This window comes from Notothenia rossii (genome assembly GCF_949606895.1).
Source record: "Notothenia rossii genome assembly, chromosome: 2".
Taxonomy (NCBI): domain Eukaryota; kingdom Metazoa; phylum Chordata; class Actinopteri; order Perciformes; family Nototheniidae; genus Notothenia; species Notothenia rossii.
The window spans coordinates 32619479-32682633 of record NC_136904.1 but is presented as its reverse complement, the minus strand read 5'-3'; the positions used below and the strand labels follow the sequence as shown (position 1 = coordinate 32682633).

At 38.7% G+C, this 63155-nt stretch overlaps 5 protein-coding genes and 1 long non-coding RNA gene across 6 annotated transcripts in view; 4 read left to right on the top strand and 2 right to left on the bottom strand.

Moving 5' to 3' along the window:
• Positions 1-5784: 5784 nt before the first annotated feature.
• Positions 5785-9475, top strand: nqo1 (NAD(P)H dehydrogenase, quinone 1). Its single transcript, XM_079667441.1, has 6 exons — positions 5785-5916; positions 7450-7617; positions 7809-7939; positions 8189-8302; positions 8688-8789; positions 9058-9475. The coding sequence occupies exons 1-6, from the start codon at positions 5913-5915 to the stop codon at positions 9397-9399; spliced, it is 861 nt and encodes a 286-aa protein (XP_079523567.1). The 5' UTR covers positions 5785-5912; the 3' UTR covers positions 9400-9475.
• A 1365-nt stretch (positions 9476-10840) lies between these two features.
• LOC307029497 (E3 SUMO-protein ligase ZBED1-like) lies at positions 10841-21051 on the top strand. The gene is made up of 2 exons (XM_079665574.1): positions 10841-20010; positions 20180-21051. The coding sequence occupies exons 1-2, from the start codon at positions 18778-18780 to the stop codon at positions 20723-20725; spliced, it is 1779 nt and encodes a 592-aa protein (XP_079521700.1). The 5' UTR covers positions 10841-18777; the 3' UTR covers positions 20726-21051.
• Positions 21052-21795: 744 nt separating this feature from the next.
• LOC307029579 (zinc finger BED domain-containing protein 5-like) lies at positions 21796-23326 on the bottom strand (the record flags this gene model as incomplete). The annotated part of the gene is made up of 2 exons (XM_079665660.1): positions 21796-22483; positions 22662-23326. The coding sequence occupies 2 exons, from the start codon at positions 23324-23326 to the stop codon at positions 21796-21798; spliced, it is 1353 nt and encodes a 450-aa protein (XP_079521786.1).
• Positions 23327-32749: 9423 nt separating this feature from the next.
• On the top strand, positions 32750-37377 carry LOC307030489 (gamma-aminobutyric acid receptor-associated protein-like 2). The gene is made up of 4 exons (XM_079666955.1): positions 32750-33001; positions 34752-34807; positions 34899-35071; positions 36825-37377. The coding sequence occupies exons 1-4, from the start codon at positions 32968-32970 to the stop codon at positions 36913-36915; spliced, it is 354 nt and encodes a 117-aa protein (XP_079523081.1). The 5' UTR covers positions 32750-32967; the 3' UTR covers positions 36916-37377.
• A 10333-nt stretch (positions 37378-47710) lies between these two features.
• On the top strand, positions 47711-57959 carry LOC307028717. The gene is made up of 3 exons (XR_013805082.1): positions 47711-56413; positions 56497-56620; positions 57631-57959. It is a non-coding gene; the product is annotated as an uncharacterized lncRNA (long non-coding RNA).
• A 4101-nt stretch (positions 57960-62060) lies between these two features.
• Positions 62061-63155, bottom strand: part of LOC307028716 (voltage-gated potassium channel regulatory subunit KCNG4-like) — an 8223-nt gene continuing 7128 nt past the window's right edge. Inside the window, exon 3 of the mRNA XM_079663976.1 lies at positions 62061-63155. This exon is cut by the window's right edge and continues 71 nt beyond it. Coding sequence (XP_079520102.1) covers positions 62381-63155 — 775 coding nt within the window. The 3' untranslated portion in view covers positions 62061-62380.

Below are 63155 nucleotides of genomic sequence, written 5' to 3'. Positions count from 1 at the left end.
ATGTATACAGCACTTTAAAACCACACTGTAACATTACAGTATTGCAGCACTATGCACATAGTGCTGCTGCATTGTGGGAATATTATCCTTAGGTGGTAAATGTATACAGCACTTTAAAACCATACTGTAATATTACAGCAATACTGTAATGTTATTGTACAATGTATAGTAACATTACAGTATTACTGCTGCATTGTGGCAATATTATCCTTAGGCGGGAAATGTATACAGCAATTAAAAAATGATACTGTAATATTTCAGCAATACTGTAAATAGTGCTGTAATGTTACAGTATAATTTTGTTATTACTGTACAATATTTCGGGGTGAAAATATCAGGAGCAAGAGGAGAGAACCGCTGTGAACTTTAACAGATTATTTAGGTTTAAACATTATTATTGCTGGGTTTTTTTCCCTAAAAGTTCGTATTTTATTTTGAGATTGAGTAGCAGGATTATATGGCTAAACAGCTTCAACAGTCAGCGGACCAAATGGAGGAGAGAGATTCAGAATGTCCTCACCCGAATCGAGGAGGAATCCTCCAACCAAGATCTCTGTTGGTCATGATGGCACATTTCAAGGACAAAGAAGAGGCTCTTTTCCTTTTGGCTGATGTAAGTGGAGTGAAAAATTATGATCTTGTGAAGAGGTGTGTGTGTGTGTGTGTGTGTGTGTGTGTGTGTGTGTGTGTGTGTGTGTGTGTGTGTGTGTGTGTGTGTGTGTGTGTGTGTGTGTGTGTGTGTGTGTGTGTGTGTGTGTGTGTGTGTGTGTGTGTGTGTGTGTGTGTGTGTGTGTGTGTGTGAAATATTGAGGCTCAACTGACCCTACGCACACCAAGGCTCATCATGTTAGGTAAGGATTTTACACTTTACTTTTGACATGTAAAGCTGAACATGTATTTTAATTCCACATGTTTTGTATGTGTTCTTCATACATGTATGATCTCTATAGTATTTAATTTTTCAGTTTTGAAGTAAAATAAATAAAAATATTTTCAATGATATGCTGCCTTTTCCATTTTGTCCATTTCTCTTGCAGGGGACCCTTTTACTTTCACATAATTACAGAAGATTTACTGTTGTGATTTGATGTTGACCTCACTAATTGTGATTTTGTATTTTAATTGGTCTCTTGTATTTGCATCTGTCATGAACTGTCCAATGTAATCTGTCATAAACTGTTGTATTTATATCAGTTATGAACTGTTATATTTATATCTGTTATGAACTGTCCTATTTTACCATGTTTTTCATATTGAACTTAATATTGAAATGAAATCAATAAACATATTTTATTTAAATTGTATTCCAGTTTTTGTTTATCGTTTCAGGTATCACCTATTGCAAATGAGACAATGATCTAAAATTGGTTAAAGAGAAAACTGCAGTAATATACTGTTTTAATGCATACACTACTGTGAAATTATACTGTATACAGAACAGTAATGTATTGTTATTTCACAATACCAGTGTTGTATAATCACAGTAAAATATTGTTTTTGAGATTACAGCAACATAGAAAATTACAGTAATATACAGTAATATAAAAGTACAGCACTGATTTTGATACTGTAGACAAAATACAAGATCGATACTGTAAAGTAAAAATAAAGTAACTTAATTTACTGTAAAATCCCCTGTATTTATTTTTAGAGTGTAGAGTTTAAAGCAAAGACTGGCTTAAAAACAGAGGTGGAAGATGTACTCAGATTACCAGAGTGTAGGAATACTGTGTTACAAGGAAAAGGCCTGCATTCAAAATGTTATGATATAAAAGTACAACAATATTAGCATCAGAATATACTTAAAGCACCAAAAGTAAAAATGCTCATTATGCAGATTGTTGTATTTCAGAATAATATATATTATACATTTTTTATTATAATTATTGATGTATTCAATTGTTTATCAATGCTGGTAAAGGTGCAGCTAGTTTTGTATACTGCAGGGTAGTCTTTGAATTTACTCCAGGTAACTAAACTCTTATTTAAGTGTTGATTATATTTCACATCATTAATACAAATCTGTAAAGTAACGTATTTACCTCTAAATTGTAGTGGAGTAGCATACAATTGAAATACTCAAGTAAGTACCTCTAAATTGTACTTAGGTACAGTACTAGAGGAAATGTACTTAGTTACTTCCAACCTCTGCTTAAAAAACATGCTAGCAGATCTGTGAGGTTGTATAGAAAAGCAGTGCTTTAACTAAATGCTAAAATGTGCATGCTAACTTGCTAATTATATAAGATAAGCCTTTATTGATTAATACCATGTTAACATAATCTAGCCTATTTTTACGTTATGGAATATAAGATATGGTAAAAGGTGAAATGTAGTAATTTAGTATAATAACTAGGGCAGCCCCGGGTACTGGTTCAAGTAGCCGCATGGATCTTCATCAACTATAGAGTAATAAAGCATAACATATTAAATATATTAAAATAAAGTAAGCATATATCACAATATATAATACCTAAAAGTTTTTTCTATAATGAACATGGTGTTTAGCAGGAATGATGTTTATCGTTTTATTTTATTATTGTTTATTAATCAACCTTAATTCAACATGTCATTAGATCTAAAAGTATTTGGCCGTGAGCCAAAGCATTGGAAACATCTCAATGTTGGCCAGATGATGGTGCTCGATGAAAAGTGAATGGATCAACGTTAATACAATTCGTTCTAAGTGGAACATGAATACACCTGAAGCGAACTAATGTACCATTTTGAGATACTTGTACTTGAGTATTTCTCTTATATGCTACTCTTTACTTTGATAAAACGTCATTGTTCACTGTGTGTACATTAACAAGTTACATGCAGTATATTAGGTCATCAAAATTAGCCCCACCTTTTACGTTTAATATTATTTTTAATATAATAACTGTGATATTACCACCACTCAGTGGCGAGCCGTGACTTTTATACCTAGGTCCTCTGACCTCCACCCCTTCCCTCGAGTTATTACGTCACAGCGTATACTTCAGCGGAATATCAAAACAACGGCCCGGGGTGCAAAACGCATCAATGAAAGCGACCCTCTACCACACAAAACAACACCTGTAAATAACCCTATTTGTGTTCTTTGAAATTGAAACGGATATTGCATTGTGTTTGTTACTTTCGTTGCAGTTGTATGTCTTAAGTGTAATTTGGCATGCTTTTATTTTGAAGGCGAGTTAACGCTGTTGACAGGAAGTTGTTGTTGCTATGGAAACAAGAAAAGTTTCACAGCGGGCGGAACTTGTCATAAAGTCCGCGATAATAACACCCACCCAGCGCCGTATAGACTATGGCGCTGCACCCACCCATTTAGAGGGAAGATATGATTGGTCAATTGTACTGTCAATTGTACTGTCATTTGACATTACTCTCTCGTTCAGTTACTGGGCCCTCTGTGAATTCATAGCTTGACCGCCTGGACGTCCAACAGCTCCTCTCTTCACAGTACTCGCAGAGACGGGCGTCTTTCATTTAACCCTTCACATTCCAACAGAAACTGAATAGGCAGATTCGAAGGATTTATTTTTTTGGAAATGTTATTTTAAATACAATTAAATCAAGTTATTTTGGTAAAACTAATGAAAAATAAAACTAAAAAATATATATTAAAAAATATATATATATTTTTAATGTTTTCTTAAATATTATTTTGTAGAATATCTTAGGCCCTCACAGAGGCCTAGAGGGCCCCAACGGCTGCCACTGCCACCACTGTCATAACAGCTGCCTCAGTTGTTTTTATTTTACTTAGTGTTGCAATGTTAAAGCCTTCTGCAACAAGATACTACGCAAAAGGCTCAAAGGGCAAATATGATGGAAGAGCTGAGATCACGTTGATCCACCAGATGGCCTCAGACTTACAAAAGTAATATGCAGCTCACACATGAATGCAGCAGTGTTATCTAATACGTCATATGTGATCAAATATAAGCACAGGAGACATTTAACAGCAGAATGAGTATCCTTTCGGTATGTTTTGCTTATACTTGGGTACTTTTTCTTTGAAAGGATATTTATGGAGGATTTGGAGAGTTTTGGACATTTGTTCAATGTTGGAATCTGAAGTACAAACATGAAAGGTTTTTGTAGTTTACTTGATTATTTACGTTTGATGCAGCATTGAACTTCTAAACTTATTTTTTTACCAAAGAAAGGTATTTGACTACAGATTTTTTTGGTGTTAAAATTAAGTTGCATTATTTACTTGGCCAACTTTTTACTGTATCTGTTGGTACAAACAGTAACATAATGTCCTCTTACCTGCAGACATCTCATCAGAGACATTTCCCTCATGCCTGACAGAGAAGTGTTCAGGTAACTTTCCGGTCACATTCCAGCCTGTTTTGCCTGAAACGCACCGTGCTGCAGGCGTGTCTGATCCACCGCAGGATAACTCACTGAGAGCAAGTTCAGCTGTGGTTAGGACACTGGGTGATTGGAAAGATAAATATAGGACTAGTTTTTATCAATAAAACACTTACCTGTTGCATGTTCAGAAACAAGAATGCACTTCAGATTCCCTACATCATGTGTAAGGAATTTTGAAACAGAAAACACGATGAAGAGGTAAAGATGCTATAACTTTAGGATAAAGTGAAAAGAATAACCTCCCGATTGAAATGGTTCACAAATAGAGACTTGACTGATAAAGACTTCACTGCAGAATACACTTTAAATGAGGCTTTCGATAGACATCAAAATTAATCTGGGCCAGGCAGCTATCTTGTTTTACAATATCTCAGTTAGAATAATTTGCTCTGCATAGTAGAAGACATTTTTCAAACAAAAAAAAACACGTCAAACCGCTCAGCTCTGTTTACTGCAATGAAGTGATTGTAACCATGGAAACACTGGTCAGCAGCATATGTGTTTGTCCTCGTGGTCAGGTGTCACCAATTTTCACTTTGGAAACAGTGGTCAGCAGGTGTCTCAGATTGTAACTATGGAAACACTGGTCTAGGTTATACCTTTAGTTACCGTTTTTTTAAATAGGTGAAGCATATAGTCACCACGGGCACATTGATCAGCAGGTGTCATCGATTGTCACCTTGGCAACACTGGTTGGCAGTTTTCCCCAATTGTTACCATTAATCCCACCACAATATATATTAGTATTATATATGAGTAGCTGTTCACTTAATCTTGTGATAATCATGTGATACAATAAACTAAATGGAAGCACTAAATGTTCTTATTGTGTAAGTAATGTCCAAAAATGTACAGTATTTAACTAATTTGACTTTCTCTTTGATATTTAAATAGAAGGAAGCCTCATAGCAACAACATATTTTATCAGAAGTGTGTAAAAAGTTTTCTCACAAAGTCTGCCAGCTTTTATCCCCCAGTTAGTAATAACTGCCTTATTGTAGAGAGACTGGTGACAGGTGACATTAAACACGGGGACTTGACCGAACAGCTCAGGGTTTACTAAACTGATGCCTTCATACACTTTTCTCCTAACGAGGTGAAAATAAGTCGGATTAAAGAGTTTATTAAGCCCCATGACCCCAACAGATAATCCCTTAAAAGTGACCCAAACATTCTTTTCCAGGCCAAATGAAACCAATCTTATCACCAGCGAGTCCACACACACACACACACACACACACACACACACACACACACACACACACACACACACACACACACACACACACACACACACACACACACACACACACACACACACACACACACACACACACTCCTCCCTTTCAAACCTTCCACTAAACCGGTCTTAGTTTGACAGCAGACGTTTTTTTCCTTCTTCCTCTTCAGTGTGTTGTGACTTGAGGCACATGTATCCATCTGATTTCTGACCATGTTTCTCACGCAAAGAACACCACAGGGCCTATAAGAGCCCCCAGCGACCAGCTCTACAGTTCAGACCGATCCAGCAGACATACAGCATGGGTGAGCTTATTCTCTTTACTTTGTTCCCTTCCTGTTAATCCGCTGCAGTTTGTAGTGCTGCTATGATACTTATCAGCACTACACACCAAACTCTGTGCACATTTTGCAACATTTTTAATCTTTAATTATGTGAAATAACTATAATATATTATTAGTAATGATGTCTAAAGAAATTCTCACTGAACAAATCAAACTTCGGGCACATTTTGGCATTGATTTTGGAGCCTTTTTTCCATTGTTAGTAGAAAAATAGCACGCTTCAGAAACCAAACACCTTTATGTGCGACAGAATTATTATCACCGAAATGTACTGAAAATATCAAAAATAAAAATGCTTATTATGCATTTCCTTTGTTTTTATCATCAATGAATATATCACAGTTTTTCTATAGCAATATATCAATATAGCAGAGAATAGTTTTAGTAAAGCATAAATAATCAACTTTAATTAGCATTATCATTCAGATTAATGTGAAAACAATGTCACCTCAATAACCTCAAAGGTTATTAGAGACACCAGTGCTTGTATTCTCATTTTAAGTTTCTGTTAGTTGCATTTTATTCTTGTAGGAAATTATTTTACAGTACAGAAGCTAATTTCTGTCTCTGTCTCTCAATACAACTGCTTCAAAGGCTCCCCTTTACAGGTTGAATAAAATGGCTTTAAGTTGGTTTGTAAATTATTTACTGATGCTTTCATTTCAACCCTTAACCTTTTATGATAACAACTCCATGGCCAATCATGTCAAATCTACTGCGTTTATATAGCCCAGTTCACAAATCACAAATGCCTTAAGGGTCTTAACAGCAGCTCCGATCCTAGACCCTCCATTCTGAGAAGGGAAAAACTCCCCTTTTAGTGGGGGAAATAAAAGAAGAAACCTGAGGAAAAGCAGCCGAGGAGGAATCCCTCTGGAATGACAGACATGACTTAGATGTGTGTATCAGAATAAAACAATAAATAAAATGACATTAAAGAAAGTCCAATGGACAAAAATGATACATAAAATGTGTTTTATTTTTATTTGAGGACATTAAACAGCTGGCGTCCATCTTATCTGCAGCTCAACTCATTTTAACATGAACATTTAATTTGAATCTTTTAAATATTTCCAGTGCATTATTGTTTTATTTCACTTTCTTTTATAGAGGTTTAATACTCTAAAAAATACTTAACTTACCTAACTTTAAAAGTTTAGGAGAATCTTAATAATACGGGTTAAATGTGTAATATGCACCCTTAAATGTTTTGCAATCCAATTATTTACCCCGAAAATTAACCTGAAACCTAAACCCTCACAAAGGCTGAGCAACTGGAAAATGAAGGTCCTTTAATATTCAAGTTAAAGTGCACCTGCAATCATGACTAGAGACCCTCCATTAACAATTAACATACATTTTCAAAGCCTTTTCCAAAAGAGAATTTTTACGACAAAGGTGTGTGTGTGTGTGTGCGTGTGTCCGTATGCGTGTGTGTGTGTGTGTGTGTGTGTGTGTGTGTGTGTGTGCGTGTGTGTGTGTGTGTGCTCACAGCTCAGAAAACGGCCCTGATCGTGTACGCCCACCAGAGTCCGGGCTCGTTCAACGCGGCGGTGCGTGACGTGGCGATGCAGGAGCTAGAGGCCCAGGGCTACAAGGTGCTCGTGTCTGACCTCTACGCCATGAACTTCAGGGCTAACGCAACTCAGGACGACATCATCGGTGACCTCCTATAGTTTATTTTACTCTTATAGTATAGTTTTTATTGTCGAAAAAATCCAATTGAAAGACAAAAGATGTGTTTGTACTTCTTTCCGACCTCCTGTCTGTGGCTCTATTTTCCTAATGGAGGAGTACATCTTGAAAGTTATAAATAATAATGCAATCAAGTTCTGACAGTGTGTTGTGTTCAGGTGACCATAAGAATCCAGAGCTTTTCCAGTATGGAGATGAGACCATGCACGCCTGGATGGAAGGCCGTCTAAGTGATGACATCATGGCGGAGCAGCGCAAAGTTGAGGAGGCCAAGCTCGTCATCTTCCAGGTCAGAGGTCACTCACATTTCGACTTTATTATTCCATAATCCCAATTTCTATACAGCATGTATACACTAACTCTGGCTCTGCTATTTAGAAAAACCCTTCTTCTGAATGTATTCATTGGTTTGTTGTTTTTACATAGTAAAATGATATGTATAGTATACTTAAAGCACCTTCATAAATATTTGCAGAAAGAACACCGATTTGACCATTCGATTTAAGATCAGTGTGACATGTTGTGCCTCTTTTTGCAGTTTCCTTTGTACTGGTTCAGTGTGCCGGCCATCATGAAGGGCTGGATAGACCGAGTGCTGACACAAGGCTTTGCTTTCTCCCTGGAAAAGATGTACAATAACGGTATATTCAAGGTCAGTCCCCCTCTCACCTGGATCATATACCCCTTCAAACTCAGCAACATGATTAAATAAAGAAACATGATGCAAATATTTGCCCTATTTTCCTGATTTAAACATTCACAACAAAAAATATAGTGATAATCATATGAATTATCAAAATGTACAAATGTATGTATTGAGTTCGGCATTTTGGCATGTGCCATCTTGTTTTTTTTAACCAATAGGGACACAAGAAGGGGCAGACAGGCCACCTGATGGGTATCATTTTTGAGGCATAATTGACTTCTCAGAGGTTGCCACTTAATCAAAGAATTTCAATTTGATAACACATCTGCATTATAAAGGGTTATAAATGGCATCTGTGTTTCCTGTCCTCATGCTTTGTATTGTCTTGAAGGATAAAAAAGCGATGCTGTCTTTCACCACTGGAGCAACACAGACCATGTTTCGGCCTGACGGTATCAACGGAGACATCAACATCACGCTGTGGCCTCTACAGGTGAGCCACTCAGACCCATACACTCAAAAATACATTATGAAGAGGTCATTACTGCCTGTTGTTCTTATACATTATTAAAAAAAACACGGCAAACAGAAAGCTATACCTAATCATTTATTCATGGGGAACTTTTCAAAAAAGACACAAAGTGCTTTGCATATTTAATAAGAAACAATGGGACAGAATATTAACCACATCAAAACAGCTGCACTCGTTTGGTGAGCTGTTAACCAGTTTCTCTCGTGTATTTTTCTCTTGTGTCTTTCAGAACGGCACTCTGCACTTCTGTGGATTTCAGGTTCTTGCTCCTCAGATATTCTGGAGCCCGGCTCACTGTCCCGCTGCCGTGCGAACAGCCCTGCTAGACGGGTGGCGAGCCCGGCTTAAAGGACTATTGACAGAAAAGCCTTTGAACTTCGCCCCCTGTGAGCTCTTTGACCTCAGCTTTCAGGGGGGGTTTATGATGTGGCCCAAAGTGAGGGAGGAGCGAGAGTCGCAGCCATACGGCCTCACCACAGGACACCATCTGGGGAAACCACTGCCGCCTGACAACCAGATCACTGCCCAGCCCGCGGACGAAAGTAGTGCCAAACCAGCATGCAAGAAGTAGAACTTCTCTGCTTCTATACAAGATCATAATAACAATGTTTTGGTTTATAAGTGATTTATATTTATAAAAGCTGAAATAAAACAATTCAAATAACAATGATTGAAAACTATTTCTAGGTGGAAAAACTAATATAGTTGTAATTTGCATACACAACAACTAAGGCTGAAGACTCAACTGGCATATATAGTGCCAGGTGTATAGCTGCGTGCATTAACGCCTACTTCTTCACTCAAAGTACAGTTTTTTAGTTACTTGTATGTCTTCCCTCAAGTTCCGTTAATGTAGCTGGTACACCTTGATCTGTATCAAAGAAGTACTGGTATCACAACATATCAATGTTTTTTATTGGTTATCTTTAACTCTCAGTTAACACATTTTTAATAAAGATAGACGTGTTGAAGGATTCTAGCAATCTTTTAATGGCCATTCCATTATTCAATCTAATTCAGTCCTATTCCTTTCAAGTACTTTACTCTTATTATAGTCTATTTTGTGCATATGACATGCAAAACGCTCTCTTCTTTTTTCCCTATTTGTTCATTTTTGTTGGACAGTTTTCCTGTATTTTAACCGAGGTATAAGTACTATTGGGGAATCTTATGTTGTGTGATGTTTGTGCCGGAGCCGCTTCATCCAAAAACAGCACTCCGGTTAGAGAGTAGACGCGGAGACAGGAAATACAGTCTTTGGACTTTATTTCAGCTTGAATGCTTCTTACAACAGCTGTAGCAGTATTGAATGATGAATGAATTGTTGAATGGAGATTGATGAATGAATGTAGAATGATTTAATGCTTTATTCTTCACGAACGCATTCTCTCTTTGACGGTAATTATGTAGGTGACGATGCGACCACAATAATGTCCTGTCATCAAAACGCACATGGGTAAACAGCTCGAGGACCCGTAGCTGCGCTACTTAGCTGTCCCCAAATGTGCCTGACCAAAAAACACAAACGATACAACGCAGACCAATGAAAACAAGGGGAATTTACAACAAGTACTGTCAAGTGTAGTTGTAGCGATTAAAAATCTCTCAAAAGGAAAATTCATGATTTAGGATTTTGGACTAAATAAATGTAATCAACCTGATTAGTCATTAGAAAAATGTGTCAATATCAGCAACAGCAACAGCCGCTGGTTTCAGCGAGGGATTTATGCTTCTCTGTCTTAATTGGTGCTGGACCCTGTTACATAAAATAGCTGTTGGTTCTACCTATATTATGTTAGAGTAAGAGAAATCAGCTCCATCTTTACCAGCTGCAACGCTAAAGAGTTGAACACATTAATGCATCAATAATTATAATGCTATCATATAAAATACATTATTCTGAAATGGCCATTTGTGAGGAGTAGTTTAGACCCTGTTAAATATGTTCTTTATTCTCGCGTCCAGGAGAGAAGCTTTAAAATGAGACTAAATGGAGTCTCTGAAAAGATTCAAATGGGATACTTTAATTAAAAAAGGCGCGGTAGTGTTACAGACAGAATATTGTTCCGGCAGAAAACAGCTGTGATCTGGTTCTCCTGAGCAAGAAGAAGACAGCGGATCTCTCCTCCGGCGCTGCTATATATATCCTCTGCTGGCTCCTCCCCGCCAGCCGGCTCACCTCGTCTCCAATGTCCGTTATTGCATTTAAACAGAGGATAGGTTCTTTTCACATTCAATATATGCTTAACACGCCGTTTCTCCTCATATTCTCTTTCATCACTTTTCATTTAACACATTCTAAACGCTGTAATCAATACTCAAAACAATACTTCTCGCCTCGTTTGGTTGCCGGTCATTCCGGATGTTGTCACATGCTACTCTCGTCTGTAAACAATAATGTATTCAAATAAACTGTACTTTCATTTAATATTCAACATGGTAGTATCTCGACATCTATCGTTGTAGTGTTAAATCAGTAGGTTTCGGTTTTCACCACACCAAGTCATTTCGCTCCTCAATTCACCTCTTTAGGAAATCGTATATTAGCCACATGCTACATGCTAACCGTAGATGAAGGATTTTCAGAATAAAAGCTTAACTGCTTGTGCACAAGAATTTCTGGTTTTTCAGTATAAAAGAGCGTTTGAACTGACGGTATGTTTAAGCTACATTATACCATCAAAACATTGATTTTAATTTCTAACAGTCCCTCCTTACACACCTAAAAGGTGTGTATAATACTGAAATCAATGAGTTCTTCATCTGAACTTTGCATATTACATATCTCATATTAACAAACATACAATCAAATGGAATGGTTTCACAGCCGGCTTTACAAAAATACAAAATAAATTCTTGTCTGTGTTCAAACATAAAAGTTTTCCCTTGTGCATAACTTCTAGTGTTTACATTCAATATCATTCTTCAAAATAGCAGCAATGGCTTGGTATCAGAACATTTCTTCCTCCCTCCTTTCACAGAAACCGTTCTCATACCACGCTCAGTGTTAAGGCACTTGTTTTTACAAAGTGAAAAGAAACAAACCATTTTAGAATAGCAATGATTTATACAACATGAAATCTACCATATTAGAATAGTATAAAATAATAAAGTCAAATAAAATGGACTATCTTAGAATAGTGTAAAATTAATTGGAATAATAAAAATATACTATCTTGGAATAGTATGAAGTAAATTGAAATGGATTCACTCCATTTTAATTTTTCTCTCTTCTTCACATGATTTCATCATTTAAAGAATCACATCGGCTGGACATTCATTGATCAATCTCATCTCCGAACATCCATATCATTTAAACTAACTCATCATTGTCATCCACATCTGTATACGGGGTGGGTCGTCTTGTTCTGCTAGCATTTGTAACTGTCTCCTCCTGAGAAATTTACCCTCCCTCCTTTCATACCATTTAAGGTATGAAAGTAATATGTTCTCTAGAAGGGGCCGTTGTGCGTTCTACTCTGGGGTACGGCATTCTAGACAGTCATTTCTGGGAGAAGATTTTGGTCAGTTACAACAGTTGTAGAGTTTCATCACTTAAAAGTTCCTACTCAGTACCTTTGGGTGGTCTGTTCTAATGCAGTGATAAAGTCCCTGAAATGGTGTGAAAACCGGTGGAATATCAATAACTCATTATACCAATTTATTTTCAATTATGGTCTACTTAAATAACTATGCTAACCCCTTTTACAGTGTGTGGAACTTTGGGTGCCCGAGCATGTGATAATTACTCCCTCCTTTAACAAGGATTTTAAAAACAGAAGTCATTTCATTAATGGTTTGTAGTTTAATTCAGGAATTTACACCTATGGCAGATATGTTTCCCCTTTAAATAACATCTCTAAATGTCAGGTCATCTGGTGAATGGATGACCTTTAGGAGCTGGTGGCGCTTGTCTTTTAAAACTCATACTCTGGTGCCGTGCGCTCCCTCTGAAGCTGCAAGTAAGATTTAAAACATCTGCAGGGTGGGTTGAGCGACCCCTTCTCCCTAAACGATGTTTGTTGTAACAAATATGTACCATCACAATGAGTGATCCAAGGCCCCGCATGTATTACTCCCAACTACATTAGTTTTTTTTTTTTAATTAAACTTTGCTTTCGCTCTTTGCCCAGTGTCATTTTAAAACTCTACATCTTGGACGAAAAACAAATGTTATTTCCACCTTAATCTTCCCTCCTGAGGTAATAACCATGCTACAATGGAGAAATCAATACTCTAGATTGGAACACCATCTTTGGCTTGGTACTAGCTCTACCTTTAACATTTTCCATACAAATAAAGATTTGTCTGCTTTTATAGAGTGGTTACTAAAACCATTCCTTTAAACTGTAGGTCTATACTGTAACAAGTTCAATCTTCCCCAAATTCACACATGAATAAAAAAACTCTTAAAGAATAATTTGTTCATATGATGAAAAGATTGAATAATAGGTTCTACCCTCAGTGTGTTTTTAGGGTTATTTAATAGTTTCCTCTTTTTTCTTTATAAATTCACCAATTGATTAATTCATGGCTGATAAATCTTTTTCTTTACGTATTTCTCGTTGGTGAATAAGTGTGTTTATGTGTAAACTCACTCACTCCCGTTTTCCTTCTGGTTGTCAAGCCACGACCCCCTCACATTCTGCCGGACCATGCCAACTCCTCCGTTCTTTCCTCTCCTCCGTCCACCTTCTCCTCAGTCCATCTGCTCTTGGATCCTTCCGCTGTAACTCTCTTCAGTGTCCCATCTGCTTTGCTTTTCATCTCCTCCTTTACAGTCTCTACTTTGTTGCATGGAGGGCGTATTCCGCTCTCATGTCCCACACTCTGCTCTTGTGCCCAAATCTTGTGGCTCAGCTTGGAACTTCATGTCCTGTGGGGGACCGATGAGAGTGTGCCTTTTTATGTCACCTGGTTTTGGTTCTTGGTGCCTCAGGTGGAGATAGTTCTGGATGCAGCGTTGGAGTTGTTGGTTCAGCTCTGGTTCTCTGTCTGTTCTATGGAGGAGGAGGAGTCTTCCGTGGTGAGGTCTTTTGTCTGCTTGGACGATGGGGTCGTAGCGTTCTGACAGGCGGAGAGAGAGAGAGAGAGAGATCTCGGGAGGCATTACGTATAGTTAAATTCTAACACACTGAGGTAAAATAAATCCAACCTTTTCATCTCTATTTTCCTAACCATACTATCCATCTTAGTTGTTAAATGCCATCTAAACACAATTCATGTCTACTAATAATTTTACCATATCCCTAAACATTGCCTTCACCCACTGTAACATGTTTATTCCAATTAACTCTTTCAGGAAACCATTTTCTTCTATAAATTTAAATACCTAGATGTTTCAAGCACCACATATTTCACACTATAAAAGAACGTCTCCATATTTTCTCCATCACTTTAAATCTCACTGTTATTTAGAACCGTAGTAACTTTTGTGACTGGACATATCTGCAATGTCGCCACTATCTGCTGGGGAATCTTGTTCATAGAGTTTGTACGTACAAAGCTGTACTTGTGGGTTAGTAGCCTGTGTCTAACAATCATTTTCAATAATTGTGCTCAGGTCACCGATCGGTTGTTCATAGCTTAACAGGGGGTGTTTCTGGTACAGACTAAAACATGGATCCAGTGTATTTAGAGATTCCCCTAATCTGTAAATCCCCATCACTTACATATCCCAATCACTTAAACCCATCTCATCATTTGATACAAGAACTGCATATAAGGGGGTGAATCATCTTGATTATAACCGCCTCTTGTTTGGGACCGAGTATTTCTAACTCCTCCTCTTGTTGCTCAGCTGATCTTTTGGCTCTGGGGATAAGTGAAAGTCTCTGAAACACAGCTGGAGTCTTGTTAGTGATGTGGGCATTCTATGAGTGAACTAATGGATCCATGTCTTACATAATATTGTACTCCCCTTCCAACCAGAAAGGTGCCAAGTGTAATGAGCACAATCAACAATGCTATTCTGACTCTTATCCCTAGGGGACCCCACAATTGGTTTGGCTTTGTTCTCATCATCTCTATTTTAAACCTGGTTGTGTCCGTTACAGAATTTAAATAATGAGTACAAAAATAACATAACAAATTGGACTCTTTTTACAGATGTAAAACAAAAAATAGGTATTCACATTAATGTACAATCTATAAAAATCTATAGACAATTTGTCTTTTGAGCTGTTTCTATCTTTATCTTATTTCTATTTATTGTTTTGTTCCAGCTCTGCCAAATCAGTCCTAACTCCCAATAATGTTCTGGAAGTTGCCAGTGAAGGGTGACAATGTGTGAGGGGGTGTCAATTTGCTCCTTTTTCTTTACCTTTAAACCGGAGCGCGTGTGAAGTTTGTTACAACCTTTCACGCTTCCGTCCACCGGGGATCAGCCCACTGTCTTTTGTGAACTTTCACCCTCACCCAATCACCTGGCCGAACAGGAGTCTCTTCTGGTGTCTCGTCTGGTATCTCTGTAGTTTTCCTAGCCTGCTGTGTAGACAAAACTTGCATAATATTACTCAGAGTTCTGACATATTCATCCACTTCTATTTGTCTAATATCTAAAACTGGACCACTCCCTCCTTGGAGAAGGCCCGAGCTTCGGCATACCTCTTGTTGACTACATGTTATTATTTATTAACTACAACGTCACTGAAATCAACATATCTGTATAATCATGACACTCCCTCCTTTGAGCATAAAATGCTCAATTAATATTGCAATGATTACCCTATTCTATACAGGACATGTAAAACTCATAACGTTGCATTAAATAAATATAACTTCTCCGTGTACCCACAAGGGGTACAAAAATATCGTATGATTTATGGTTTTCTGATGGTATAAATGCATATTCACTATAAAAAAAATCAGCAATTAGCACTTCTAATAGTTTACTTGTTTCAATAATGGCTTTTGTAATGGTATTATGCGTCATCGTTGCAGCGAAAAACAATACCTCTGGTGTCGCTAATGCGTCTCGATAACTCTAGGATTAGAGGATTGGTTGACACTGCTGAACTAACATATGATAAATTAATATTTCTCCAAACTGGAGGGAAAATATGAACTATTCTCTCAGAGAGTGACCTGCATGAAGGGCTGGTGCCCCTCACTCAAATGAGATATTGCCTTACGCACAACACCACAAATCAGTAAAGTTACTCAAGAATAAATAAATAAAGACTGATTCTTGAAACTGTTGTAAAAACCCTACAACTTCTTCATCCAAGCTCTCAATCAGTGTTATGTTATTTAATCTGCGGCTCATGCCTTAAAACAGACACTTCAGACCGATTATAAAATTGTGTTTATGAGAAAAATGTAATCTGACTCCATAAATCAAATAATTGTTTGATTAAAAACTGCACTTCTGGCTAACAATAAATGAAGTTCCCCTTTAAACACAGCCCCGGTCTTCTGACGGGGTCCATCTATGTACTGGCTGGAAAATGTTGGGCCAGTCTCCGTCGCTCCGTCACTGTTCTCCCGTTAACAGTCACTCTCTAGTTCAGCTGGGTTCTTGTTGACTTCTTCACTGGTTTGAGACAAGCGACCCTATCGGACACCTCCCTTTGTAGCCAGACTTCACCACAGCAGAATCGAGTTTCTGTTTTCAGGTCTGGACAGCTTCACGTCAGGTGTATCGCCGCCCCTTGCATATTTTGGGTGGAAGCCCGTCTTCTTGACCTCACTAGTTGTGTGGACACAATAGTTTTCTGTGTGGGGGAACAACATCACTCGTAATGTATTTTCCTTCTCATAATTACAAAAATAGTCTGCTAAATGTTCTACTCTGCTACTTCTAATCTGTGGATGCTCTGTGTAAATGCAATATTCTACTCACTATCTTTTAAATAACATTCAACCTCTCCCTCCTGTGGTGACATATGTGGCTCTATGTAGCTGGATTTCCAAATACTCGTTCTCCAGTGGAGTCCTCCCACACTCCTTCACATCTCTTCAGGAAGGCATACATGTCTTCCCCCGGTTCTTTTCTCAGGCTGTTGAGGGCATGTAAACTCTGTGTTGTTGGGTAGATGTGACGAATAGCAACCCAATAATTCGACCTGATGTAGTTGAATGGAGTGTCATCTGGGTCATTTGTGCAATTGGCCTCGGAATCTATTGCTCTCACTTCAAGTCGTCTTTCAATCCGTCCGAGCAGGGCCCTCATGTCTCCCAAGCACAGGTGGTCCTGGGCTGTGTATCTCTTCAGATCATTCACCCACTTCTGACCTCCTTTCGTGAGTGGAGGTAGCTTTGACACTAATGCTTCCATGTCCCTGTGAGTCCATGATTTGTATCGAAATCCTCCTCTTCCAGCCGCTATCAATGGCATGGAGGTATATGCACCGGTTCTTCGTTCTTCTTGTTCTCTCTGTTTTCTATCTGCAACAATGTCATTATGGGCTTCAACTGCCTTTCGTCTCTCTTCCATTCCTCTGTTGAGTTCCTTTTTCATTATTCTGCCGAGTTCTTCCACATGTAAGCTGTTTGTCAATCCTTGGCTGGCATCTTCCAGGTGGAGTACCAGACTTGCAACCATAGCTTTTCTTTTTTCAGCTCTGTTCATAGCAATGTTTACAGGTCCATACCAAGAGGGTTGTCCGGCTTTGATCCATGTCCTCTGTCTTTTACTTGAAACTGTTAAAGCATCAGATCTGATTTTTACCCTTTCCTTGATATCTGCAGTTGAGCCTGGCCCTGCGTCTAGTCTCAACTTAGTTTGTTTTGGTGACATGTTCTCTAATTATTTATTAACCTATCAAAGATGAAGCACTAATCTTCTGACTAGCACCTTCGTTGCTGTTCGTCCGAACTTTAATTTAATTTTTTTTTTTTTTTTTGCTCAAAGTTTTATTATTTTTATAGATTTTTTTTTTTTTTTTTAAGTTTAAGGTAAAATATTAATAAAGTTAATTAATATATAAAAAATATGCAAAATTAAAATATGAAATGTTAAAATAAAGTTGTACCGTGTATGGTTTTGACTTTGAAATATGAATTTGGTTCAAAATCACAATGTTATGGTGTTTCCGCTATTTGGGTAATAATTCTGTACTACCACCAGAGTGCGCTATTTTAAATTCCAGCTTAATCCACTAGGGCAGTGGTTCCCAACCTTTTCCAACTCAGGGCCCACTTTTAAGTCTTAAATTTTTTCGAGGCCCACCTTCCCATAAATACAGAGGCCATATAATGCGTTCTCAAAGCACTTTTTTTAATTAAAATTTGAACATGAATGGAGCACTGAATACAAGAGAAACATGTTGGAAGCTCTACAGTCGCTAACACAGCAGTGAGGAGCTGTACACACACACACACACACACACACACACACACACACACACACACAATTATTAAAGGAGCTGTCCATCAACACCACACAGATATCAGAAATGACAAGCAATGGGCTGTCTGTAACCGGCTAATTATCAAATGATTAATAAATAACTATATCCATCAACAATGGAGAAATGCATTCTCATATATAACAATTTGACATCCAAATTCAAATCAAAACAAAATCCAAATATCAGAAGTAAGCCCATTAAATCGATAGGCCTACAAATAAACACAAATCCGTTGTAAAGATGATGTAAATTCTGCTTGGGCTCATTAATGAAAAATTACACTTTGTATTTTAACATTAAATCATCTGCCTACAAACAAACAAACCAGTGCACAGATAAAGTTCAAAACTATGCATGTAATGTTAAGCCTCGACAGCAGAAAAATATTTACATACAAGTAAAAGCAATACTTGCAACTAGGGATGGGCATGATTAATCGATGATCGATAATTGATCGTTAAGGATTTTGTCGATTTCGTATTTTTCTTATCGATGATCGGTAATAAAACATCCTACCAGCAGGGGGCGATATAGCGTAAGGAGTCGCGACAGCAGAGAAAACTTCCTGCGAGCTGCTCACTCACAAAGATAACAACATGAAGCGCGCGAAACGAAGTCCGGTGTGGGACCATTTTGAGATAAAAAACGAGTCCGCTCACTGTATACACTGCGACACGGTTTACAAGTACAACACGACAACAACTCCGATGATGTACCACTTAAAGAGCCTTCATCCCAGCGTGTTAAGAGGCACTGAATCCTCCGTTCAGCCCACCATCACCTCAGTTTTAAACCGGAGGAGCTGTGATGCGAAGCGGGCGGAGAAAATCACAGAAAGTATCGCCAAAATGATTGAAGTGGACATCTTCCCCACAAGTGTCGTCGAGGGGAAAGGATTTAGAGATGTGGTTAGTTTACTTGAACCAGCGTATCAGATTCCCTCACGGCGCACTATCACCAGGGTCATAGAAACCCACTACAAGGAGCGAAAACAGGAGCTCCTAAACAAGTTAGCCACAGCAGCTAGTGTTGCTATAACAACAGACTGTTGGACCGCTTTAACAGCGGAGAGCTACATCACTATCACATGCCACTACATTTGCGACAACTGGCAAATGAATTCAGCGGTCCTGCTCACTGAAAGCCTTCCAGGCCGGCATACTGCCGACCTTCTCGCTGAGAAGATGAATGAAGCTGTAGAGCAGTGGGGATTTGAAGCCAGAGTTATCGCCTGCGTCCACGACAACGCGGCCAACATTACGGCTGCCAACAATCCCACCAGAGTCAGCTGGGTGTCTGTTGCTTGCTTTGCACATACTCTCCAATTAGCCATAAATGACGGGTTTGCTCTATACCTGCATCGGGTCATCTCTGCAGCTGGTAAACTCGTTAGCCACTTTAATCACAGCACTGTGGCAACCAATGCGCTTAAGGAGAAGCAGGAGCAAATGGGCCTCGCCACCCACCGGCTTATTCAATCGTGCAAAACACGGTGGAACTCAGTCTGTGAGATGTTTGAGCGGCTTGTGGAGCAGCGCTGGGCTGTTGTTGCTGTCCTCTCGGACAGAACCCTGACCAAGCTTCAAGATGCCAGGGTCCTGGAGCTGAAGGATGAGCACTGGCGGCTCATGGAGGACGCACAGCCTGTGTTAGCAGCACTTAAGTGTGTCACAACTGCCATGTCTGCCGAGAAGGACGTCTCCATCTCAAACATTTATCCAGTAAGCTTCAGCCTCATCAACACCCATCTCATGCGGAGAGAAGGAGACGAGACCAGAGTAACCGAATTCAAGACCAAAGTGAAGTCCTCCCTCAGCAACAGAATGAAGGTAAACTAACTAATTAGTTGACATGACACTCATAATAAATAGCCGCTGATGACGAGACTGACATAGGCATAGCTAAATGTCGCTTATGTGCTTTGCTTATTTAGATATGGCATATTTTCAAACGTTTTTTATCGATCATCCGACATTTTTCTATAATTTATTTATACAGGTTTGGTCTGACGAGTTTGTGACATCCGCCCCAATGATTGCATCCATGCTGGATCCCCGTCACAAGCATTTGAGCTTTCTTTCGCCACCACAGAGACTAATTGCTAATGCTAAACTGGTTGAACTGGGAGAGGCAATTGATGCAGGTGAGGCGGCTATCCCACAGACTGGGAGAGAGGAGGCGGTGTTGTCATGCCGGGGAAGTCCCACAACTGTCACTGCCACTACGCACGTTTCTGCGATGGCACTTCTCCTGGGGGAGCAATACTCATCTACCCCACAGGACACTGGCATTGAAACAGAGACTCAGAACTTTCTGAGGGACATACCCCCACCTCTGGAGTGCAGCCCGACTGATTGGTGGAAAGTGAACGGTGGAAAGTTTCCCAGGCTGGCTAAATTAGCTAGACGCTATCTCTGCATCCCCGCCACCTCGGTCCCGTCAGAGCGGGTCTTTTCAGCCGCTGGACTGACCGTCACTCGGCTCCGTTCACGTCTCACCCCCAAGCATGTTAACATGCTAATTTTCCTCAACAAAAACCAGTAGGTTAAGTAAGCTATAGCCTCCTAACCACCGTAGCCTTTAGTCAGACCGAGGCCTATAACGTGTTATTGTTTTGTGTTTACTATTGTTAGTTAAAGTTTTATATCTAAAATAGGCGGAATTGTATTTATTTTGTTTGAGAACACTGGCTCTTATTTTGTTAATATCCCCGACGCCTCCGACATTTGTTTTGTTTATTGTTTGCACATTTAAACACAGAAGTGAGTTTCTGATACTATTGTTAGTTAATGTTTTATGTCTAAAATAGGCGGAATTGTATTTATTTTGTTTGAGAACACTGGCTCTTATTTTGTTAATATCCCCGACGCCTCCGCAACATTTCTTTTGTTTATTGTTTGCACATTTAAACACAGGAGTTTCTCATTATACTATTGTTAGTTAATGTTTTATGTCTAAAAGAGGCGGAATTGTATTTATTTTGTTTTTGTTTGTTTTAAGAACACTGGCTCTTATTTTTTTAATGTCGCGGAGGCGTCGGGGATATTTCTTTTGTTTAACATTTGCACATTTAAATAAACATAAAAGTGAGTTTCTCACTTCTGTTATTCTGTATCGACCTGCATTAATGTTCACGTGTTCTGTTAACGGTTGTTTTATGGTCAGGCTTCTGTGAGGAGAGCAGTTAGGGGCGGGGTGGAGAGCAGAGGGCTTTTTGAGTGCGTGTCTGTGTGGGCGCGTGCGTGTGGGTGAGAAAGGCTGCATGTTAGGGAGAGGAAGAGCAGCACGTTGTTGAGCGGTTTGTTGTTTTTGGTTGTTTTGGCGTGGTCCCGGCCCACAGTGACCCTTCCTGTAACCGCAATAAAGCTGTTAAGATTGTATACGCTTCGCTCGTCATTCCGACCTGTCCGGGTGGACGTTACAATACGTCATACAGTTTTTTTGACGGGTATAAATGTTAACGATTAATCGATAATTGATCGTTAACGTCTCACGATGATCGATTAAAGAGATTTCTTAAAATGCCCATCCCTACTTGCAACGAAATAAAATTAAAGCTTCTATAAAGCTGCAGTGGATCAGTCCAACAACAGGCCCACAATATGTTGACTCACCTAATGAGACGGCTGGTGTTGCATGGCGGCAACCAGATGATTGATGTCTGGCACAATGGATGAAAGTTTCAGTCGAAGATCTGGCTCAACATTCAGTTGGTTTCTGTACTTAGTTTTTAATCCCACGAGTGCAGAAAATCCAGTCTCACAGAGGTACGTCGTTTGGAAAGGCATCAGGAATCTCACAGCTCTGTTAGCCAGATCAGGGTACTCAGAAGCAACATGAAGCCAGAAGTTTGTCAGGTGCTTCTGTAAGAAGATCAGCTTCAGCGCGGTGTCACAAGAGAGATCCAGGAGACTGTCTTGCTCTTTTGCACTCAAAGCAGCGAGAGCCTCATCACTGTGGCTGGCGAATGGGTTTTCTATCCAGTTGTACTGCACATCTGGGATGGGGAAGTATGCGCGCAGCTGGGTCCTCAAACCTTGCAGGTGCTCTCTGACAGCGTTGCTCACGGTGATGGGAAGTGGACTCTGTTCCGTTGTCAGAAAATCAGCCATATTTTCAAACGAGTCATAGTTTGACTGCTCGACACGCTTAGCCCACAGCGCCAGCTTTCTTATGGTTGCTTCAACTTTATTCTGGACATTGAATATGTTCACTGTTATCCCTTGAAGACCGAGGTTGAGTCCATTTAAGTGGCTGAAAATATCAGCCAGGTAACCCAACTTAGCCAACCACTCAAAATCCCTGAAGCGGTGTGCGAGTTCAAACGTTGTGTCGAGAAAAAACACATGCACTTCATCACGCAACTCAAACAGTCGCGTCAGGACTTTGCCTCGGGAGAGCCACCGCACTTCAGTGTGTAACAGTAGCTGGTGATGATCACTGCATCTCTCCACATAACACCGCAAATAAACGTGTTTGCAGTGGACGGCTCTTGATGAAGTTGACAGCTTTGACCGCCTCATCTAAAACCGTCTTCAGATCCGGGGGCATTTTCTTTGTAGCAAGTGCTTCACGGTGTATGCTGCAGTGGACAGATGTTGCCCGCGGAGCCACCGCTTTCACACGTCGGACAACCCCGCTGTGCTGTCCCAGCATTGCACGGGCTCCGTCAGTGCTCAATCCAACACATTTGGACCAGTCAATCCCATTGGAAACAATAAAAGTGTTCACAGTGTGAAAAATGGCCTCAGCAGTTGAACGGGTAGACAGAGGTTTACAAAATAAAAACTCCTCTTTTATCTCGCCACCATTTTCGTATCGCACATAAGCAAGCAGGTTTGCCAGACTTGCGACGTCGGTTGACTCATCCAGTTGGAGCACGTAAAAGCGGCTCTCTTTTACGCTTTGGATCAGCTGCTCCAACACATTATCTGCCATTTCATCAATCCTTCGTTTGACCGTATTATCCGACAATGAAACGAGGTTGATAGGCTGCACTGCCTTCTCTCCCAACATCACCTGAACGATCTGTTTTGCAGCGGGAAGAATTAAATCCTCGCCGATGGTGTGTGGTTTTCCAGCTTTGGCAATGAGTTGGGAGACCCGAAAAGACGCTTCCACAGCATTTGTGTTCTCACAGCCCATATGCTCAATTACCTTCTTTTTGCTCTGATACTCCCTGAGCTTGTTCTGAAAAAAATCCCGCGGCTTGGTCGCATATTGTCCATGTTTTGTCTCGAGGTGACGGCGCAGTTTACATGGCTTCAAGGCTTCGTTTGACAAAGTCTCAAAGCACACGACACACAGCGGTAACGGCTCAGCTTCTGTGCCTGTCCAAAAAAATCCCAGCGCTAAGTACTTAGCACTGTACTTTCTTCGAACTCTTCTTTTTTGTTTGACGGCCAGGAGATCACCGGTCGATTCACTGACAGGCTCTGGTCTCTCTTTCCTTTTAATACTCCCTGTTGCTAGCCAGCTATCCATTTTAATACTCTGCTCTACTCTAACTTAATTACAGTTTACACAATCAGCATCAATCAAGTGCAGAGCTGTCCCGCCGGTCCCGCAGCAAAGTAGTCCGGCCGATTACAACAAATGTTCCTATCTCTCTGCTCGTCACATATCTAATATTTTAAGGAAAAATGCAATGATGAAAAGAATAATTACATTTTTTATATCATTTTAAATATTATTCTGTATATTTTTATCTGATTTCCCCCCCACAAAAATCATACTATTTTGGAAAAGATTTGGCGGCCCACTTGCAATACCTTCGCGGCCCACCAGGGGGCCGCGGCCCACAGGTTGGGAACCACTGCACTAGGGAATAGCTGTTTCAAAACTGACTCGTTTTTAACAAAGGAGAAACTTAGTTTCCTCAAAAATATCTTTAAAATAGGAATTTACACTATGGTTAAACAACACAACACATAACCGCCAAAACACATTTGCAAAGAAGAATATTCACAATGTTATGGTGTTTCCGCTATTTGGGTAATAATTCTGTACTACCACCAGAGTGCGCTATTTTAAATTCCAGCTTAATCCACTAGGGAATAGCTGTTTCAAAACTGACTCGTTTTTAACAAAGGAGAAACTTAGTTTCCTCAAAAATATCTTTAAAATAGGAATTTACACTATGGTTAAACAACACAGCACATAACCGCCAAAACACATTTGCAAAGAAGAATATTCACAAAACCGCCAATACACATTTACCAGCAGAAGTACTTCCAATAGTTCTAACTCTAACAAGAAGTATGATGTTCTTTAGAAGATGGAATGCCTAGCCTCAGTGTGTTAAAGCAAACAGAGTACTTCAATTAGCATTTCATGAAATGGTGACTGCCGTGTGGCTCACCGTGAACATGAGGTCAAGACAAAATGGCAACTGGTTTTCCAACCTTTGACCTGAAGAACAAAGGGATTTGAGAAAACACCTGGAGTTGAAATTGGTGAGTTGATATTTTGTCTAGTAAATTCAACACACAACACTGTAGTTTAAAATAACATTTCCATTTAGTTTACAATGATAAATGGGCCTCATACCCTTACGTCATAGCCCTCTACCCATGTACGTAAATGTTTTGACTTTAAGAGTCTGTATGGTCATCTCTTCTGTTTAAACACGCTATTTATGGGACAAATAGGACGCTAAGCAAACACAATTAGAAGAATATCGTCTATCTAACGCACGAATGTCGCACTTCCTGCCGTAATCCACAACGCAATGTCTTGAAAAACTGAATAGTGTAACCACTGAGAGCTTCAAACTACTCAGGCCTTTTCCTTGAAATAGGACTTTTTTAAAACAGCCTCACGCTGTTGTTACACAAAACACTCACTCCAATAACCTTAGCTTCAAACTTTGGCTGTGTCTTTGCCTCAAGCAGTCCCGACTGCTTAATGGCCTAAAACCATTCACGTAAAACGTAAAACGCCACAAAAGACACATATAGTGATTGGCCTCTAGCCGACATGTACTAACAGACAAACGAATAGCATGCAGGGTTAAATAGAAAAAAAGAAATTGAACTCACCCTGCCTGTAACAAAGCAACGCCACGTGGTATGCTACCAATATTTATCAATTTAGGCTTGTTTTAACTTAAATTGCACAGCTATTTTCAGGATCCGCTGGCCGCCGTCAAACACACAGAACTAACATTGTCCTACATTAACTATTGAAGAATTCGATATAACAGGTTTCTCCATACCTAGTTGATTTGAGCTCTCTGTGTGCTGAACGGATGCCAGCGAGTCCAGCAAGCAGCCTGCTGTAGTCTCTCCCGGTGTTGCGAGATCCTGGGCTAGCTCGCCAATTGTTAAATATGTTCTTTATTCTCGCGTCCAGGAGAGAAGCTTTAAAATGAGACTAAATGGAGTCTCTGAAAAGATTCAAATGGGATACTTTAATTAAAAAAGGCGCGGTAGTGTTACAGACAGAATATTGTTCCGGCAGAAAACAGCTGTGATCTGGTTCTCCTGAGCAAGAAGAAGACAGCGGATCTCTCCTCCGGCGCTGCTATATATATCCTCTGCTGGCTCCTCCCCGCCAGCCGGCTCACCTCGTCTCCAATGTCCGTTATTGCATTTAAACAGAGGATAGGTTCTTTTCACATTCAATATATGCTTAACACGCCGTTTCTCCTCATATTCTCTTTCATCACTTTTCATTTAACACATTCTAAACGCTGTAATCAATACTCTAAACAATACTTCTCGGCTCGTTTGGTTACCGGTCATTCCGGATGTTGTCACATGCTACTCTCGTCTGTAAACAATAATGTATTCAAATAAACTGTACTTTCATTTAATATTCAACATGGTAGTATCTCGACATCTATCGTTGTAGTGTTAAATCAGTAGGTTTCGGTTTTCACCACACCAAGTCATTTCGCTCCTCAATTCACCTCTTTAGGAAATCGTATATTAGCCACATGCTACATGCTAACCGTAGATGAAGGATTTTCAGAATAAAAGCTTAACTGCTTGTGCACAAGAATTTCTGGTTTTTCAGTATAAAAGAGCGTTTGAACTGACGGTATGTTTAAGCTACATTATACCATCAAAACATTGATTTTAATTTCTAACAACCCCAAGCCTGTTTTTCAGGTCTCAGGCTTGAAAATGACATTTCTAGAACAAATGGCCATAACTACACTTCTAAAAGGGGAAAATTAATAATCTTTTTCCTCACAGTAATGATAAACCTGTGAATTAGATGTAGAAGAGTCAGAATCAATATAGATGTTTTTTATTTTAAAGAAAATTCAGATTGAACATAGCAAAAAACCAGTAGCGTGGCGTGGGGAAAAAATTAGGGGAAGCCAATAATACGTCCTTTCTTTTGGGGTGGGGGGGGGGGGTGTGGTGGTCAATTTAATAACGTAACCAGATGAGTGATTACAGCGCCCAGTATGATTTTACACACATTTGTATCATACAGATGCAGGACCTACACACGCCTGTTATCTGACCGACAGGTCCGCACGCACTCTCCAGCCGAAACTCTAATAAGCATTCATTCAAAAACTAAATCAGGAGACCTTTAACGTTTTACGTCCGGTTCGCTCCTTTGTTCCTCGCTGTACACAGCTCCAGTTTGGGCATTGGCCTGTCATCAGATTGTATTTGTTGTTGCTGCTGCAGCGGAAGTTTAGTCCAATTATTTTTGATTAAATACTCCAAATCTCCACCCTCCATAATTGCACTTGCTTCAGTTGCTTGCTACTTTCTAACGGCGGTGAGAGTGCTGCAGTGACGCTATCTATCTTTTATCGATTAGATTTATGATTAGAAAATTATAAAAGTAGGGTAGACATGTGGATATTATCCGACTGAACAAAACGTGTATTTATCCAACAGGTTCGTTTTCCACTGACCTTTTTTCGAGCTATTTTCCAAAATCCTATGGAGAAATCCCATTGCTATTTTGTCGAGGGAAACCGTGCGCTGCTTACTTCCGCTTTTTGGGACGCGTCACTGCACCACTAAGTTGATGCGATTTGATTGGATTGTGAGGCAAGGGAAGCCAGCCGCCTCTGGCTTCCCTTGGCATGGCCCTGACCAATCACAGGTTGGCAGGGGCATGACGTGAGCCTCATCTGATTGGTCAATCCCTCCATTTTTTTTCACCAAGAGAAGCAAATTTCGGCTGGCCTCCTCTCGCAACAGAGATTGCAATCTACTGTTTCACCATAACATCTAGAGGGGCGCTGTTTCACTCTTTGTAAAATACTCAATGAGAATGGGGGAGAGACGGGCCGGCAGGAACAAACAACAAAGAATTTCCGAAACTAAACGAAGTGTTTTTATTTATTTATTAAAATTATAACTACAATCCGAAAAAACAGCGGAAGCCTGGGTTCCCTTGGCCTCCAGGAGAAAACGCCACTGCAAAAAACTGTAAATTATAGTGTCTGTCCAAAAATTATTCTTTACTTATAGTGAATACTACTCTTGGATGATGGGATGGTAGACTAAAAGCTTTAGGAATCCAAAGTACAACCTATAATAAGTACCCTGTATCAAGATTGATGCAAAAAAAGTGACATTTGACCTCTTTAGAGAGGTTTAGCAAAAAAAATATCATAGAGTGATAATGTATGTACCAAGCGATTTTGTGTCGTCTCACGATGCGAATCGATGGGTTGAATGTGCAGAAAAGTTAAATAATAAGGTTTTATGAGTGAGTTTCTGTGCAGTAATCTATTAGCATTTTTTCGCCCGTTGCTAATTCAGAGGCTTTCAGTTAGCATTGCGGGTTTAAAAAAAAAAAAAAAGATCAGTTAGCTGAGTTTCTTCCCGTTACATGGACATAAAACATAGTTTATTACATCTTAAGAAGCCCTCAGACACTTTTGCTTGCAGATGTTGTGATTTCGCCCGCTTCGGCGGGTCCGTGGGGTTTAAGAGGTTTGGTACTTATAATATTTTGTCACAGCAGCATGAAGACAAGTATTGCATATGAAGACAATAACAACTCAGGAGGGATCCAGTCTCGATTGAGGCCCATCAGCTCTGATCTGCGGCCATTTCCCCCCAGAAACTGTATTTAAGTCTTATCCTGGTCACTGACCTGCCAGTGTGCAACTCGATTTTGACAGGATAACAACTGGTGACCTCTATAATTGTGTGAGTAACATTCTGTTTTTAGACTTCTCTGTTTCAGTGTGTGTAGTCTGTATAAATGCTCTGTAGTTGATCTGATTGAAATTGTGATTTTAAATCTCAAAACCGCTACAGTATCTGTCAGGCAGAAACTTGGGACAAGTCATTTGAAAGAAACCATAAAACTGAACTAACTGACTGCTAGGGTTAACTTTGATTTAAACATTTGTAGAATACTAAGAGCTTTATTGAGTAGGTGTAACTGTATTAAGGGTTAAACTCATAACTTTATAACTTAGGGTTTAATGTAATTGTAAAACCATTGCGCCACTGAAAAGACAATAACAACTCAGGAGGGAGCCAGTCTCGATTGAGGCCCATCAGCTCTGATCTGCGGCCATTTCCCCCCAGAAACTGTATTTAAATCTCATCCTGGTCACTGTCCTGCCAGTGTGCAACTCGATTTTGACAGGACAACAACTGGTGACTTCTAGAATTGTGTGAGTAAACATTCTGTTTTTAGACTTCTCTGTTTCAGTGTGTGTACTCTGATATTCTACCGTTTATCTCCCATTTAATCAACACTTCTCTAACTTCTGGTCACTTTCCAAACACTCTCAAGGATGCAAGATTAAACCCTCTCCTAAAGAAACCCACTCTCAACCCGTCTGATGTTATAAACTACAGGCCTGTCTCTCTCCTCCCGTTCCTGTTTAAAACACTTGAACGCGCTGTCTTTCAACAACTCTCCTGTTATCTCCATCAGAACAACCTTCTGGATCCGCACCAGTCTGGTTTCAAGGGAGGTCACTCAACAGAAACTGCCCTCCTTGCTGTCTCTGAGGAACTGCACACTGCTAAAGCAGTGACCCTTGTCAATTAACTACAGGGGTCCCTCAGGGCTCTGTTCTTGGTACCCTCCTCTTCTCCCTGTACACAAACTCGCTTGGATCTGTCATTAGCCCACATGGTTTTTGTTTCCACTGCTACGCTGACGACTATTAATTCTATCCTTTCCCCGCTCAGAAACCCAGGTCGTCGCACGCATCTCTGCTTGCCTAGCAGACATCTCTCGGTGGATGTCTGCTCATCACCTCAAGCTCAACCTTGACAAGACTGAACTACTTTTCCTTCCGGGAAAAGATTGTCCCACTCTTGACCTAACAATCAACATCGGCACCTCTGTTCTTTCCCCGACTCAGACTGCAAGGAATCTGGGTGTCATCCTAGATAACAAACTGTCCTTCACTGCAAACATTGCTGCTACAACCCGCTGCTGCAGATACACGCTTTACAACATCAGGAGGATACGTCCCCAGCTGACCCAGAAATCAGCGGAGGTTCTGGTCCAGGCTCTCGTCATCTCAAGCCTAGACTACTGCAACTCCCTCCTGGCTGGTCTACCTGCATGTGCCATCCGACCTCTGCAGCTCATCCAGAATGCAGCGGCTCGTCAGGTCTTCAACCTTCCAAAATTCTCCCACACCACGCCGCTCCTCCGCTCCCTTCACTGGCTTCCGGTAACTGCTAGAATCCACTTCAAGACACTGGTACTTGCGTACCATGCTGCGAATGGATCTGGCCATTCCTACATCCAGGACATGGTTAAACCGTGCACACCAGCACGTGCACTCTGCTCTGCATCAGCCAAACAGCTCGCTGCACCCGCACTGCGAGGGGGACCCAAGTTCCCGTCAGCAAAAACACGTGGGTTTGGTATCCTGGCTCCAAAATGGTGGAATGAGCTCCCCATTGAAATCAGGACAGCAGAAAGCTTACACATCTTCCGGCGACGACTGAAAACTCATCTCTTTAGACTCCACTTCGAGCGATTGAATTACTAACAAAGCACTTATATACTAATAAAGGGCTGGCTTTTCTAAAACCAGTTGAGTAGCACTTGAAATGTTTGGCTCTATGAAACCTGTTGTACTTATATGATTCTGTTTTCTTCAAGGTTGTATCTTCCTGGTCGAATGCACTTATTGTAAGTCGCTTTGGATAAAAGCGTCAGCTAAATGCAATGTAATTTAATTTAGCTCTATGAAACCTGATGTACTTATATGATTCTGTTTTCTTCAAGTTTGTATTTTGTTGTTCGAACGCACTTATTGTAAGTCACTTTGGATAAAAGCGTTAGCTAAATGCAATGTAATGTAATGAATGAAAAGTTAAATAAATTAAACAAAACAAATATACATATCAATAGTGAACTATGTATAGCGTATCTCTTATGAATACATTATTAATATACTGTCACAGTCTGCTCCATCTTTCACCAGAAGTTTTCCATTCACCTGTCTCACCTGTTAACCACACCCACATTTTTGCTCACTCTCTTTCTCTTCTGCACCCATTAGCTTCACTGCCAGTATTTAAACCCTCACCAGACACACACCCGTTGCCAGATCGTACTTTGCCTTAGGCTAGTCTTTCACACGTTTGTCATCAGATTGCCTACCCGGTTCCGACCCTGCCTGTCCCTGATCCTGCCTGTCCTTGGACTATCCTGCCTTGCCTGCTGTCTGACCCTGCCTGTATCTACGCTGACTGCCTCGCCTGCTCCCTGACCCTCTGCCCGGCCCTGACTCACCTTCTGCCCGCTGTCCTCTGGTTCGTTTGCCTGTACATCATCCGGTATCCCTCTGCTCTGGTATTATTACCAATAAAGTACATTACCAATACTCCGTGGTTTCTCGAGTGCTGCATTTGGGTCCTTCATAAGATTGTGACATATACAATACAATATTAAAGGTGGGTTAGGTAAGTTTGAGAAACCGGCTCGAGATACACTTTTTGTTATATTCCATGGAATGCTCTTAACATCCCGATAGCAATGAATATCTTAAAACCTGTTTTTTTAAGAACCTATTAATGTGTTATACCAGATTAACGGAAATAATCTCAGCTAACTGACGATATAAACCATTTTTACCAAAACAAAACACAAGTCTCATAAGAAGCATCTAAATGACCCCTTAGCGAAAAAGGCTAAAGGACATTGGCACAGAACTCAAGATAAAAGTACCCTTATTACTTATCGTAGCTGCACATACAAGATATCCGATTAAACCTGAGGTTACACAGATTATTTAGGTATATAGTATCATCACTGAGTGATCCGAATTTGCGACAGGGGAAGCAAAGACAGACATCACAACACGTACCTTTACGTAGCTTCTAGGGAGATCGTCTCACCGTAGCTGTTAATCTGATCAAAAGATGTTTTCAATGGCATTAAAACGAGAAAAAACGCGACTGAATCGGTTAATCCATAGGTTGATAAAGTTCCTGGGCAATAATTGGAATTATTTATAATCCATAATTCCATTTTTATGTAAAAATCGCAGAGCAAAAGTTAGCTGCTAATGGTAGCCACCAGAGTGGCTACTGCTTCCGATCTTGGCTATGCGGCAGTATAATACACACACATGACCAAATAAGGACTATGTGGGAGTTCCCCTCGATTCCATTGGCTCTGACGGTTAGAAAGAGATGTCACATTTCAAAATCCAGCAGGGGGAGCCAGAGATATGAAAAATCCACCCAAATGGCCCCAGAAGAGGTTTTGTTTTGCTAAATCTGTCTAAAAAGGTCAAATATTACTTGTTTTGCATCAATCTTGATACAGGGTACTTATTATATGTTGTACTTTGGATTCCTAAAGCTTTTAGTCTACTAACCCATCATCCAAGGTTAGTTTTCACTATAAGTACAACATATGTTTTGGACGGACACTATCATTTACAGTTTTTTACCATGTTCAATCTGAATTTTCTTTAAAATAAAAAACATCTATATTGAATCTGACTTTTCTACATCCAACTGACAGGTTTATCATTACTTTGAGAATAAAGATTATTCATTTAACCCTTTTAGAAGGGAAGATATGGTCATTTGTTCTGGGAATGTCATTTTCGAGTCTGAAACCTGAAAAACAGGCTCGGGGTTTAACAGGTTAAGTGCTTTGACAAAGAATCCAAAATCCATCTCTGGAAGCCCTACTGTAAAAAGCACGACCAATCATTTTAACCGGCCCGGCTAAAATAACTAGATAGCCTACCTGCCTGTCAGCCTTGTCATCTGTGCACAAACTTATCTCGTGCCCTCATTGTCGCGTTCGTGTCAGTCTATGGTTCGTGTGTGTTGGAGGAGGGGCTCTATTTTCAAATTCTAGCGCACTCGAGCTGGTTTCTCCAAAATGACCTACCCCACCTTTAATATACAGATTAACGAATATAATTGAAGCCAGTGTACTTTGATAGGCCAGCCCACGACTGAGACATTTTTAACAATGTAAACTATTTACATTATAAGTTAGAAAGTAATTAATAACAGTTTGGAATAGCAGTCTATGAATTGTCCATGTTTTAAAAAAAATGGAGTACTTTCATAGACTGCGTTATGTATATAAAAACGTCCACACCATGTGTTCCCCCCTGCAGTTTGCGGCGGAATAGATCAGTCCGGGAGTGACGTCACCATCGGGGCAGCCAGAGAAGCTTGTTGTTTGTTGTTTTGCTCGAAAGTGTTGCGAGCTAAGCTCTGCCCGTCTCTACGTTGAATTCAAAACCTGCAATCCAGTCGACAGCTTTAAAGAAAGATATTTAGAAAGATATTGTATCGTGGTTATTATCATTTTCATCTGCATCGAGCGAAAAAGAGCCCGGAAACATGAAATGGATGTTCAAAGAGGATCACTCCTTGGGTAAGGGAGGAGGAGGCTGCTGTTTTTAAAGATAACAAATATCTGTTATATTTCCGTTACACTTTCTGAAGAGGAATCCTATATTTGGGTGATAGAGGAAGTACTTAGGCTTTATTGATTAGTACATATTTTCAAATACTTCGGGCAGCACAAACTGGCCTGTCCTTTAGGCTTTTGTTTATACAGGAGGCTCTGGTTTGCAAGCTAGCTCTACCGACACATAACAGCAGCTAATATGATTGACAGCTGATGTAAACGGCATTTATATCGTCTTTACTTTAAATACGATATGTTGGGTCCCTGTATATGAACAAATCATCTTGTCTTTGTTCTTATTTCAACTCTGATGACGACCTGGTTTCAGGTTGGCGATACATGTTGACACGAAGGAGATCTGCTAAAACCTCCGTTATGTATTGAGTTTCAGTAAGCAGTTGGATAATACAAACTGGGATGTGTGGTGTAATATACTAGCTTATCATTTTATTTCCTCTACTTTTCACTTGGTATTACATTAGGCCCGCCCGGCGTCTGCAGGACAGAACAAAAGTTGTTTTGGTAGGCCTGAGGGCTGGTTTAGCCCATATTAAAATAATGTCAACTAGCACGAATTATAACAACACGTATGAGACAGGGAGAGCAGCAACCCTTTGCATTTAGGAATATGACACCAAAACCTAACGGGCATTTGAAGCACTCTACATTCACAGTCTTAATCGACTTCCTGTCGACAGGCCAGCTGATTGTAACTACTAGTGTTTATCAGGCTTTACAAATAGTGTCCATGTTATTTAGAATGAGTTTTACGTGTGGTTATTAGAAGTGTAGCCGCTTCAAAGGTTCAAAATATAAAACTAATGAGAATACTGCAGTTGGCAACCACAGTGTTATTGTTGGTGTCAGTGCCTTCATTACCCATAACCCCCTATGATTACTGGGAAAATTAGTTAGTTTGTATCCAGTTTCAAATACACTATTTATATAAAGCATTTGTTTTCACTCTTGAATAATCAGTTGATCTTTTTCCTATTTATTGATTAGCAGTAAAGAAACAACACAAAGTTAAGCAAATAGTTTTTCACAAATGTGGCATTAGTCTGGCTATATATCTTTAAAACATAATACAAGAAAAATAAATCATAAAAAGCAAGAACTACAAAAATGAAGACATGTAAATACAATAGAAAAATGTAAAAACATATATACATTTTCAGTTTTCGTATTTCTGTTTTTGTATTTTTCTTAGTTTTTTTGTTGTTTTTATTCTCTGTCAAAGTGTCTTTGTGTTTCTAGAAAAGCGCTATACAAGACTCGTGTATTATTATTATTATTATTATTATTAATTATAATAATGCTTCAAAGTTTTTCTCAAAGAAGGCTTCTTTAAATGCCATTAAAGGAAATTGTATTCGAGCAACAATCCAAAAATAAAACCATCCAGTATATCTTCATTTACTTATTTAGTCAATGAAAAAAAAAGCTAAAAATGAGTTTTGTCCTTTTTTGTAGTATTTAATGGCGCAAAGAGCTTAAGTGGTGATGTTTTATTGATGATGCACATTCACATTTTAAGTGACTGGATTTACGGATGTTGTCTCCTAATCCACAGCAGCTGCTTGTGAACCTTTCACATTAGCGGTTAAGTATTGATCTTTGTCCATCACTGTCTTGCCTCTTGTCTCTCTACAGGAGTTTGTTGTCATGTCAAACATTCCTATCATTAACTCAAATATTCCTTTTTGTCCACCAGAACATCGATCTATAGAGTCAGCCAAAATCCGAAACAAGTACCCTGACCGGGTCCCGGTGAGTGAGACTTCAGAGATGTTGCAGCTGATTTAGCCTGCTTAGTGATCCATTAATGGTCTATAATCAATGCTTCGGTTTGCTGTGTCAGGTGATTGTGGAGAAAGTGTCTGGATCACAGATAGTGGACATCGACAAGAGGAAGTACCTGGTCCCCTCTGATATCACAGTGGCTCAGTTCATGTGGATCATCAGGAAACGCATCCAGCTGCCCTCAGAGAAGGCCATCTTCCTGTTTGTGGACAAGACAGTGCCGCAGTCCAGGTGAGGGCCAAGACACCGGGGAGGGGAGGGGAGGGGGTTTAATCAATTTAAAAGATTCCCAGTTCCTAGGCCGAGTAGCCTGAAAATGCCGCAGAGTCTGATTCAGATTTAAAAAAACTTTTGCAGTTTTGACGGTCAGTTTGTGCCCTCTAATGTCCACAACAAGAATTAAAAGACTTAAATTAGACTGTGTCACTCCATTAGTTCTAACCTGTTCATATGTTTGTATAGATAGATAGAAATCCTTCCTAAACACAAAGTTGTGAACCTGCAAACAGACAGCGGGAGGTAGACATAAAATTAATTGAAATCAATTTTTGTTAATTGATAAATAATTGTATTCGCTTTATTTGGCAAAAATGTACTTCTCCCAAAGGAAGTTCAAACTGAATATGTTTAGGTTTTTGACATGTAGTTTTTTGTGCTTGATTTGTGAAAAATATGTTATAGTTTGCTATAATTTCTGAGAAAAGGGTCAATCAGTTGTCAATACATTTGAGAGCTTTAACCAGAAAATATTCAGAATTTTTGACTGAAAAAACACTTAAATAAGTAATCGATTTGCCAAAGAAAGTTGCATTTGTTTTCTTTTGATATATGAATCGACTTGTATAAAGCTCTTTAAGGTGCCACTTTCAAAGCTGGGCTGAGGTCATTTGTTCGGTAATCTTCTGGTGTCACAAAAATGCCTTTTATCTAAAACGATTTGAGATAAAACTAGCGTCAAATCACGTGTACAGTTTTTATCAAAAGGATCCCTGTCAGACTGGATAAATTGACTCTGTCCTTTTTTAATTTCCCCTGTGGCTTGGTATCTCAATAATTTCCTTCTCATGGTTGAGTAAAAATGTGTCAGGGCTTCTTTTTATATTCAAGAAAATAACATTTGTTGAAAATAAATTAGTCGAGGCGCTGGCTGGAGTAAGAATATGAAGGGCAGGTTGAGGGATTTTTTTGTTGTACCTTTTTATGAATACACACCTGTAAAATATTAACTGGAGAACAACTTGGGAAAAACTTTATTTTCTGCAGAACACCACAAGTTAATGTTTGATTTGGACCGGACATTAAGGCTGATTTAACACCGAAACAGTCCTAACAACATCCAGAATGAGCTTTAGTTAGACCCATCTACACATTTGTTTCTCGCTGCCATCCTGAAGGTTCGGTAGAGTAATGACTGTGTGGGAATAATCCTGAATCAAGTTATAGTTTTACACTAAACTATCTAAATGCGTGTCAGTCTTTCCAGATAGATGCAAATAAGACCAAATATGTCAATATTAGGATTTTTTTAATATTATAAGGAGTCCTGGCTTTGAATATTTCATTGCTCACTTAAAATGTATGTATTTCAGTAGCTTCTAGGAAGAGGTGGAATGAGATGAGTCCTTGAATGCACCTGAATTTCGTTGTCTATTTGTACAATGACAGTAAAGTATCCTATCTTATCTTAGATGGTACGAAATATACAACCCACTCGCTGTTAGTTTGGAAAGAGGGTATCTATTAGTATTATTGAAAAATTTATGGTATGGGTTTCTTGGAACAACATTTTATTTTCGTTGGTTGCAATGAGCGGTTCATTTGAGTAAGTTCTCGTTCAAGATAGACTTTGTTTGCCCTGAATAAAGCTTAATGGTAATTTAGCAAAAATAAACTGATTCAGCTACTGTTAATTTGGTTTGTAAGCTGTAAGACAATTGGTTCCCACTGAAGACATCATTTATAAACGGTCCTCTCCTTGGTTTAGCATCACAATGGGGCAGCTGTACGAGAAAGAGAAGGACGAGGACGGCTTTTTATACGTGGCTTACAGTGGGGAGAACACCTTTGGCTTTTAAAAAACAAGAAAACCACGATCTGGACCGGCCTCACCTGCTCGACACCCCCCACCCCCACATCTAATCACAGCCTTCTCGGCCCCTGGAGGAACGGCGGGGAAACCCCATTGAGATTGAGAGACATGAACGTATCAGAAAGACGGACGACTGCTTTACCTGACGGGATAAACATATATGAGCGCACTGGTGTGTTTGTTCTGGCCCATGTTGCACCAGTTCTTTAAAGAGTCATAGATTCAGTTGTGTATAGTGTGTTACATTTTAATTATTTGTGTTATCTTGTTGTGATTTGAGTGTTTGTAGGAGGAACTTTGATTTTTTTTCACATTTTAAATAATACGCGTGAATGAATTTTGCTTTAGTTATGCTTCCTCTTTAAAAGTCAATATTTAAAAATATATTTTAATTTAAATATTTGAAATTAAATTAGGATGACCTAAACAATAAAATATTAAAATGGAACCTGGTTGATGTTTTTATTGTTTTATTTGAGCACTTTAATAATGTACATGACATTAAGTAAGTGCTGAGATTGAGTGTATACAGTAAGACAGCAGCTCATTTGTCTTGAAGCTTAATAATATATCATTATGTCTGTATACTTTTGTCGACAACTAGATACATGCATATACACTATATATATATATATATATATATATATATATATATATATATATTGTAAATACTAAATATATACAAAATGTAAAGTTTACAAACAAAACAGTTTTCAAACCATTTATTTTGTATTCCTTCAATTTTCTCTCATTCTGCAGACACCAGTGAGAAAAGTGCACCAAGATCCACCAAGCTAATATAAATGCATTCTAACTTCACTTAATGCTCCTTTATGAAGGTGATCGTTTTCCCTTAGTATTGAATAATTTTGGAGGATGTTGTTGGTTCTGTTGTTTGTTCTACGGATGGGGGTTTCTGTTATTTTGTCCACCCCATTGATTTAATTGTTGTTCCAGCATTCAAGCAAAAGTACAAAGCTGTAGAAGCTATTTAAAGTAAAAGAAAACCGCTTTGCTCTAAAATTTCAACTACTTTATTCAGCTAGTCCAGTGGTTCCCAACCAAGGGGGGGGGGGGGGGGGGGCGTCACATGACTAATGGAAAAGCACGGAAGAAGCTGTGGTGAAATCTATTTTGGGACTTTTCTCTAATCTCTTATTTGTTGATTGGAGTTTGTGGTCCTGTTGAAGTGCTATAATACTGCCAGGTGTTTCTATTATTTTCTCTACCACATTTCATTTTGTCTAAATAACAGGAATAGCACTTCCCTCCCAGGTACCAGATTGCCAAAATCAGATTAATTCCAGTGGTTTAATATTTGCATGTTGAATATCACATAAACAGGGGTCCATGTACTTTTGGTCATAAATCTCCACTAGGTGATGCTAATGAGTCGCAAGCATGTGTCTAATGACGAAAGATACATTTGGTTTCTTTCTGAAATCACAAAAATCTGAAATACTCTAGTTATTAAATGTCATTCTTACATCCTTCCTGCTGTAACAATGCATCTGAATGATACAAAGCATGTTGTTGTGGAGACCTTATAAGGGGGTACTAAAAAATATGTATAAAACTACGCAAATATGTCAAGCTTCATATGACATATTTGAAGCTTGGCTCAATCTGCTTTGAGCCATTTCATCTAACAGGTTTGAAAATGAAAAAGTTTACAATATACTCAACACACCATTATAGTTATGTTGTCATCCAAGTTCCCTCCAATGCCAGAGCCTGGATGAAAAACTCACTGTGAGACACTTGGTGGTTGAAAGTACAATTACTTAAATATTGAATGTAAAATCAGGTATCGGTTTCATTTTTCTGCTATTTCATATTTTCTACTTCTTCTTAGAGAAAGAATATTGTAATGTACTTTACTACGTTTATCTGATAACTTCTGTTGCTTTTTCTAAGATATATTAATGATATGATCAGCAAATTAAATTAAGATGTAATATTAAAGACACTTTATTCACCGTTCAAGAGGGAATTCATAAGATACCCAAAAGTACAGTTTTTTGTATCATTTTAATCAGCTGCAACATTACATTGATGAACACATTAATGCATCAATGATTATAGTCAAATAATAAAATATGACATACATGTATATATATTATGTAACTGTAATATTATTCTATAATTGACCATTCTACATATTGAGACCTTTTACATTTGTAACTACATGTTTCGATGGTAATACTTTTCTGAGAACTTGTTACACCCCTGGATACACACATTATACTTTTACTCTGAGGCGGAAGATGTCTATACAGTATACTGTTTTTTTCTTTTATACAGTATTCGCTCATACTGTATTGGAAGACTTCTTTTACCACTATTAAATCTTATCTAATTATTATGGCACATTTTATTATTGATATCTCTCGTCACCTTTATTACATCGCTCTATGAACAGTGTATACATCCTTGCAGTGGTGGAAAGCACTTAAGTATATTTACTCATTTATTGTACTTAAGTACTTACATATTCATACTTTACTTGAGTGTTACCATTTATTGCAGCTCAATACTTCTAATCTGATACATTTAGGAGGCAAAGAGTGTACTTTTTATTTTACTACATTTATGAAATGCTCACAGTTATAGTTACTAGCATAAAAACACATATATGCTGATATGGTGTAATGCAGTACTGTACTACTAATCTAAACAGTATTTCACGTATCTAAATTGCTCCACATTGACAAGCTAAAATGCTCTTACATGTATCAAAACAGGATAACCTAATAACCACAATAATATAATACTGTGAAAAGATCTATTCTGCAACAAGTAATTTTACTTTTGCTACTTGAAGTACTCTTACCTGATAAAACTGCTGTAGTTTATATTATTGTGAAATTGGACATAATGCAGATTGAGTATGTTAACGTTTTGTGTTAGTATGTTTTGATGTTAATACTTTTGTACTTTCACTTAAAGGTCCCATGTCATGCTTTTCCGGTTATTACCCATCCCCTTGTGTGTTATGAAGGTTTTTATGCATGTAAACGGTCTGCAGAGTCAAAAACCCTCAAAGTACATCCTGTAGCGAGTAAAACTCTAACACAGAAAATACCTGTCTATCCTGCCCCAGAACGCCTCGTTGGAGATTTCTCATTTTCCATTATTTGCTTCCTGGGTTCTGTGATGTGTGAACACCCAAATCAACAACTAATAACCGGATTGGCACAAATGGACCAATCCGCGGTGCACTTCACACACACACACACACACACACACACACACACACACACATAATGTTCGTATTTAGTCTCCTGATTTTAAAAGGGAATTAAATCATTTGAGTGTTCCCAAAGCACCAGTGTTCTGCAGTTTGTCTGGGCCTACTGTACTGTTGCACAGTTTATACTGTAGAAACTATGTCCAGGACAAGGTATTTGGAAGATTCATTGCTAACCACACTGAAGATTATGGATTATTTCATATTTTTAAGCCTCCCCCCCTCTAACATTACCAGAAGTCATAATTTAAGGGGTAATTTCTCAAAATGTTCACCCCTAGTATGGTATGGTTTGGTCACCATTTCCATAGCCCCACCAAAAATATTTTTCACCAGCCGCCACTGGAGTGAGAGTGTGTTGTGTATAGACTAAACCAAATGTTTATATTGATAAACAATATGTTACATTTTTTTCTCCTCTACCCAATTGGTTTCCGGTACCGAGTAGTACCCCTAACCCACCCCCAAACCCTCATGTTCTGTTGTGGCATATTGAGATTATTGGCAGTAATTGATCATTTAGAAATATTTGATGGTGGAATTAGACCAAACTAATTGTGTGCATTAAACATATAAATGTTCTGATACCATTTTCCCTTCAACCATTTGGATTCCAATACCGAGTAGTGAACCTAACCCTAACCCAAGTTTTCTGTTGAGGAATATATAGATCATTGTAGGCAATTGGTATTAAAGATAATTTAATTAGTGGAAGTAAAAAGACTTACACAGAGTCCCAATACAATACCAGCTCGTTTAAAAAAAAGAAGAAGAAGAAGAAGAAGAATGTGGAGCTATAAACTACTATCCCTGTATCTTTGTGATCACTATCATTCATATAATGTCTGTTTAGGTCAAACTGTAAACTACACACCACACCTTGTTTACTAAGATTGAAATTGAACATGGATGCTGTATACATCAGACAGCACATTTAATTAGCCATCTGGAAAAAAGTTAATGGATGAAAATGAAAAAAAGCATTTTTCTTGGCTATTTGGTGTACAATTTATTTGAACAATTATTATAATTTTATTTTAAGACAGAGGTGTCTTTACTGGTGTGACTAAGTTTTAATAAAGTGTTTTTGTTTCATATGTTGGTTTTATTACAGACTAGTAAATACCTGAAAACTGATGGTTTTTCCAATGCTTAAAGAGCAACTTGCAGGTTAGAGACACCAGTGAATAAATGTGTAGGAAAATGATGAATACACTAGATTTTCAAAAAAATATACAGAAATATACACTACAGTGACATCTGGCGTCGTTTTAGTAAGACATTTTCAGTTCCGCATAAAAAAGCCTCCGCACGTGACCTCTCGCGTGTGACGTAACATGGGGGAGAGCGGCCGGTCTAACGTATGAATAAACATGGATCACAATGCTAGTTTTGACACAGAAGAGGTTGAAAATATATATTCGAATGCATATGATTATAATTATGAGCCTGCTATGCGTCCAAGAGACCAGGAGCAGCCAAGGATTAGAAAAAATAACGGCCATCGGAGAGAAATGGAGCTTTGGTGTTTGGAGAATCAGTGGAGAACAGAGCAGCTGTCTTGGTGAGTGACCGGTGTTAGCTACAGTTAATGTAAGCTAATGTCAGTCACATCACAACATTGTAAAGTTAGCAATCATATATCAGGCTATAACTAAAGTATTATTGATAATATAGTAACGTTACTGGCAGGACTGTTGATACTGATCCATAACAGAAACTAATGCGCAAGTATCAGCCGTATCTCGCGTTACCTAATGCAACTCCACACTACGTCTTACGGTGCTGTGTACCGGAGGGGAGACGCGAGATACGGCTGATACTTGATGATCTGGCGGAGAAAGGTTGTGGAGCCTCCGTTGATATGCCGTTGTAAATGGCTTGATGGAAAGCAGGTGTGTAGTCGGGGAGGGTGCACAGCTGATTGCAGCAGGTGAGTGGAGGTTGAGCCGGGAGCCAGGAGTGACAGCCACCACGCACACACAAACAACACAGACAGGGGGAAACAAACAAACACAAAGGAGACGGCTAGAGCAGTACATCCACCACAGCGTTACCTAATGCAACCCCACACTACGTCTTACGGTGCTGTGTACCGGAGGGGAGAGAGAGCAGCGAAGGGGGTGAGAGAGATGTAATACGGTTTCCTGATAAAGCTGTTGAGAGTATGTGCTGCAGGGAGGTGGATGCACAACGCACCCAGGAACGAAAGCTAGCTCCGGTCCTTTTCCCTTGAGGGAAACTGTGGACTCGATGTCTTGACAGGCTGGAGTTTGTGCAATCTGCAAAAACTCCAGCTCACCATGATTACACATGGTGAAATGCAAAGTAAAATTACAGAAAAAATACCAGCTCACTAAATCACAACCGCTCAAACCAACTACAAACTACTACCGCGGATTGGGCAGAGAACGAGTCAGAGAAAGTTGCTCCCCCATGTGACGTAATATGACGCGTTTGACGTATGACGTTAAAAAAAAAAGCAGTTGTTAGTAGCAGAGCTCAAAATAACTCATTTTCCTCTGAATTCCTGCCTTTATGTCTTGTAAAACATATCAAATCCTGCATTAACATTTTTAATTGTAATTTTCAGGCAAGGTTGAGCTTAAATGTAGTAAAAACAAAACCTGCAAGTTGCTCTTTAATGAAGCTTAGCGCAAGTTCAAGCAGGAAGACCAAGCTCTTCATTCATATTTCACGTCACTTCCTTACCCTCTCCTCCCTCATTAAGTGATCGGGGGCTTCACTCCCCAGCTAACCACTCCTCTCTCCATTCTCACAAGCCTATCGTTGCATCCGCTAATCCCTTTATATCTGCTCTTCCCTCCTGTCAGCTGTCATTCCAGGTGACAACACGCAAATGGTAGTACACTAATACTCCTCTTCCGTTAAACACTCAGGAATATATAACCTCAAGATGTCTAATTCAGACTTTTCCAACAACGAACCTTTTTCGAAGTATCTCGATCCTGGCTCCGACGTACCTCCAGAAGTAGCTTCCAACTCCTCAAGCCACCGGCGCATGAGCGCCCGTCTGGCTTCCCGTGGCGGCTCACGTACGGCAGAAGCAGACTTCCTCTTCTCCCATCTACTGCAGCAGGGCATCTCCGCAGTCCCAGATCTCCCTCTCTCCCAGCTTCGGGAGCTCTCGGACCAAGCCTCCGGCGCGGTCCCCCAGCCCAAGCCAGCAGCTCCAGCCAGCTCTCCCGAGAGATAAGGGCGAGGGCGCGGGCGCAGCCGCGGGGGAAAAAGGACAAGGAAGGCGAGTCCTCCACGAGCTCGCTCGTCAAAAACATCCACCCCTTCCCAGTCTCACCCCAGCGCCGATCAGCCAGGGAGCACCGGAAACCAGCCCCTCACGGACGGTAGCTTAGCAAACACCCTGCAAAATCTGGCAAGCTCCTTGCTGCTAATCGACGCTCGCCTCCAGTCCATGAAAAGGGCCCTGCTGGAGCTTCAACCTCTTCCGCGAACAGGGCCGGGTTTTCTGCGTCGGTACCGCCAGTGTTTATGCTGGGTCAGGGTCTCTTACTCACTCCCTAAACGTCAAGGAGCGACGCTTGGTCAGGGTCCCGTGGCGTGCAGTTGGGACGTGCCGAGGCTCCTTCAGCTTCATAAACGGACGCAAAGAGCTTTCAACTGATCTGTATTTGACGCTCAGGGAAGCACCGCATCCATTTATGTCGGCAGCTCTTAAAGGCAATGTGAGCGTCCATTGGATAACGGAGAATTGTACACCCGGAAGTAAGTATTCTCCTTACTGTCGATTGATTTGACAGTGATATCTCCACTACTCATCAACTCAAAAACACCAGATTATCCTTGTTAATTAAACAACATTGATAGGTTTAAATTGTGTACAATGCTTTTGTGTTTTTCCCCTTCAATTCTGAGAAACAACTTGTTTTCTCTGAAATGTGGAGCGCCAAAGAGACTACACTACCCACAATCCCCAGCTATTGTTGTGATGATGCCTGTCCGCTTTTACAAACCTCGTGATAAGTCAACAAGCTCTGTGATTGGATGAAACATAAATTCTTACGAAAAAAGTCCAACCCTGTCTCCTAAAAATTACGTTCCCACAGAACTAAACTGCATTCTCAATTACGTTTAGCTAGAAACGTATTTTCTCCCACATTACGTTTGATATGAACGTAACTTAAATATTATTTTCTACATATATTTGCTATTTATTGTGTTGCTTATAATAATGATAATAGTCATTTATAAATATCATTTTAGAGCACACATTTGAAATCGAGAATCGGGCTCGCTATATGGTTAAATTAATATCAGTAGGCGAGGCTGTAATTTCGCCAGCTGTTACTCTCATGAGCGAGGCAGAAAATAATAGTTTTAACATGCCAAAAAGCTGCTGTGTTGTTTATTGCACCTCAAACATTAAAACAAATCCAGAGTTACGTGTTTCTGTACTTCCTCTAAGAACAAAGGACAGTAAAAGAAGATCTCTGGCTTCAGGCTTGATCGCCGTTCAAATGACGATGTTGGTTTCCCCAAAAGTGGGCGGGACTGTAAAGTGACGTAGATTTTACTCCTCTATTATTCAAAACCATTCTATTTATTCTAACGTAAATTACATGCCAGTGTTTTATCTTTTTATTACTTATATTTTTATACTTTATTTGCTATGAGTTATATCTGAAGCAAATTATGTTTCTGAAGATGTGTAGTCAATTCCACCCTTCAATGTAGCATAATGTGCACTTTCATTACAGGAACAATACCGGAAACAGACGTAGGAAAGCTCCTCAGCTCGCTGATCGGATGTTTAAGCCGAAATGCAAATTTTTAAAGATATTACTGATTTTCTTTGAATATAAGTATGTAAATACTGAGTTGAGAGAATTGTCAGGGGATTTGGGTGATGGGAAACACATCTATGGAATCACGATTTCAATAGCTTTTAAATTAAATGACGGATATACCTTTCGGCCTGTGATGTTTTAGAAATCAGATATTAATGTTTAGAAGTAAAACATGAGAAATAGTATAGCAATATCCTGTAAAATTATGTAAAAACATGAATAAAAATACACATCTTAAGATGTTATACATACATAAGTGTCCTACACTAATAATACAAAGTTATTATTAGTATTCTGTGTGTACCTAGTGGTTAAAGCACGTTATTGAATGATTTGTGTTGAATAATGTTATTTTTGTTGAATAATGTTATTTTATGAAAAAAATATTAAGAGTACATACTTTCATAGGGGGAAAGTAGAAGGTCAATGATAGAAATATAGAATATAAATACTGTAGTGATCTCTACAATAAAACAGTGTAGTGCTAGATGTAGAAATATATTAATATGAAGATGTGCAAAACAGGCAAACTAATTAACCTTTATTAACACATTAAATAATACTTTAGGTTAAGGTCTTCTTTCAAATAAGACAAAAGCTTTGGGGGTATCTATCTACAGATAAATATTAAGCCTGACAAAGTACTTAACGCCTAATATATGGCTTTCCTGCAATGTTAACTATGTTGAAGCACTTATTTTAACTGATATTATAAACATTAATTATACTCTTATGTATGTAGATAGTATAACAAATGTGCAGAATTTGACAGTTTAATGGTGGAGGTATACACACATATTGATAGATGTCTTAATGCACTGTTGAGGAACCTGTGACCCAAGTTTTTCATTCATTGCATAACTACACCGTAGTTGTTTGTTTGTTTATTTATTTAAAGGACAGTGCACATTAATCCACATTGCTGTAAATGAGCCAGTTTTAGCCAGCAGGCTAATTTTCAACTGTTGTCCTTGGCAAGATGTTAAATGACCACAACAAGACTAGAGAAATAAAAACATAATTAAATAGAGTACAGCAACTGGACGTGGATTCTAAAAGTACAATATACACTTCTCAAAAAGAAATCTAATCAAAAAGCATTTTAATGGCCAAACTATTCTACAATTTAGGATTTTCCAGAGAGGGTTATTTTTTGAATAAACAGGAGCATGTTGTTTCTTACACGACCACTAGAGATGCTACACTATAAAACGTGGCTATGGGTCTTAATCTAAGCTGCTTAAACAATCGACCTATTTGGTCGTTTTTTGTTGGAGGACAGGCTGACTTTAAGACCATTTTACTTCTTAATTAAAGAATCTGAGTACAAACACTACAACCTTGCATGGAATGTATGCACTTAATGAAGTAAGTTCCATTCTGTCAACTCTAAAAGTGTCTTACTCAGTCGTTTTCATGACTACTTTCACTTCCTTGTCTTTTCTTTGCAGTCTTTCTATAACCATGCTGCATACTTGGTAGTAAACAGGCAGAACTTCCCTCATTGAAAGCTCAGAGGATGTAGAAAGGAAGTTTGTTTGTGCTTTTAACCACACTTCCTCATCCTCAAAAGAAAGATTTCTTGGAAACCATTTATCTCTCCATCACTGAGGCAATATGCGTTTTTCTCATGAATTTGACAGAACATCAACTTCTCATGGTCAAATAGAAGTTGTTCAAAGTGAAACATTTAAACAACTAATTGCCATGTATTTGGTACTAAAGGTATACTTCACCAACAAAATGGCCATGCATATAATACTAACTGTTGTGCACTGACAGAAATGCTAGAGAGGTTCATTTTTATGTTGGTTTATGTTTGTTTCGTCACCATTTACCTCTCATTCCAGGCTTCTGATTTTCCACCCCTTGTGTGTCTCCTGTGCTCATCAGCGTCAGCACCGCCCCTGATTGTTCCCACCTGTGTCTTATTATCATGTGCTTAAATTCCCCTGTCTCCCAGTGTTTCAGTGTCAGTTCGTATTGTCTCTTGTTATGGTCAGGTCTATGCTCTCTGTGCTCGTGAAACGTTTTGGTTTGCTCTCTATTTTGTCATCTCTCTGAGATTTGTTAGTGACCTTTTTTTGTTGTTCATATTGATGTATTTTGGAAAAATAAAGTATATTACAAATACTTTACCTCTGTCTCCCGGGTCGTGCAATTGGGTCCTACATCCTAAGTGTCTGAGTTCGTAACACTAGAGAGGCTTCTCAATTCTTAAATTTCCCCTCCTCGAGACTTAGTCCCGCTCACAGGAGATGCGAGCGGAGGAGAGAGGAGGGGAATTAAACAAACATTGCGTTAATTTGGTGTGGGGTACAACCAGGGAGGTTGCAAAACGGAATTTGTTGTTTAAAAGTAGGGAATATGGATGCCTGGGAGCCGTAGACCTGGGCATTAAACTACAAATTACCTTTGTAAAAAACATCTCCGCTGCAATACACAGGAAAGCACCTTGGGTTGAGGAGGGAAGAATGGGATGGAACAAAAGAAGAGGCCGCGCTAGAAACGGACCCTACTATGGTGACTTCACAACGGAACTTCAGCATTTTTTAAATAGTAAACGATTTTAAATATGGAGGTAATATAATGTACAAAAACCTCACACCTGTCGAAGGCAACAAAGTTTTAAAATTAATCAAATTAAACAATTATCGGAGAGCATGAGAGACGTGAGGTGGGTGATATCTGTTAACAGACTTGCGGTCAGAGCTGTGGTCTAATGGAGCTGTTATGTCAAAACTAAAACATGCCCCATGATTAACTGTGAGGAAGACGAGACCTTACAGCACCTCCTCATGGACTGCTACAGAGCCGAGGAGGTGTGGTCGCTCCTGCGGGGCATCGGTTTAGTATTCAATGTAAGATATGCCTCCATTATGTTTTGTATTCTGGATGAGGGGATGGGCATAAAGCAAAGGGAACTTTTTCAGATGGTAATTTGTATCGCATGCATGAAAATATGGAAGACAAGGTGTAAAATGATACTGAATCAGAGAGTAATAGGCAGTGACACCATCGTGAAACAGATACTTACTGGACTAAGGAGAAGAAAGACCCTGGACAAATCCCAGACTCAGCCATGGGGCATCTTGAGTCTGTGACCTAACTGAGCCGCATAAAATAAAACGTGCTCTCCTTATATTATTTATATTATTTATACTTAGTGTGTATTATTAATGTAACTTGAATATAATGTACTGCCCTAATAATTTAAAATAAAGTTACAAAATAATAATAATAATAATAAAGAGAGAGGAGGGGAAGCAGCAGGCAGTTAGAGAAATGAGAACTCCTCTCCTCTGAGTGGTCATTTTTAAAGAGACGTCCATTAATGATGACAGGAAGCACAGTAGCACTCTGTCTGATGGACAGATGTGTTCATGACGACTTATATATTTACTTTGAATTCATTCAGAGTGCGGTATAATGAGACAATAACAGGCTACAGATGCGAACACACACACAGAAATATATGTATATACATATATACGTTTCAAAGTATGAGAGCACTCTCATAACGTAACACAATCAGAGACTGGATATATCCCCCCCTCTCTCTGGTCGCTGAAATGGGGAATTTAAATTACGGGCCAAAAGTTGTATTTACAAGTATTAAAAGTAAGCAGAGGACACCAAACCAACTGAGACCCGTCTGTCCGCGGCATCTACGCACTGTACAAAACACACACCTACACACTGTACCACGGGCCCGGCGCCACGAGGGGGCAAAAGGGGGCATTGCCCCCTCAGTTGTATTATTTGCCCCCTCACTTTGAGCATCATTCATCCATCAAAAAGTACAATAAATGTCACAATTATTAAATAACTTTAAATAATTTTTTTCCACAATACACGTTACTATGTTTAGATCAGATATGTGGGCAGGCAGTCAAGCAACGTGTAAAAAAGCCTCAACCCCAAGTGAGCTAGTCTTAATGTTAGCGTGTGTGCTTAGCTGTAAACACAGTCGGATGGGTGACCAAAACGTCCCCGTTTCCGGGCAGAGTCCCCGTTTTCGGTGGCTGGTACCCGGTTGAAACTCCCGAAAATGTTCCCGTTTTTGAACGTGCGTTAAAAAAAATAGAGCAAGGTGAAATCAAATGTTACATGTCAGTAAAAACAGAGTAACAGTGTTGTGCCTGTTTGTAGCGTTAGCGTATTTCTTCTACTACTACTACTTCTTCTTCTTCTTCTTCTTCTTTTGTCTTTATTGGCGAATCGCTTCCCCTTGGAGCATATATCGCCACCTACTGTTGATTTATTAAATGTTCATATTAAATCCTTGTCCTCAGACCAGTGTTTTTGAGGAACTTGAAGATCAGCTTGTTTGCTTAATTTCTTGATTTACTTTCGTATATTGACTTGAAATCCATGTTGTTTGACATCAACAAAAAATAAGACAAACAACTACAGATAGCACCACACGTGATGGTTACTTGTTATTATTTAGGGCTGTATGGATCTGGGGCCGTATTCACAAAGCATTTTATCTTACCGCTAGGAGTGCTCCTAACTCGCGGTAAAACATTTTACGTAGGAGTTTTTTCTTAAAAGTTATTCACAAAGCCGCTGAGACCTACTCATACTAAGGATAAATCACTAAGAGTGAACTAAGAGTGACGCGCCGTTGCTATGGATGACGTCGATTCTCGTGCATGAGTTTAGAAGCGGTCAGTACGGTGATTGGTTGTTCAGAGTAGGCGGTCTCGGTGAAACTCATCCGAAACATCCCACAAACGAGCCCACTAAATCACAGAAAAACAAGGAAATAGCCTAGGCTAGAAATGTATTCCTATCAAATAGTTATGGACAGTGCAGTTAGCAGAATACACGCATGATGACAAGTTTGTGCAGACCACGATAATGACGTTGTATATGCACGTTAAAGAGAGAGAGCAAACAATAAAAATACGTAAATTGCATTAAATCGAGGAGGCAATTAAAAGCACCCTGCAAACTATTATCCAATGAGCATATTTCCAGCACTTAAACACTTTCAATAACAGCCCATACCGCCGTTCAAGTCCCCCTATCATGATGAATGAAAACAATCTGCGTGTTGATGGAATGTACTTTCTTTCTATTGACGAACACGTCCTCATCTTTTGATGGCGCAATTATTTGTATGTGCGTCAATAGCACCGACCACACCGGGCATACCTGCATTGCCATGAAGTTGGCTTTGATCCTGTGTAGTTGTTGATTGTCCAAAGGAAACCGGATAAACTGTTGGATGATATGTGGTCTAGAGAGCGCGTTGATGGTTTGGTTTATGGCACAGCTGACTGATGGTTGCGATATTCCTAAATCGTCGGCATTGCAAAGTTGCATTTTCCCTGTTGCTAAATATCGTAGTGTTGCCAAACATTTTATTTCCGGACTAATCGGGTTATTCCTGTTAGGATGTTATTGCATCCCGCACTAATTCCACAACAAGTTTGATACCCTCACGATTTAGCCTATATCTCTTGATCAATTCACAGTCTTCCATTGTCTCCAAAACATTTCGTCTCTCAGCCATTTTCAGATTCTTTTTGAATAGGTCTTACTGAGTTAGGAGTCCTCTCGAGGACTTTTAAGCTCTCCCAGACTTAGGTGCTACTTTTAGGCCTAAAATACTTTGTGAATTGCTCTTAGTGAATAAAATTAGGAGTCCTAAATTTAAGACTGACACGCCCATTATGCTTAGGAGTTTCTCCTAAATTCGCCAGTTAGGAGCTACTTTTAGCCCTAAGATCCTTTGTGAATACGGCCCCAGGTGTTTGCCAAAGCGAGCCGTTTTACTATAATAATAATATGTTATGTATTATATCAACCATATTGGTACAATGAGCGACATCTCGTGACGGATTTTGGAACATTGATTTGATTTTTCTCATGGCAGTTAGACTCTAGAGACAAACCAGGGGACTTTATTTTTATTTTTAATCTGTGTCTGTCCATTTGGTGTAGTATTTGAACCAATATTACATTTGGTTTATATATTAGTCACTTTCTTATGAAATGCCAGGTTTTAGGCCTTGATTTGAACATTCAATCCTGAAAATAAAAAATCAACCAGATTAATGTTTATTTAATCCTGACTTGACTAGAGGTAAGTAAATCTGTATAGGAAGACGAGTTAAGGGATAGAGGAGAAAAAGTTATGGTATAATTACAGAGCCTGTCCATTTATAAATTGAGGAAATCAATGTTAGTCTGTTAAACAAAGTTCGACCATCTAATAATGTACTATCTAATATTAAAGATCAGAGGAAAAGAACAGAACGACAGAGGTAAATCCAGCAAAAAAAACAAATAAAGAAGCAAAGAGATTGTAGAGCAGTGAGACGGAAAAAAGCTTGGTGTGTCAATTCATTACATTGCCAGTATTTTTCGTTGTTGTGAAAAAAAAATCGCCCCCTCTGATTTTTTAACAGCCCCCTCAGTCATTTCATCCTGGAGCCGGGCCTGCTGTACCACCTACACACTGTACCACACACACACCTACACACTGTACCACACACACCTACAGCTCCTAAAGCATAATCAGGCTACAGCCGTTGTGTATTTTATTATGTGAAGCACTAAATGGTCTTAGAAAAATATCGACTCTTTGTTTGTAGATATCTACTAAACTAAAGCATACAAATACAGAAAGTAATGTAGGCCTGTTATACTGAGTGATATATATTTTACACACTGCTCTGCTTTCTACACGGCCCTCACAGCTGTTTTCTCTGGAAACATCGCGACGCGATGAAAGCAGTTTCTAAAATAATATCCAGGGAATGCATGCAGAGCTGTTATTGGCTGAGATAAGTCCGGCCGTGCGTCACGACTCTTTGGTTGCGTTCGGATAGTTTAAAAATCAGCTCCTAAGTTCTAACCCTATCTCCTATTCCTTGACCTCTGAGTGAAACGTCACGGGGTTAAGGGATAGTGGATAGGAGAATTCAAAAGGATTTAGGAGAAGAGACTGCGGTACTTTAGAGAAACCGAATGCACTTTCACTATCCGACGTGTTTATGATGCGCCAGCGGACGTCATTTTGTGCGTCTGCTGCTGTGGGGAAACTACAGTTTTCTATACAACGGACTACAACATGGATGTATAATAAGAACGACGGACTCATCTAGAGACTGCACCGTGCTCTGATGCTGTTGCTTTATGCTTTATGAACAACAGAGAAACATATTCTTCATGACCAAAGTTGGAATTGAAATAAAAAAGTGAAACTTATGCTATTCACCCTCTCCCTCCAGTCCACATTAATACAAATTATCCCAATACGTATGATTGTATGAACTATGAAAATATCTTAAAATCAATACAAATGTATTTATTATAAAAGTTAGTCTTTAACACCTATATCACCATTCAAACATCTTTTAAAAGTTGAACAAACCCGACACAGCTCAGTGAAATGTTGACTTTATTGGATCATTTCAGTAAAAACTAACATTCATATTTCTCTTTTTGATTATAATACTGATGAACGTTAAAAAAAAAGCACTTTGGCAACTTACCACATACGTTTTAAAATGCTTAATAAGCACATTAACTTTCATGATATAATTTCTCCGTCATAATCGTTTGTGTCCGTGAACGGCCGACTGTTGTGTGACGTCAAATGCTGCGGCTGCAAGGCATTGTGGGGCAGCATTTTCTCCTCTCCTTTCGGTTAGGGAGGTCCAGTGGTTCCTAAGCTAAAGGAGGTTATAAAGGAAGTTTGAAACCTCCTTTCTTATCATTCTAGAGAATTCGAACGGCATTACATTACATTACATTGCATTTAGCTGACGCTTTTATCCAAAGCGACTTACAATAAGTGCGTTCGACCAACAAAGTACAAACTTGAAGAAAACAGAATCATATACAGTTGCAAGAAAAAGTATGTGAAACCTTTGGAACTACCTGGATTTCTGCATAAATTGGTCATAAAATGTGTTCTGATCTTCATCTAAGTCACAACAATAGACAAACACAGTCTGCTTAAGCTAAAACCCAACAAACAATTATATGTTTTTATGTTTTTATTGAACACACCATGTAAACATTCACAGTGCAGGGTGGAAAAAGTATGTGAACCCTTGCATTTAATAACTGGTTGACCCTCCTTTGGCAGCAATAACCTCAACCAAACGTTTCCTATAGTTGCATATCAGACCTGCACAACGGTCAGGAGGAATTTTGGACCATTCCTCTTTACAAAACTGTTTCAGTTCAGCAATATTCTTGGGATGTCTGGTGTGAATCGCTCTCTTGAGGTCATGCCACAGCATCTCAATTGAGTTGAGGTCAGGACTCACTCACTCCAGAAGGCCTATTTTCTTCTGTTGAAGCCATTCTGTTGTTGATTTACTTCTGTGCTTTGGGTCGTTGTCCTGTTGCATCACCCATCTTCTGTTGAGCTTCAATTTGTGGACAGATGGCCTTAAGTTCTCCAGCAAAATGTCTTAATAAACTTGAGAATTCATTTTTCCGTCGATGATGGCAATCTGTCCAGGCCCTGAGGCAGCAAAGCAGCCCTAAACCATGATGCTCCCTCCACCATACTTCACAGTTGGGATGAGGTTTTGATGTTGGTGTGCTGTGCCTTTTTTTCTCCACACATAGCGTTGTGTGTTCCTTCCAAACAACTCAACTTTGGTTTCATCTGTCCACAGAATATTTTGCCAGTAGTGCTGTGGAACATCCAGGTGCTCTTTTGCAAACTTCAAACGTGCAGCAATGTCTTTTCTGGACAGCAGTGGCTTCCTCCATTTTATGACCAACTTATGCAGAAATCCAGGTAATTCCAAAGGGTTCACATACTTTTTCTTGCAACTGTAAGTACATCAGGTTTCATAGAGCTAAAACATTTCAAGTGCTATTCAACTGGCTTTAGATAAACCAGACCTTTATTAGTATATAAGTGCTTTGTTAGTAATTTTATCGCTCGAAGTGGAGTCGAAACTTATCATCGCTGAAATTCATTTCCGGGTCACTACCGGAGGACCGAGGAGTCGAGGAGGGGACATTTGAGTATTGAGAAGCCTCTTAACTCACCTTGTGTGTTGACCTTTGATCCTTAAAGAAAAGATGTCAGGGTCTGTTTATTTTTCTGTTGATCACCAGAGCCTGGATGACAAACTAGCCTAACTGTGAGACACTTGGTGGTTGAAATACTATTAATTAAATACTGCAGTACTATTTCATATTTTCTCTTAGAGAAGAAATATTGTACTTTTTACTTTACTAAATGTATCCAATAACTTCTGCTGCCTTTTTCTGAATTATATTAATGATATAATCATCAAATGAAACTATGATGTAATATTCTAGGTGAAGATACTTTATTCACCGTTCTAGAGAGATATTAAAAAGTAGATAGCTCCACTTTTATTAGATGCAACATTAAATGCATGATTTTATCAAATAATGAAATATGACGTACGTAATTGTAACATTATTCTATAATTGACAATTCTGCATAATGAGACCTTTTACATTTGGAACTACATGTTTTTATGGTAACACTTTTTAAAATATTTTAAATGCAGGATTTTTCCTACCCTGTATTTCTTCAACCTATGTTACTGATCTGAGTACTTGTACCTTGTGTACTGGTTTTTATTCCTGTTTCCCGGTTTGTGCATGTTCAGTTTTTCCTTGTTTTCTTGGTTATCGGATTGTTTATGGATTAAAGTTCGCTTTTTTTAAAACTTCGTGACCTTTTGTTTTGTACTGCGTTTGGGTCCTTCCTTCCTACTAACACCCTTACAAATGTTCGTTTTCCTTGCATAGCTTCATGATGAGCGAAAAAGTAAAGAATCAAAGAGAAGTCCTTATGAACTGAAACACGTTTTCATGTATAAATGTAATTAGTCTTGGGGTTCCTCAGCTAACCATACTCGGCCCACTACTCTTTCTCTTGTATATGAATACATATTTGACTCTTATCAGTGTTCTCTACTGTTTGCCAACAAAGGAGAAATATTATTTTTATTTCACGCAATGATGCCTGTTAATGTATGTATCAATACAATTGTACCTACACGGAAGATTTCAGCAATATACAGGTGCATGAAATTATGTCATTATATAATCAGAATGATGAAGTGAAAACACATTTTTGTGAATGACTTCTTCAGTGTAAATCCAGCTACACATTGTTCTCAGAAATGCTGATGTCAAGTTTTCTGTTGTAAACGGATGAGGAAGGAAAGTCCCATCATGTTAACTCAATCTCAGCTCTCACAATACACTACTAATGTACTACTAATAATGCATACACTTCCAATATTAACTGAAGTGCTACAGATTCATGTATTTCTATTGCTGCTGAAATATTATCACCTACAATGTACTGTTCTAATACCATGGCTACTAAAGCTCAGTGGAGGAAAAAGTATTAAAATAATCGACTTCAGTAAAAGTAGCGATATCAAAGTATAAAACTACCGTACTTCATTTCAAGTCTTGTATTCCAATCCTCATCAATGTAAGAACAAACAACACATTGTTCTTAAAGTACAAGGGCCGTGGCTACTGTCAGTGCTTTACTTTATTTTATTTTATTAGTGATGCATTAACCTGCATCTAGTATTTGAATGTTGCCGTTCATCCTAATTTTAAAAATTCTACCATTATGCTTACGATTTAGTACTGCTATGATGTACAGCATATATTACTTAAACATGCTTGATTTTTGAATGTGTGCATTAATGTCCCACAATGCAATGCCTAAACGAGTCAGAAAGATCTGGGATTTAGAAAAGAGTAAAGGACTAATCTTTGGAACGATCATTTTGATTGAATGTTCTTCAGCATTTCACTTCTGAAAGGTATACTGAAGTATGGAGTCAATGTTCAGTTCCCCACTGCCATTCAACATGCATTTCATTGCAGTGTTTAAATTTGTGATTTTATTACAATTTTAAAAAATGCTGTTACGTTTTTTATCTGGGATACCAAGACATATTTGTGCAGCAATTAACAGAGATTTAAAGTATATTAAAGTGTGAGCTTGCAGATAAAAGTCCTTCCATTAAATGGCAGTTATATCCAGAGAAATCTAAAGGGAAAGCCACAATCAAAAGCCCTATCCATATTCTGTGTAAAACTTTTTGAAGAATTGTTTTACATGTAATTATTGACGTCACATTTCCTCTGTAGTGCAAAAAACAGATGTTGAGAGCTGTAACAGAAAAAAAGAACCAGTTTTTTTTTCTTTCTGAGAACCAATTGCTTTCTCAGAACACGACTCAACTGTTGGAGGCAGGAGTTGTATAAATACAGTGAGCACAGAGCAGGTTTCTATCACACTTCAAACCTTGAAGATTACAAGCTTTCATCCCAACAGAAGCTCTGACATCTCTGAACTATGAAGACTCTGGTGACTCTCGTACTTCTGATCTGCGTCCTGCGTCACTGCACTGCCGGTCAGTATCTTTGCTGGATTTCTCTGTGAGCTGTCAATGTAAACTGTGTTTGGTATTAAGTGTGTGTTTGTTTTTGTTCACAGCTCCGGTCGGACCATCAGCACCACAGGATGGATGTTGTAATGGCTTCAATACAACAAAAATTCCCAGAAAAAGGGTGATACACGTGGCGAAGACCCCGAGTGGCTGTGAATCCCAAGCAATTGTGTAAGTTTATACACGTGTGCATGTTAATCTAATACACCCCGTGTGTTTCTTAGTTTACGTAAATGCAGCAATAATACAAGGTATAAATATTACATTATTAAAAAATGTTTTGGGTGAAATATAAAGTAATAATTAAGGAAACTAATAATAAAAGCAACGTAGAGTAACAGTACCTCATATTGTAGCAATTACACACCTTAAATAATTATTTTATTAATGAATGATTACTTGTTAATGGTAAATGGACTACATGTTCATACTATAATCTTGAATCTATGTTTCTAGTCTTAAGGCTTACTGAATGCTTGTTCAACGCTCTGCATTATTCACACATTTAAAAACACAACAGTGGTGACAGGACATACAGTGCCAGCTGCTTATCAAGGAACAAAAGCAATAAACTGTCAAGTAAATAGTTTGAAAATAAAGGATTGAATAAAAGATCACAGGCAAACCCCTGTGTTCTTTTATTAGAACCAAAAACCTCCACCAGAGAGAGCTGTTTAGTTAACCAGCATGTAAACTGTCAATGTCTGGTACTTAAAAATAGTATAATTTCTACTGATCTTTATACTTTTTTCTGCTACTTTATTTTGAAACCTTACTACAATTTGGGGAAATATTTTGCTTTTTAAAGCTATGATTACTTAGTTGCTTACTTTGGTTGAGATTTGATTCAGGTTTAAAATACAGTACATGTGCATGTATGTGATATGTAGTTAACAAAATATGATTGACATTTTACAGATTAAATTACACAAGGTGAAAGAATTACGTGAAATGGATCTTACACATTTATGCATAAGTAATGCAAAAATAATAATAATTCTAGTGATTGTTATTAAAGGTAGTTAAACATTCACAACTCAACATTATGAGCCTTTTGAGATGATTTAGTTCTGTTAAAAACAAACAATACCCTATTATACTGATGCAGGTTTTAGGCTGCTTTGCATTAATGACACTTTGTTTTCTTGTGTTTCTAACAATATGCAATTGTTTTCTTACAGAATCACAACATGTCTGAAGAAGTTTTGTATTGATCCTAACCTGCAATTCGCAAAGAAACAATTGGCACTTTTCGAGGAGTCACCATCCAAACATGGTTTCAATCTCAAACCATGTGAATAGAAGAATAAAACTCACATTGTGAGCCAGAGTGTCTTTTAAGATAAGACAATATCAACTACTCCTGCATGTTACTGAATTAATATTAAGATTTATGAGTTCTCATTTGTGTGTATGACTTGTCCTAAATTAATATTTGGAACACATTGTAAATGTATTTTGCTACACATTAACTGTCCCTTTTAGAATAAAATATTATTTTTGTATTTAATGTTATGATGTTATGCTGTCTTTATTTTGGAGGCCATTGGTTTAAAGCGAGACACAGAGTAACCTTCACTCTGCTCACTAAAGCTGTTTTATATTCATGCAACATAGCTATATACTGTATATAGTTTCAAATGGGGGAACAAACACTGCAGCTTCTGTGTTGAAAGTTATTTAATATATGCTGTGGAGTTACTTTACATCACTGTTAAGTAACACTACTACATACATTTAATACCTAGATTTGGATTATTGATAACAAAAAATAATCAACAAATATATGACTATGCATTATCGATTAAACTTCCCAGGAGTATTTTTGTTAACTCAAGTGCGCTCCACCTTTACCCGCTGCTCATTAAAGTGATGAACACATTAACACATCACTTGTTTTAATCCAATAATATAAACTAAGGTATTGAATCATGCAAAGCTTTACTTGTGTATCTCTACACTGTGATATTGCCTCTTTTTAATTCAGTAAAAAGTCTGATCACATTTTCATCCACAACTGGGAATCAGGCTCTGTGTTTTGGTTGCCATGCAAATAAATGTGTGCAAATGTTTGGGAATTTCCATAATTATGTAAATGTTGAATGTAAGTCAACTTCTGTGTTGAGCTCCAGAAGAAAACCTGTTGAGGCAGAAAAACAACAGTATTTAGACAGCTGATTTCTGTCATTTAAAAAAAGATTCCTTTAAAAACCATCTTACAATGATAATATCAAATAGTTGTTTCTCTAACAATATTTGATGTGAATTATAAATGTGCACACCAGTATCGATTTTTTAAAGCTTTCAGCAATACATGTGTTGGTCTTTTAGCTGTATTAATTAGCTTTGATGGGCTTTACAGAGGGGAGGTTTGAGCTAAATGCTAACGTTAGCAAGCTAACATGCTCACAATGACAATGTAGAGGTTTAGCACAAATTAGTTTAGCATGTTAGCGTGCCACCATTTGATGTTTAGCACCAAAAACTAAGTGCAGATAAGATGAGAATGAAATATTTGGTCATAGTAATATATGGAAATATCAAATACCTTGACTGATGATGGCAGTTTAAGTATGCATTGGTAATGATAAAGTGAATGCTTATCCTTATTCATAATAATGCATCATATAGGCCTATGCTGATTACATTTGTATTAATAATCAGAATCTGCAAAGTAAAGTTATTCCTTCGTAGTGAAGGAAAATATTTAAGTAGCATAGCATGGAAATACTATAGGTCACATGCAAATCAATAATGTAATTTCTGTCTTAGATATATGTTGGAGAAGTGCTTTAAATCTTGTGCTTAAATAAAAGTAGGAGTACCGTGGTGTAGGAATACTCTGTTACAAGGAAAATACCTGCAATCAAAATGTTACTCAAGTAAAAGTAAAAAAGTATTGTATCAAATATACTTAAAGTACCAACAGTAAAAGTATTCATTGTGCAGATTGGTCAATATTTTAATAATATATATGATGTGCATTATAATTATTGATGTGTTCAATAAAATAAATGTGGTGCAGGTTTGAGGAGAAGGAAGAGGACGGTGGCAGATAAGAAAAAGTGACTGTTGGTGACTTTTTCAATGTCCCCATTGTTTGTAGTTTGAGTGGATGTAATCGTGCCAGCAGCAGTGTTTGAAGAAGTTCTGTAGAGACTGAAAGAGGCTCTTCAAAAACGCTCCATCTGTCTCTCCAAACACTAACAACAGATGTCAGCGTGCGGAGGAGAGTTTGCTCCTTTTCAAATGCATCAGTGGACAAAATGTGCACACAAATCGAAGACATTTTTTGTTTAGCATTCATTTAAATAATAATCCTGTGAGGAACGAAAATGCTAAATGTTGGATTTAATTGCCAAATCAGTTGAATGCAAGTACAGAATAATAACTGGTGTCAGAGAAAAAGTATTGACATACTATTTAACTATTTTAAAAGCCTTTTGGATCAGCTGGAAAATGCATTATCACAAAGTATTTTGTATGGAAACCCTGAAGTGGTTCTCACAGGACAAAAAAAAATAGATATAAATATCTCATCCATCACTGCACAGCCCCTTAACTCTTTAAATTGTAAAGCAGAATTGATATCTGAAAAACAAACTACATTATCCTAACATGCATAAAATACATTTCTGGGTGTTTTTTTTTGTTGAGTTGGAGCTGTATTTTAAGAGTGGGTACATGATATGACAGACATTCCTGCCAATCGCTTTCACACCATTCCAGGTGTTGGTTAGATGCCAAGATAAGCAGCAATGTGCCAACAACGACAAAGAAGAAGTCTGCAAGCTAATAAACATGGATGTAAACAAAGTAGATATCCAACTTCTTAGAAACCTTAGTTTTACACTGAATTTAAACATACATTTTGATTTACAAGTCACACTATAATGAGCAGAGAATAGGGAGGGACGGATAGATTTTGTGGAATTTTCCTTCAGATTACATTGCATTTAGCTGATGCTTTTATCGAAAGCGACTTACAATAAGTGCGTTCGACCAAGAAGATACAAACTTGAAGAAAACAGAATCATATAAGTACATCAGGTTTCATAGAGCCAAAACATTTCAAGTGCTACTCAACTGGCTATAGATAAGCCAGCCCTTTATAAGTGGTCTGTTAATAATTATTTGTTAGTAATTAGATGACTAATTGTTTTATTCACTGCCGGCTAACTTCAAGATTAACGTTACACTTTTTTTCCAACCATGTATTTTGATCTAAAGATGATCGGTCCTTATCAGAAGGTAATAGCTATTTTTCCAAAGTTAACTGGTGCTACATGGTAAGGAATTACAGTATGGTTTCTTTGTCAAATACAGCTTACATAACTTTGATGAAGAGTGAACACACCATTCATACTCTCAGGCAGTTAAAACAAAAGCATAAGAGTTTATTGTGATTTTAAAAGTGTCTGGAAGATAGACAAACAGCGAGGCAGGAGACAAGAATCTCTACATTAAACGTCTAATACATACAAGTCTTAAACATTGCTTCCCATCATATTCCACAGCATTTAAGAATTGTAATACTACTTTCAGGCAGCAAATTGATATCCTCTGAAAAATCTACTGACAAAAACATGACACTTGTGCTGTGTTATCTATCACAGTGAAGATTTTGGTCACGATTAGTTGTTTGTATTGAAATCATTGTCCCTTAATAATACAGCTTGATAGTGCCTTTAAGGACCTTCCAACACCTGAATTAGAGTTGGTAAAAAGTGTGATCATAAAAATAAAAAATAAAAACAAAACGTGCAAGCTATGAGGTTATTAGCTGGATGAAGTGTATTTAGCTGTCTCTCATCTCTGCTTCTATTGGATTTGAAAAAAGTGACTGTTGAATGAAAAAATCTCAGAAAATATGCACAATTAATTAACCTTAGGCTATATTATGAGGACATGTGCAGCAGAAGACAATTTAACATGTTGTTTTCGCTCGCTTAATTGTTACCTAATAAACAAATTAAGCAAAGCAATAGATTCCCTTTCACATCAGCATTTACAGTTCAATGTGCTTGTTTCCTTATTACAAGCGATGACAGAAACTATAAAGGTTTTAGCCAGCTAACCACAGTTTGTTTCACGATTGTATTAACACTAAGGTTACCAACAGTAATCTGCAATAATATCTGAATGAAGTAGCCATTCGTTTCTATGCCACCCTGGTACAATTAAAGGAGTTATTGTTGTTAGTTTTATCATTCTGTTAATTTTCCACCACCACAATTGGACAAGATGAGTATTGCTACTGTAGCAGAACCTCTCATTTTCTTTTTTTAAATAACGTGAATGAAAACTAACATCAAGTAGGAATTAGTGCTAAGGTTAGCAGGCTAAGCTAACAAGCGTCCTGAATACGATTGTAACAGTACAAAGCTCCAATGATTTTTTAAAGGGATAGTATAACATCTTCTAATGACTGATCGCTAAAGCTAAGTGAAAAAGCCTTGTGTCAGTGTATGGTTAAACAGCATGAGTGCACAAGTGCAAATATATATATATATATATATATATATATATATATATATATATATATATATATATATATATATATATATATATATATAAATATATAAATATATATTTAAAAAATGTGCACGATAGTTGACGCAAGATAAAAGTCGATATTTGTATACACAGAAAATTAGGGTAAAGTGTTTATGTATGGTATTTGCTGCTATAATCGAATGCTTAATAATCTTACTACTTAAGTACTAGATAGTTTGTTTGAAGCGCCAAGTATTAAAGCATGAATCATGAATAGGAACAGACAAGAAGTGTAATACACTGCCCACAATATAACCTTGTCCTGTCCATGTCCTTTAGAGTCTAAATGTGCTTATAGAGTAGGTTGTCAAGTGTCACCATTTCTAACACATAATTACTGAATGAAAGAGTCTGATTGCTCTCTTCCTGGTCAAACTAAAAAGCTGTTGCTGGAAGTGTGGATTGGTGACTCCTACTTAACATCCCTCCGTCATTTTCCTCCTTCAACATAGACTTAAACTCATCTGGTGCCAACTCCATTTTGGACAAACTCTCCTCTGTCTCAGCAGCTATTTCCTCGCCTCTCTCCTCCTTCCACAGCCGCTCGTACTCCTGCTTCAGCTCCTGATATGAGCGGGAGAAGGTGTGGAAGATAGAGGTGGCAGGGAACGCCATGATAAGGATGCCGCTCAGGATGCTTGTGAGTGCGACTATCTGTCCAGGGATGCTGCGTGGCACCATGTCGCCGTACCCCACCGTGGTCATAGAGATGATGGCCCACCAGTAGGAAGCCGGTATGCTGCTGAAGCTGTGTTGAGGGTACGTGGCGGCAAATGGCGCCAGCTCACTCTCTGCTAGATGAACCAGAGGTGAAAACAGGGTCACGGCCACACAGACAAACAGCAGCAGTAGGCTGAATTCCCTAATGCTGCGCTGCATGGTTAGCCCTAATGTCTGCAGGCCCAAAGAGTGGCGAGCCAGCCGCATCACGTACAGGATCCTCAGCGCCCGCAGCAGGCGCAGGATCAGACTCAGTTTGTCCAGGTAACCTCTGCTACCTACACCCATGATGACATCCTCCTCGGACACATCTCTGACATCAACAACCAGGGAGACATAGTAGGGCAGGATGGCAATGGCATCGATGATGTTTAGGGGTCCACGAATGAAGTTTAGCTTGCTCTGAGCATTGGAGAATCGAATCACAAAC

Bases quoted from the DNA above. Each gene is read 5' to 3' on its own strand.
- nqo1 (XM_079667441.1), top strand. The intron at 7,940-8,188 runs GTCAGAGGTCAC...CTCTTTTTGCAG, and splicing joins CCAAGCTCGTCATCTTCCAG to TTTCCTTTGTACTGGTTCAG. The intron at 8,303-8,687 runs GTCAGTCCCCCT...ATTGTCTTGAAG, and splicing joins ACAATAACGGTATATTCAAG to GATAAAAAAGCGATGCTGTC.
- LOC307029497 (XM_079665574.1), top strand. From the start codon at position 18,778: ATGAAGCGCGCGAAACGAAGTCCGGTGTGGGACCATTTTGAGATAAAA. The intron at 20,011-20,179 runs GTAAACTAACTA...TTATTTATACAG, and splicing joins CCCTCAGCAACAGAATGAAG to GTTTGGTCTGACGAGTTTGT.
- LOC307030489 (XM_079666955.1), top strand. From the start codon at position 32,968: ATGAAATGGATGTTCAAAGAGGATCACTCCTTGG. The intron at 34,808-34,898 runs GTGAGTGAGACT...TTGCTGTGTCAG, and splicing joins AGTACCCTGACCGGGTCCCG to GTGATTGTGGAGAAAGTGTC. The intron at 35,072-36,824 runs GTGAGGGCCAAG...TCCTTGGTTTAG, and splicing joins AAGACAGTGCCGCAGTCCAG to CATCACAATGGGGCAGCTGT.